This window comes from Tachyglossus aculeatus, chromosome 10, assembly GCF_015852505.1.
Source record: "Tachyglossus aculeatus isolate mTacAcu1 chromosome 10, mTacAcu1.pri, whole genome shotgun sequence".
Classification (NCBI taxonomy): Eukaryota; Metazoa; Chordata; class Mammalia; order Monotremata; family Tachyglossidae; genus Tachyglossus; species Tachyglossus aculeatus.
In genome coordinates this window covers 54,839,982-54,899,622 of record NC_052075.1, presented here as the reverse complement: position 1 = coordinate 54,899,622, position 59,641 = coordinate 54,839,982, and the positions used below count along the sequence as shown (strand labels likewise).

Here is a 59,641-nt window from a genome sequence, read left to right as displayed (position 1 = left end):
GGCGTCGATGCGGTGGACGCCGGCGGCGCGCAGCAGGGCCCGGCGCCGCTTGGTGGGCAGCGGCTGCAGGAAGAAGTAGTCGTCCACCTCCACGCTCTCCACGTCCAGGTCCTCGTCCGACACGTCGTCCAGCGTCAGCCCCTCGGCCTCCACCGACTCCACCGTCCCGTTCTTGGTCAGCTGACGGGGGACGGGCGCCCGTCAGGCCGGCCGGCGCGCCCCCCCAGCCCGCGGGGACCCGGCCGGACACCGCCTCTCTGAGCCTCGGGGCCCTTCCCCGCCGACTCTCCGCTCTTTCCGCGCCGGGGCATCCCGTCTTGTGGTCCGGGCGGACCGTGAGGCCGAAGGACGGGTGCCGCCCGCCCCGGGATACATGCTTTTTTTTTTACCGCCATTTGTTAAGCACTTGCTACGTGCCGAGCCCGGGTGGAAACGAGGCAATCGAGTTGGGCCCTTTCCGACGTCTCGCAGCCTTAATCCCCATTTTTCGGCCGAGGTGACTGAGGGCCGCGGAAGTGACTTGCCCAAGGTGATGCAGCAGATCCCCATTTTCCATTTCCCCAGGGCCCACGCTCTCCGCATGCCTCGTTCTAGCGCTTGCCACATAGTAAGCTCCTTCCCTGCCAGGGCTTTCCCCTGCCCCCTGGCACCACAGTCAGGGCAGCGATCTTCCGGGCTTCCACCAGTCCCCAGCCATCGCCACGAGGGCAAAACGCCCCCCAGCCCGTCAGACTTACCCCCATCATAAGGACAGGCGAGCCCCTCTCCGGACTTCCCCCCACCCCCGGGCACTACAGCGGGGCTCAGAGGGACCTTCCGGGCTCCTGTCCGTCCCCGGGCACCGCAGCGGGGGTGGACGGACGCCCCCGGGCTTTCCCCGGGCCCCGCGACGGGGCAGGCAGACCCCCGGCTCCCCCCGCCGCCGCCGGCACCTTCATCTTCTTGGCGTGCAGCTTCTCCTCCTTGAGGTGGTCGCGGAGAACCTGGCGGTGGTTCACCTCCTGCTCCTGGGCAAACTCGCCCAGGGTGTAGCTGCGCACCGAGTTGTGGCGCTGGGCCATGCCCAGGGAGCTGCCGCCCTGGCTGGGCACGCTGGTGAAGCCCTGGCGCCGGGCGAAGTAGTACACCGTCACCTGGTCGAAGCGGACGCTCTTCCGACGCAGCTGCTGCTGTTTGCGCTTCAGGATGGACGTGGCTGAGAGGGGGACGGGAGGGGGACGTCGTCAGACCGCCGGTCGGGTGCCCCCTCCGACCCCCCGGCATCCTCCTCTCTCCTCGGAGGACCACCCTTAGCCCCGTGCCCCCCCCCAGCTCTTCCCTTGGGCTTCCCGGTTCCTTTCCCTCTCCCTGGGAGGGAATTCCCTGCCCGCTCCTCTCCTCCAGGGATCCTAGTCCCCCGCTCCCGGGGGTCTCCGGCATCTGGGCAGCCGGGGCTCGTGGGGGAACCGTCTCCCGAACCCCGGCCAAGCCAAGGCGAGCGAGGGCACGGCTGGGGAGGTCCCGGGCTAGTGAGGTGGGCTCGGCCTGGTCCCGTGTGGCCGCTGAAATCCAGTAGGTGCCGGCTGGGGGAGATGGGGCCTCGGGTCTGGGGGTCCCGGGGGAGAGGGAGAGGGAGAGGGAGAGGGAGAGGGAAAGGGAGAGGGAAAGGGAGAGAGAGAGGGAGAGAAGAGGGAGAGGGAGAGGGAGAGGGAAAGGGAGAGGAAAAGGGAGAGGGAAAGGGAGAGGGAAAGGGAGAGGGAGAGGGAGAGGGAAAAAGAGAGGGAGAGGGAAAGGGAGACGGGCACTGACGTGTGAGGCCGGTGGTGCTGGGTGGGTTGAGGCTGTCGCAGCTGTCGGCGCTGTCGCTGCTGGAGATCTCATCGTCCGAGTTGGACAGAGACGAGCCCGCGTCCACCTCCTCGAACTTCCTCTTGAGGCTGGAGCCCGCGAACGCGTCCATTGGTCTTGGGTGCGGGGGGGCCGGGAGGGGAGGGAGCCGGCCGTCCTTCGGTCCGTCCGCCCCTCCCTCCCTCCCTCCGGGCCGGCCCCGCGGCCCTGCTCAGCGGCCGCCGCAGACGCTCATTCGGACCCTGCGGGCGGATGGGGACGGGAGGGAGAGATGGCGGACGGTGAGGGCGTCACCGCTGCCCGGGACCCCCGGCCCTCGGGTTGGTCAGGCTGGACGCCTGCCGGCCCGGGGGGCTTGAGAACACACCCCCTGCTCCCCGCCTCCAGGAAGCCTTCTCTGCTTCCCTCTCCCAAAGCCGTTCCCCTGCTCCCCCGCCCCTAGCCGCCTTCCACCGTGGCCTGAGGGCCCATCATCATCAATCGTATTTATTGAGCGCTTACTATGTGCAGAGCACTGTACTGAGCGCTTGGGAAGTACAAATTGGCAACATCTAGGGACAGTCCCTACCCAACAGCGGGCTCACAGTCTAAAAGGGGGAGACAGAGAACAAAACCAAACATACTAACAAAATGAAATAAATAGTAGGGAGCCACGCCGTGGCCGGTGACCACCAGCTCGGAGAGGGAGGGAGTCCGGGCTCTCTGAAAGCTTAGGCTCTGGAAGAGAGGAGGGGCCTCTTCCGATTAGGAGCTGGCAAGGCGTCCCCTGGGCCTCTGGGGACGGGAGGGGTCATCGCCGGAGTGGGGGGCACCTCATCGGCGTCTCTGGGGTCCCCCTTGCCTTGTCCAGAAACGCTCTGGGCATGTTACTCCCCTCCTCAAAAATCTCCAGTGGCTACCAATCAATCTGCGCATCAGGCAGAAACTCCTCACCCTGGGCTTCCAGGCTGTCCATCCCCTGGCCCCCTCCTACCTCACCTCCCTTCTGTCCTTGTCCAGCCCAGCCCGCACCCTCCTCTCCTCTGCCACCGCTAATCTCCTCCCCGTACCTCGTTCTCGCCTGTCCCGCCATCGACCCCCGGCCCACGTCCTCCCCCGGGCCTGGAATGCCCCCAATCCCTCTGCCCATCTGCCAAGCTGGCTCTCTTCCTCCCTTCAAGGCCCTACCGAGAGCTCACCTCCTCCAGGAGGCCTTCCCACACTCAGCCCCCTCCCCATCCCCTCCACCTTACCTCCTTCCCCTCCCCACAGCACCTGTATATATGTTCGTACGGATTTATTACTCTATTTATTTTACTTGTACGTATCTATTCTATTTATTTTATTTTGTTAATAGGTTTTGTTCTCTGTCTCCGCCTTCTAGACTGTGAGCCCGCTGTTGGGTAGGGACCGTCTCTAGACGTTGCCCACTTGGACTTCCCAAGCGCTTAGTACAGTGCTCTGCACACAGAAAGCGCTCAATAAATGCGACTGATTGATTCCCAGGGGAGCCAGGCCCTGCCGAGGTCAGAACAGCTGGAGGGTAAGGCGGGGGTGGGGGGCCTCCTGCCCCGCTCCCCAAGTGTGCAGCTGATGACCCCGAGCACAGGGACACAGTACTGCTTTGGTCACCCTATGACGGGTCACCGTCTCCCTTTCTAATAATAATAATAATAATAATAATAATAATAATAATAATAATAATAATAATAATGGTCACCATATGATGGGTCACTGTCTCCCTTTCTAATAATAATAATGATAATAATAATAATGATCATCCCATGATGGGTCGCCCTCTCCCTTTCTAATAATAATAATAACAATGACGGCATTTATTAAGCGCTTACTATGTGCCAAGCACTGTTCTAAGCGCTGGGGAGGCTCCAAGGTGATCAGGTCTTAATCCCCATTTTCCAGATAATAATAATTATAATAATGGCATTTATTAAGTGCTTACTATGTGCAAAGCACTGTTCTAAGCGCTGATGGACCGGTCACATCCCACTGTACTAAGCACCTGGGAAGTCCAAGTCGGCAACATCTAGAGACGGTCCCTCCCCGACAGCGGGCTCACGGTCTAGAAGGGGGAGACGGACGACAAAACAAAACACACTAACCAAATAAAATAAATAGAATAAATATGTACAAATAAAATAAATGAATAGAATAATAAAGACGTACAAACATATATACATATATGCAGGCCACATAAAGCCAACAAGGCCTAAGGTGGTTCCTACAGAAGGAAAGGGACAAGGGCTGTGCCTGATCTAAGAGAAGCAGCGTGGCTCAGTGGAAAGAGCCCGGGCTTTGGAGTCAGAGGTCATGGGTTCGAATCCCAGCTCTACCACATGTCAGCTGTGTGACCTTGGGCAAGTCACTTAACTTCTCTGACCCTCAGTTACCTCATCTGTAAAAACGGGGATTAAGACTGTGAGCCCCATGTGGGACAACTTGATCACATTGTATCCCCCCCAGCGCTTAGAACAGTGCTTTGCACATAGTAAGTGCTTAACAAATGCCATCATTATTATTATTATTATTATTATTATTATTATTATTATTATCTGATTATCTTATACCTGTCACAGTGCTTAGCGTAAAGCAGGTGCGCTTAATAGCAGTGCGGCGCAGTGGAAAGAGCACACAGGGCTGGGAATCAGTAGACCAGGAATGTGATCCCAGCTCCACCACTGCTGTGGGTGAGTCACTTGATAATAATAATAATAATAATAATTGGCATTTGTTAAGCGCTTACTATGTGCAAACCACTGTTCTAAGCGCTGGGGAGGATACAGGCTGATCAGGTTGTCCCACGTAGGGCTCACAGTCTTCATCCCCATTTTACAGATGAGGGAACTGAGGCCTAGAGAAGTGAAGTGACTCGCCCAAGATCACACAGCAGACATGTGGCGGAGGCGGGATTCGAACTCATGACCTCTGACTCCAAAGCCCGTGCTCTTCTCCACTGAGCCACGCTGCTCCTCTAATAATACAGTAATACAATAATACTATAATAATAATAATACAATAATACAGTACAATAATACAGTAATAATAATAATAATTGGCATTTGTTAAGCGCTTACTATGTGCAAAGCCCTGTTCTAAGCGCTGGGGAGGATACAGGCTGATAAGGTTGTCCCACGTGGGGCTCCCAGTCTTAATCCCCATTTTACAGATGAGGGAACTGAGGCTCAGAGAAGTTAAGTGGCTTGCCCAAGGTCACGCAGCAGACATGTGGCGGAGCCGGGATTCGAACCCATGACCTCTGACTCCAAAGCCCGGGCTCTTCTCCACTGAGCCACGCTGCTCCTCTAATAATACAGTAATACAGTAGTACAATAATACTATAATAATAATAATAATACAATAACACAGTACAATACAGTAGTAGTATTATTACTACTACTACTATTACTAATATAATTAGTATCATTACTAATTAGTAATAATTAGTATTATTACTACTACTAACTAGCAGTATTATTACTACTACTGACTAGCAGTATTATTACTACTACTAACTAGCAGTATTATTACTACTACTGACTAGTAGTATTATTACTACTACTGACTAGTAGTATCATTACTACCACTAACTAGTAGTATCATTACTACTACTAATTAATAGTATTATTACTAATAAAGGTAACAATGCTAATAGTAGCTTTTGTTAAGTACTTCCTGGGTGCCAAGCACTGTTCTAAACATTAGGCCAGGTACAAGCCCCCCACCGGGACTCACAGTCTTAATCCCCATTTTACAGATGAATTTACAGATGAATCCCCATTTTACAGACGAGACAACCGAGGCCCGGAGAGATGAAGCAGCGTGGCTCAGCAGGAAGAGCCCGGGCTTTGGAGTCAGAGGTCACGGGTTCAAATCCCGGCTCTGCCGATGGCCAGCTGGGTGACTTTGGGCAAGTCACTTCACTTCTCTGGGCCTCAATTCCCTCATCCGGAAAATGGGGATTGGGACTGTGAGCCCCCCGGGGGGCAACCTGATCACCTTGTAACCTCCCCAGCGCTTAGAACAGTGCTTGGCACATAGTAAGCGCTTAATAAATGCTATCATTATTATTATTATTATTATGAAGTGAACCGCCCAGGGTCACACGGCAGGCAGGCAGCGGAGTCAGGACTAGAACCCAGGTTCTTCCGACCCCAAGTCCCACGCGCTGCCCACTAGGCCACGCTGCCTCTGTACCTCAGCGTCCTCATCTGTGAAATGGGTGCATTCTGTAAAAAAACTGCAAGCTATTCTCTTCCGCCTCCCCTGACCGCGGGACCGCGCCTGATCTGGCTGCGTGGGATGGACGCCGGCGCTCAGCACAGCGCTCGGCACGGAGTAAGGGCGAATCAGTCCGCGGTCACACTGACCATCATCCTGTCGAGACTGTGAGCCCGCTGTTGGGTCGGGACCGTCTCTATATGTTGCCGACTTGGACTTCCCAAGCGCTCAGTACAGTGCTCTGCACACAGTAGGCGCTCAATAAATAAGATTGATTGATTGAGACTGCACCAACGGGGAGCTCGGCCTTGTGGAAAGCGCACGCGGCTCAGTTACCGGGAAAATAGGGCTCCACATCCCAGCTCTGCCTAGGGCTTGCTGTGTGACCTTGGGTAGGTCACTTCACTATTTTTTTTTTAATTGGTACCTGTTAAGCGCTTACTATGTGTCAAGCACTGTGTCAAGCCCTGGGGTTAGTACAAGTTCATCACAAGGGACGTAGTCCCTGTTGATGATGATATTTGTTAAGCGCTTACGATGTGCAAAGCACTGTTCTAAGAACTGGGGAGGATACAAGGTGATCAGGTTGTCCCACGGGGGGCTCACAGTCTTCATCCCCATTTGACAGATGAGGGAACTGAGGCCCAGAGAAGCGAAGTGACTTGCCCAAAGTCACACAGCTGACAATTGGTGGGGTTGGGATTTGAACCCATGACCTCTGACTCCAAAGCCCGGGCTCTCTCCCCTGAGCCACGCTGCTGTTCCATTTGAGGGCCCCAGAGGAAGAAACTGAGGCCCAGAGAAGCGAAGTGACTTGCCCAAAGTCACCCAGCTGACAACTGGTGGGGTCGGGATTTGAACCCATGACCTCTGACTCCAAACCCTGTCCTCTCTCCCCTGAGCCACGCTGCTGTTCCATTTGAGGGCCCCAGAGGAAGAAACTGAGGCCCAGAAAAGCGAAGTGACTTGCCCAAAGTCACACAGCTGACAACTGGTGGGGTCGGGATTTGAACCCATGACCTCTGACTCCAAAGCCCGGGCTCTCTCCCCTGAGCCACGCTGCTGTTCCATTTGAGGGCCCCAGAGGAAGAAACTGAGGCCCAGAGAAGCGAAGTGACTTGCCCAAAGTCACCCAGCTGACAACTGGTGGGGTCGGGATTTGAACCCATGACCTCTGACTCCAAACCCTGTCCTCTCTCCCCTCAGCCATGCTGCTGTTCCATTTGAGGGCCCCAGAGGAAGAAACTGAGGCCCAGAGAAGCGAAATGACTTGCCCAAAGTCACTCAGCTGACAATTGGTGGAGTCGGCATTTGAACCCATGACCTGACTCCAAACCCTGTCCTCTCTCCCCTCAGCCACGCTGCTGTTCCATTTGAGGGCCCCAGAGGAAGAAACTGAGGCCCAGAAGCAAAGTGACTTGCCCAAAGTCACCCAGCTGACAACTGGTGGGGTCGCGATTTGAACCCATGACCTCTGACTCCAAAGCCCGTCCTCTTTCCCCTGAGCCACGCTGCTGTTCCATTTGAGGGCCCCAGAGGAAGAAACTGAGGCCCAGAAGCGAAGTGACTTGCCCAAAGTCACCCAGCTGACAACTGGTGGGGTCGGAATTTGAACCCACGACCTCCGACTCCAAAGCCCGTCCTCTTTCCCCTGAGCCATGCTGCTGTTCCATTTGAGGGCCCCAGAGGAAGAAACTGAGGCCCAGAGAAGCCAAGTGACTTGCCCAAAGTCACTCAGCTGACAACTGGTGGGATTGGGATTTGAACCCATGACCTCTGACTCCAAAGCCCGTCCTCTTTCCCCTGAGCCACGCTGTTGTTCCATTTGAGGGGCCCAGAAGCGACGTGACTTTCCCAAGGTCACACAGCAGGCAGATGGCGGAGCCGGGATGAGGCCTGGTCCACCGTCCCCGCTGCTGCTCGCTGCTCCGGGCCTCGGTTTCTTCGTCTGCAAAATGGGGCTGAGAGCCGCGCTCTTCCTCCCTCTTAGGGAGGGAAGCCCCGCGTGGGGCAGGGCCTGGGGCCAGGGTGACCGCCCCGCCGCCGCCGCAGTGCCGGCCGCTTAGTGAGCGCCCAATAAATGCCAACCGAGGCACGCCGACGGCGATTATATATCGCGTGCGGGCCCCAGGAGTCCACGCGCGTTGGGGGAAGAGCTGGAGCCAGGAAATGGGGTCCCGGCCTCCGCCTCCACCCGGGGGAATCGGTCGGAGGAGGGAGGACTTCCGCCCCACAGCCGCCAAGATCCCACCTTTCCCTGCTTCAAATCCTTACTGAGGGCACACCTCCTCCAAGAGGCCTTCCCCGACTAAGCCTCCTCCACTTCCTCTCGTTCCCTATAATAATGATGGCATTTATTAAGCGCTTACTATGTGCAAAGCACTGTTCTAAGCGCTGGGGAGGTTACCAGGTCATCAGGCTGCCCCACGGGGGGCTCACGGTCTTAATTCCCATTTTACAGATGAGGTCACTGAGGCACAGAGACTGGCCCAAAGTCACACAGCTGACAATCGGCGGAGCCGGGATTTGAACCCATGACCTCCGACTCCAAAGCCCGGGCTCTTTCCACTGAGCCACGCAGCTTCCCTTTGGTGTCCTCCCCTCCCACGCCGCCTATAGTAATAATGACGGCATTTGTTAAGCGCTTACTATGTGCAAAGCACTGTCCAAAGCACTGGGGAGGATACAGGATGATCTGGGTTGTCCCACATGCGGCTCCCAGTCAATCAATCAATCAATCGTACTTATTGAGCACTTATTGTGTGCAGAGCACTGTACTAAGCACTTGGGAAGTACAAGCTGGCAACATATAGAGACAGTCCCTACCCAACAGTGGGCTCATCCCCATTTTCCAGACGAGGTCACTGAGGCCCAGAGGAGTGAAGTGACTTGCCCGAAGTCACCCGGCTGACAACTGCAGCCGGGATTTGAACCCATGACCTCTGACTCCAAAGTCACCCAGCTGGCAAATGGTGAGCCCGCTGTTGGGTAGGGACCGCCTCTAGATGCTGCCAACTTGTACTTCCCAAGCGCTTAGTACAGTGCTCCGCGCTCAATAAATACGACTGAATGAATGAATGAAACGGCGGAGGCGGGATTTGAACCCATGACCTCTGACTCCCAAGCCCGGGCTCTTTCCACTGAGCCACAGCCGTCATGTACTGATTTCTATTAACATCTGCCTCCCTCTGTAGACTGTCAGCTCGTTGTGGGCAGGGAATGTGCCTGTGTACTGTTTTTCTGCCCTCTCCCAAGCGCTTAGTACAGTGCTCTGCACACTGTAAACGTTCATTAACTACGACAGAATAATAATAATAATAATAATGATGGCATTTATTAAGCGCTTACTATGTGCAAAGCACTGTTCTAAGTGCTGGGGGGATACAAGGTGATGAGGTTGTCCCACGGGGGGCTCACAGTCTTCATCCCCATTTTACAGATGAGGGAACTGAGGCCCAGAGAAGTGAAGTGACTTGCCCAAAGTCACCCAGCTGACAAGTGGCGGAGCCGGGATTTGAACCCATGACCTCTGACTCCAAAGCCCGGGCTCTTTCCCACTGAGCCACGCTGCTGCTCCAGAATGAACCGCCCGGCGGGGCGCTCCAGCCCAGTCTGCCCATCTCCCGGGATTCCGGGTGTTGGGGGGCAGGAAGGGGCCCCCCGTTCCAGGCCCCGGGAAGGACGGCAGCCCCATCCATCCCAGCTCCATCGGTTCCTCGTCCGCGCCCCCGGAAGACCTAGGGAATGGAGCCCGGGCCTGGGCGTCCGGAGGAGCTGGGTCCTAATCCCGGTTCCGCCACTTTTTTTTTTTTGACCGCATTTATTAAGCGCTTACTATGTGCAAAGCACTGCTCTGAGCGCTGGGGAGGTTACAAGGTGATCAGGTTGTCCCCCGGGGGGCTCCCAGTCTTCATCCCAATTTGACAGATGAGGGAACTGAGGCCCAGAGAAGTGAAGTGACTTGCCCAAAGTCACCCAGCTGACAAGTGGGGGAGCCGGGATTTGAACCCACGACCTCTGACTCCAAAGTCCCGGCTCTTTCCACTGAGCCGCGCTGTCTGCTGGGTGACCTTGGGCAAGTCCCTTCGCTTCTCTGGGCCTCAGTGACCTAATCTGGAAAATGGGGATTAAGGCCGTGAGCCCCATGGCATTATTATTATTATTATTATTGTTAATAATAATAATAACAACAACAACAATAATAATGGCATTTATTAAGCGCTTACTATGCACAAAGCACTGTTCTAAGCGCTGGGGAGGTTACAAGGTGATCAGGTTGTCCCCCGGGGGGCTCCCAGTCTTCATCCCCATTTTCCAGATGAGGAAACTGAGGCCCAGAGAAGTGAAGTGACTTGCCCAAAGTCACCCAGCTGACAAGTGGCGGAGCCGGGATTTGAACCCACGACCTCTGACTCCGAAGTCCCGGCTCTTTCCACTGAGCCGCGCTGTCTGCTGGGTGACCTTGGGCAAGTCCCTTCGCTTCTCTGGGCCTCAGTGACCTAATCTGGAAAATGGGGATTAAGGCCGTGAGCCCCGTGTGGGACCGGGATCCTGCCCAACCTCACTGGCTTGCGTCCACCTCAGCCTGGCACATAGTAAGCGCGTAACATTTACCGCGATTACTGTCACTGAACTGGGAATGGCATTATTATTATTATTATTTTAATAATAATAATAATGGCATCTATTAAGCACTTACTATGTGCAAAGCACTGTTCTAAGTGCTGGGGAGGTTACAAGGTAATCACGTTGTCCCACGTGGGGCTCACAGACTTTATCCCCACTTTCCAGATGAGGTAACTGAGGCACAGAGAAGTGAAGTGACTTGCCCAAAGTCACACAGCTAAGTGGCGGAGCCGGGATTTGAACCCATGACCTCAGACTCCAAAGCCCGGGCTCTTTCCACTGAGCCACGCTGATGGCATTTGTTAAGCGCTTACTATGTGCGAAGCACTGTTCTAAGCACTGGTGGGGGGGGATACACCCCCTTTTAGACTGTGAGCCCACTGTTGGGTAGGGACCGTCTCTATATGTTGCCAACTTGTACTTCCCAAGCGCTTAGTACAGTGCTCTGCACACAGTAAGCGCTCAATAAATACGATTGATTGATACAAGGTGATCACGTTGTTCCACGTGGGGCTCACGGTCTTCATCCCTATTTTACAGATGAGGTAACCGAGGCCCAGAGAAGTGAAGTGACTTGCCTAAGGTCACCCACCTGACAAGTGGCGGAGCCGGGACTCGAACCCATGACCTCTGACTCCCAAGCCCGGGCTCTTTCCACTGAGCCACGCTGCTTCTCTGAGGCATCTAGGCCGGTGCTCCCCCCGTAGCTCCGCGAGGGCCGCTCCCCCCGCTTTTTTTCTTCATGGTATTTGGTAAGCGTTTACTATGACTTCACTTTTATTTTATTTTATTTTTATTTTATTTTATTTTGTTAGTACGTTTGGTTTTGTTCTCCGTCTCCCCCTTTCAGACTGTGAGCCCGCTGTTGGGTAGGGACTGCCTCTAGATGTTGCCACCTTGGACTTCCCGAGCGCTTAGTCCAGTGCTCTGCACACAGTAAGCGCTCAATAAATACGACTGATTGATTCTCTGGGCCTCAGTTCCCTCATCATCATCATCAATCGTGCTCTGTAAAAAGGGGATGAAGGCGGTGAGCGCCATGTAGAACGGGGACTGTGTCCAGTGTGATTAGCTGGTATCTACCCCGGCGCTAAGTACAGCGCCTGGCACATAGTAAGCGCTTAACAAAGGCCAATATTATTATTAATATTATGATTATTTAATCTGAGGGGGGCAGAGGGAGATCGGGGCAGGCTGTTGGGAGGGGAAGGGGGGACCCCGAAACCAACGGGCCTAAGCCGGGGGGTCCCGGCTCGGCCGAGATCCGGCATCTCGGGATCAGGTGAGACCAGCACTCCCGTTCCTCCTTTGGCTTTTTTCCTTGGGCTCTTTAAGTACCTGATTTGAAATGATTAAAAATACCTTCCGAGAGGCTGTTGGATTTTTCTCGACATGCTCGGAGGGCATCTTTGTACGTATTTGCTATTCTACTTTATTTGTTTATTTATTTATTTATTTATTTATTTATTCTATTTTATCAAGCGCTTAGTACAGTGCTCTGCACACAGTAAGCGCTCAATAAATACGATTGATTGATTTTGTTAATACGTTTTGTTCTACTGTCTGCCTCCCCCTTCCAGCCTGTGAGCCCTGCACACAGTAAGCGCTCAATAAATACGATTGATTGATGATTGATTGCTCTGCACACAGTAAGCACCATGTTTGGGGTTGTCTCCCCCTTTTAGACTGTGAGCCCACTGTTGGGTAGGGACTGTCTCTAGATGTTGCCAATTTGTACTTCCCAAGCGCTTAGTCCAGTGCTTTGCACACAGGAAGCGCTCAATAAATACGATTGATGATGATGATTGAATGAATGAATGAGCCGTCCTCTCCCAAGCACTTATTATTATTAATAGCAAGAACTGTGGTCTTCATTTAGCTTTAATTCTATTTGTTCTGATGACTTGACACCTATCCACACGTTTTGTTTCGTTGTCCGTCTCTCCCTTCTAGACCGTGAGCCCACTGTTGGGTAGGGACCGTCTCTAGGTGTTGCCAACTTGGACTTCCCAAGCGCTTAGTCCAGTGCTCTGCACACAGTAAGCGCTCAATAAATACGAGTGAATGAATGAATGACTGAGGAAGATACAAGGATGGACCCAATCCATGACTCAGTCTTCATCCCCATTTTACAGATCAATCAATCGTATTTATTTATTTATTTAGAAGCAGCGTGGCTCAGTGGAAAGAGCCCGGGCTTTGGAGTCAGAGGTCACGGGTTCAAATCCCAGCTCTGCCAATTACCAGCTGTGTGACCTTGGGCAAGTCACTTAACTTCCCTGGGCCTCAGTTACCTCATCTGGAAAATGGGGATGAAGACCGCGAGCACCCCGGGGGACAAACTGATCACCTTGTAACCTCCCCAGCGCTTAGAACAATGCTTTGCACATAGTAAGCACTTAATGCCATCATCGTCATCATTTATTGAGCCCTTACTGTGTGCAGAGCACTGTACTAAGCGCTTGGGAAGTCCAAGTTGGCAACATAGAGAGACAGTCCCTACCCAACAGGTGAGGGAACTGAGGGATGGGGAACTGAAGGAATGATTCGAATCCAGGTCTTTCTGATTCTTGGGCCGCCTGCTCCATCCACACTGCTTCCCCCCTGATCCTTTGACCCCTGTCAAAGTCCTGGGGTAGGAGGAGGCCTCTATTCTGAGCGCCTCCCCGCTCAAAGGTCCCCCAGGCTGCAGCCTCGGGGCCCGGAGCCGGGCTCCAAAACTCCCTCCTTCCTTCTTCAATCGTATTTATTGAGCGCTTACTGTGTGCAGGGCACTGGACTAAGCGCTTGGGAAGTCCAAGTTGGCAACATACAGAGACGGTCCCTACCCGACAGCGGGCTCACAGTCTAGAAGGAGGAGATGCACAACAAAACAAAAAACATATTAACAAAATAAAATAAAGAGAATATGTACAAGTAAAATAGAGTCATTCATTCATTCATTCGTATTTATTGAGCGCTTACTGTGTGCAGAGCACTGGACTAAGTGCTTGGGAAGTCCAAGTTGGCAACATAGAGAGACGGTCCCAACCCAACAGCGGGCTCACAGTCTAGAAGGGGGAGACAGGGAACATATTAACAAAATAAAATAAATAGGATAAATATGTCCAAGTAAAACGAATAGAGTAATTCATTCATTCATTCAATCGTATTTATTGAGCGCTTACTGTGTGCGGAGCACTGGACTAAGCGCTTGGGAAGTCCAAGTTGGCAACATCTAGAGACGGTCCCTACCCAACATTCATTCATTCATTCAATCGTACTGATTGAGTGCTTACTGTGTGCAGAGCACTGTACTAAGCGCTTGGGAAGTCCAAGTTAGCAACATCTAGAGACGGTCCCTACCCAACAGCGGGATCAGCCACCCCCGGCCTCAGTAGCCACTTGGCGGGTTCTAATCATCATCAATTGTATTTATTGAGCGCTTCCTGTGTGCAGAGCACTGTACTAAGCGCTTGGGAAGTACAAGTTGGCAACACAGAGAGACAGTCAACCGGGGCATCTGTTCAGCGCTTGCTGGGGGCCGAGCGCTGCGCTAAGCGCTGGGGTGGAGACGGGATCATCAGGTTGGCCGCAGCCCCTGGTCCACACGGGGGTCGTGCTCTAAGGGAGGAAGGAGAGCAGACGCCCAATCCCCCATTTCGCATGCGGGAGGGCGTCCACCCCAGTCCCTCCACAAGGTGACACAGGGAAAGGTGGGATGAACCGGGGTCAGGAAAGAACGGTCGGCTGCTCCCAGCGAGGCAACGAGGCCTACCGGCAAGAGCCGGAGCCAGAGAACCCGGGCTCTAACCTCAGGGCTGCCATGTGCCTGATGTGTGACCTTGGCCAAGTCACTTCCCTTTCCCTGTGGGTTCAGTCGCGTCACCGGGAAAATTGGGGATTGGATACCAGCGACGGGGATTGCGTCCGATCTGATTATCTTCCTCTCTTCCTCCCTTCAAGGCCCTGCTGAGAGCTCACCTCCTCCAGGAGGCCTTCCCAGACTGAGCCCCTTCCTTCCTCTCCCCCTCGTCCCCCTCTCCATCCCCCCCCTTACCTCCTTCCCTACCCCACAGCACCTGTATGTATGTATATATGTTTGTACATATTTATTACTCTATTTTACTTGTACATATCTATTCTATTTATTTTATTTTGTTAGTATGTTTGGTTTGGTTCTCTGTCTCCCCCTTTTAGACTGTGAGCCCACTGTTGGGTAGGGACTGTCTCTAGATGTTGACAATTTGTACTTCCCAAGCGCTTAGTCCAGTGCTCTGCACACAGTAAGGGCTCAATAAATACGATTGATGATGATGATGATGACTGTCTCTATACGTTGCCAATTTGTACTTCCCAAGCGCTTAGTACAGTGCTCTGCACACAGTAAGGGCTCAATAAATACGATTGATGATGATGATGATGACTGTCTCTATATGTTGCCAATTTGTACTTCCCAAGCGCTTAGTCCAGTGCTCTGCACATAGTAAGCGCTCAATAAATACAATTGATGATGATGATGATCTTGTCTCGTCCCCGGCGCCTAGTCCAGTGCTCGGCACACGGTGAAGCCCTCGGTAGTACAGTTATTACTATTATTTTTATCACAATTACGGCCAGCCATGGAGGGGAGGAGGCCTGGCCGCTTTGGAGGTGGGGGGCGAAGAGACGTGAGGGAGGAAGAAGGGGCAGGAGGTTCCGGGTGCAGAGGAGGGACGGGCTGCGGCTGGAGACCACCCGACCCCCATCTGTGCTCTGACTTCTCCCCTCCGTCCCCCACCCCCCGAGAATCAATCAATCGTATTTATTGAGCGCTTACTGTGTGCAGAGCGCTGTACTAAGCGCTTGGGAAGTACGAGTTGGCAACATATAGAGACAGTCCCTACCCAACAGCGGGCTCACAGTCTAAAAGAGTGGCCCGCACTCGAGAAGAGCAGCGGGGCCCTGGGGACGGGCCCAGATCCTTCCCCGGTGTCACCCTGGGCGGACACCCCCACTTCCCGAGGTGCCCCGATTCTCTCGACTGCCCCGGGATGCCCCGAGAAGCAGCGCGGCGTGGCTCGGTGGAAAGAGCCCGGGCTTTGGAGTCGGAGGTCGCGGGTTCAAATCCCGGCTACGCCGATTGTCAGCCGTGTGACTTCACTTCTCCGGGCCTCAGTTCCCTCATCTGTACGATGGGGATGAAGCCTGTGAGCCCCCCAGGGGGACAACCTGATGACCTTGTAACCTCCCCAGCGCTTAGAACAGTGCTTTGCACATCGTAAGGGCTTAATAGATGCCGTCGTTATTATTCCGTGCCAGCTCCCCCCGCCCCCCGTGTCCCTGTCATCTCCCCTTCTAGACTGTGAGCCCACTGTTGGGTAGGGACCGTCTCTAGATGTTGCCAAGCTTAGTCCAGTGCTCTGCACACAGTAAGCGCTCAATAAATATGATTGAATAAATGAATGGATCTCCCAGCATCTCTTCCGTGGCTTCGTCGGGCCTTCGGCCGGCCTCCCCGGGCCCGGGGCCGAGGCACGGTGGGTCCTGAGGCCGCGAGGTCGGCAGAGCCACCCGCGGTGCCAGGTTTGCCGGGCAGGAGGGCAGGGTGGCCACCCAGAGATCCGGGTGGGCTCCGGAACGGCGTCCAGGGCGAACAGAGGAGGCCGGCGATGCCTCAGGGTGGGGGGTCGGTCAGACCCGGCGGGCCTTCTCTGTCTAACAGAATCAATCGCATTTATTGAGCGCTTACTGTGTGCACAGCACTGTACTAAGCGCTTGGGAAGTACAAATTGGCAACATATACAGACAGTCCCTACCCAACAGTTTAAAAACAGAAGCAGCGTGACTTAGTGGAAAGAACCCGGGCTTGAGAGTCAAGGGACGTGGGTTCTAATCCCGGCTCCGCCCCTTGTCTGCTGTGTGACCTTGGACGGGCCACCTAATTTACCCGCGCCTCCCTCACATCATCTGTGAAATGGGGATGGAGACTGTGAGCCCCGCATGGGACAACCTGATGACCTTGTGCCTACCCCAGCGCTCAGAGCAGTGCTTGGCACGTAGTAGGCGTTTAACAAATGGCAACGTTATCATTTCTGGCACTGGTCACTTGGCGGGTGGCGGGAACCCCGAGACGCATCCCTCAGGGCACGCACCCCTCCCTCGTCGCTCCGGTTCCCGTATCCTCCCGGGGACCTCCAAAGCCCTCCTGCCGGGGTGACGTCAGGGGAGCCCTGTGCCCCCGGGGGCTGCCAGCCTAGGCCGATCCCCTACTCCAGTCCTCTCCTGCCCCTCGGTCAAATGCCCGGAACCATTTTGCCCAGCCGCCTTCCACAGTGCCCGTGCCACGGCCCCAACCCACCCTGGCATCCAGGCCCCCTCCATTCTGGAACCCCCTCCCCGTGACCTCCTCAGTCCTGGGGCCCCCCAATTCCCACATGCCCCCCATCACCAACCTGTCACCCTTCGACATCCTTGGCCCCTCCACCCCACCCCCAACCTCCATTTCGTGTCCCGGCCCCCACCCCATCCCTGTTTCCATTCTCTGCCCAATCCTGCTCCCAATCTCCCCAAGTTCCCCATCTCCACCCCCAGGGTCCACATCCCATTCCTGCCCTTTCCCCAAGGCCCTTCCCTCTCTTCCCAACCCCAGTCTTTACGTGAGCCCCTTCCTTCTGCTCCCACCCAATCTTTACCCCCAGAGCCCCAATCCCTCCTCTGCCTCCTTCCCCATCCCTAGTTTCTACTCCCAGGTCCCCCAACCCCTTTTCTGTCTTGCCCCCCACCCGCTCCTCTAACCCCCATCCCCCCATTTCTCCTCCCCCCATCCCCAATGTCTACCTCCAAGGCCCCGAACCCCCTTCTGTATGATAATAATGATAATGATGATGGCATTTATTAAGCGCTTACTATATGCAAAGCACTGTTCTAAGCACTGGGGAGGTTGCAAGGGGATCTGCCTTGTTGCCCATCGCCCTCCCCCCATCCTCAATGTCTACCTCCAGGGCCCCAGATCCCCTTCTCTATGATAATAATGATAATGATGATGGCATTTATTAAGCGCTTACTATGTGCAAAGCACTGTTCTAAGCGCTGGGGAGGTTGCAAGGGGATCTGCCTTGCTGCCCATCGCCCTCCCCCCGTCCCCAATGTCTACCTCCAGGGCCCCAAACCCCCTTCTCTATGATAATAATGATGGCCTTTATTAAGCGCTTACTATGTGCAAAGCACTGTTCTAAGCGCTGGGGAGGCTGCAAGGGGATCTGCCTTGTTGCCCACCCCCAATGTCTACTTCCAGGGCCCCAAACCCCTTCTCTACGATAATAATGATGGAATTTATTAAGCGCTATGTGCAAAGCACTGTTCTAAGTGCTGGGGAGGCTGCAAGGGGATCTGCCTTGTTGCCCATCCTCAATGTCTACCTCCAGTGCCCCGAACCCCCTTCTGCATGATAATAATGATAATGATGATGGCATTTATTAAGCGCTTACTATATGCAAAGCACTGTTCTAAGGGCTGGGGAGATTGCAAGGGGATCTGACTTGCTGCCCATCGCCCTCCCCCCGTCCCTACTGTCTACCTCCAGGGCCCCGAATCCCCTTCTCTATGATAATAATGATAATGGCATTTATTAAGCGCTTACTATATGCAAAGCACTGTTCTAAGCGCTGGGGAGGTTGCAAGGGGATCTGACTTGCTGCCCATCGCCCTCCCCCCGTCCCCAATGTCTACCTCCAGGGCCCCGAACCCCCTTCTCTATGATAATAATGATAACGATGATGGCATTTATTAAGTGCTTACTATGTGCAAAGCACTGTTCTAAACCTGGGGAGGCTGCAAGGGGATCTGCCTTGTTGCCCATCCCCAATGTCTACCTCCAGGGCCCCAGATCCCCTTCTCTATGATAATAATGATAGCATTTATTAAGGGCTTACTATGTGCAAAGCACTGTTCTAAGCGCTGGGGAGGCTGCAAGGGAATCTGCCTTGCAGCCCATCGCCCTTCCCCCATCCTCAACGTCTACCTCCAGGGCCCCAGATCCCCTTCTCTATGATAATGATGATGGCATGTACTAAGCGCTTACTATGTGCACAGCACTGTTCTAAGCGCTGGGGAGGTTGCAAGGGGATCTGCCTTGTTGCCCATCGCCCTCCCCCCATCCCCAACGTCTACCTCCAGGGCCCCGAACCCCCTTCTCTGTAATAATAATGATAATGATGATGGCATGTATTCAGCGCTTGCTACGTGCAAAGCACTGTTCTAGGCGCTGGGGAGGCTGCAAGGGGATCTGCCTTGTTGCCCATCCCCAATGTCTACCTCCAGGGCCCCGAATGCCCTTCTCTATAATACTGGTGGCATTTATTAAGCGCTTACTCCGTGCAAAGCACTGTTCTAGGCGCTGGGGAGGCTGCAAGGGGATCTGCCTTGTTGCCCATCCCCAATGTCTACCTCCAGGGCCCCGAATGCCCTTCTCTATGATACCGGTGGCATTTATTAAGCGCTTACTACGTGCAAAGCACTGTTCTAGGCGCTGGGGAGGCTGCAAGGGGATCTGCCTTGTTGCCCACCCCCAATGCCTACCTCCAGGGCCCCCCAACCCCCTTCTCTATGATAATGATGATGGCATTTATTAAGCGCTTACTACGTGCAAAGCACTGTTCTAAGCGCCGGGGGGGTTGCAAGGGGGATCTGCCTTGTTGCCCATCGGGCCCCCCCCACCGTGGTTCCCCCCCCCATGTCCTTTAACCCCTTCTGCGCCCCCTCCCCAGCCCCCCCTTGTCCCTCGGCCCCATTACCGGCTCTTCCTTGTCGTGGCCGCCTCCAGGGCCCGGGAAGCAGGGAGGGAAGGAGGGAAGGAGGGAGGGAAGGAAGGAAGGAAGGAAGGAGGGAAGGAAGGAAGGAGGGAAGGAAGGAAGGAGGGAAGGAGGGAAGGAAGGAGGGAAGGAGGGAAGGAAGGAGGGAAGGAAGGAGGGAAGGAAGGAGGGAAAGAGGGAGGGAGGGTCCCGGGCCGGGCCGGGCTCCGGCGGCAGCGAGCGAGGCCCGCACGGCCCCGGCTCCGGCTAACAATGGGCTCCGGCCGCAGCGCTACCGCTTTTATAGGCGCCGGCACGTCCCGACGTGCCCCGGGGCACGCCGGGATTTGTAGTCCGACGCGCCGCCCGAGGCATGCCGGGACCCGTAGTCCGGCCACTAGGCCCGCGCGCGGGGGCGCCTGGGAAATGGAGTCCCCGTCCGCCCACCCCACCGCGGGGCCTTCTGGGAAAGCGAGTTTCCCGCGGCGGCGGCCTGTCGCCTCGGCTCGGGGTTGGTGGGCTGAGGGGGCCAGAAGGAGGCCGTGAAAGGAAACCCGGGATGGGTCAAAATAATAATAATAATAACAACAATAATAATAATGATGATAATAATTGCATTTATTAAGCCATTACTATAATAACAGTGCTCTGCACGCAGTAATTGCTCAATAAATACGATCATAGGGAGGGACCAAGAAAGGAGGCCAGGGGGAGGCCATGGAAGGAAAACCGGAATGGGTCAAAATAATAATAATAATAATAATAATAATAATGGCACTTATTAAGCGCTTACTATAATAACAGTGCTCTGCACGCTGTAAGCGCTCAATAAATACGATCAAAGGGAGGGACCAAGACAGGAGGCCGGGGGAGGCCATGGAAGGAAACCCAGAATGGGTCAAAATAATAATAATAATAATAATGGCATTTATTAAGCCATTACTATAATAACAGTGCTCTGCACGCAGTAAGCTCTCAATAAATACGATCAAAAGGAGGGACCAAGAAAGGAGGCCGGGGGGAGGCCATGAAAGGAAACCCGGAATGGGACAAAATAATAATAATAATAATAATAATGGCACTTATTAAGCGCTTACTATAATAACAGTGCTTTGCATGCAGTAAGCGCTCAATAAGTACGATCATAGGGAGGGACCAAGAAAGGAGGCCGGGGGGAGGCCATGAAAGGAAACCCGGAATGGGTCAAAATAATGATGATGATAATAATAATAATAATAATAATAATAATAATAATAACGGCATTTATTAAGCCATTACTATAATAACAGTGCTCTGCACGCAGTAAGTGCTCAATAAATACGATCAAAGGGAGGGACCAAGAAAGGAGGCCGGGGGAGGCCATGAAAGGAAACCCGGAATGGGTCAAAATAATAATAATAATAATAATAATGGCATTTATTAAGCGCTTACTATAGTAACAGTGCTCTGCACGCAGTAAGCGCTCAATGAATACGATCAAAGGGAGGGAGAGACCAAGAAAGGAGGCCCGGGGGGAGGCCATGAAAGGAAACCCGGAATGGGTCAAAATATAATAATAATAATGGCAGTTATTAAGCGCTTACTATGTGCAAAGCACTGTTCTAATAATAACAGTGCTCTGCACGCAGTAAGCGCTCAACAAATACGATCAAAGGGAGGGAGAGACCAAGAAAGGAAGCCCGGAATGGGTCAGAATAATAATAACGGTGCTCTGCACGCAGTAAGCGATCAGTAAGTACGATCGAAAGAACGAATAAAAAGGAGACTTTTTCCCAAAACGTGGCTTCCGCCCACTGGGAATGTCGCACACCTGGACAGGTGGGTCTTGGTAGTCTTACCTGTACTTCCCAAGGGCTTAGTACAGCGCTCTGCACACAGTAAGTGCACAGTAAGCGCTCTGCACACAGTAAGCGCTCATACGACTGAATGAATGTTAAAAAATGGTATTTAATAATGAGGGGTATTAGTTAAGCGCTTACTAATAATGATGATGGTATTTGTTAAACACTTACTATGCGCAAAGCACTGTTCTAAGTGCTGGAGGGGATATAAGGTGATCAGGTTGTCCCACGGGGGGCTCACAGGCTTAATCCCCATTTTCCAGAGGAGGGAACTGAGGCCTAGAGAAGTGAAGTGACTTGCCCAAAGTCACCCAGCTGACAACTGGCGGAGCCAGGATTTGAACCCATGACCTCTGACTCCAAAGCCTGGGCTCTTTCCACTGAGCCACACCGCTCCTACTATGTGCAAAGCACTGTTCTAAGCGCTGGGGTGGATGCACGGTAATCAGGTTGCCCCACATGGGGCTCCCAGTCTTCATCCCCATTTCCCAGATGAGGCCACTGAGGCCCAGAGCGGTGAAGTGACTTGCCCAAAGCCACACAGCTGAGAAGTGGCGGAGCCGGGATTCGAACCCATGACCCGTTAAGCACTTACGACGTGCCTGGCCCCGTTCTGAGCACGGGGGTAGACACGAGGCTAATCAGGTTGGACACAGTCTCTGTCCCGCGTGGGCTCACGGTCTTAATCCCCATTTTACAGTTGAAGTCACTGAGGCGCAAGGAAGTGGAAGTGACTCGTCCAAGGTCACGCAGCAGAGACAGGATTAGAATCCAGGTCTTTCCGAATCCCAAGCCTGCGCTCTTTCCCCTGGGCCACGCTGCTTCTCAGCCCGCCAGCTCTCGCGGAGGGCAGACAGGGGTCTTGCCCCCCTTAGTCCCCTCACAGTCACTAATGGGGGGCCCTTGTAATAATAATTCCGGTATTAAGTGCTCAGGGAAGCAGCGTGGCTCAGTGGAAAAAGCCCAGGCTTTGGAGTCAGAGGTCATGGGTTCAAATCCCGGCTCCGCCAATCGTCAGCTGTGTGACTTTGGGCAAGTCACTTCTCTGGGCCTCAGTTCCCTCATCTGGAAAACAGGGACTAAGACTGTGAGCCCCACGTGGGACAACCTGATCACCTTGTAACTTCCCCAGTGCTTCGCACATAGTAAGCGCTTAACAAATGCCATCATCATTATTATTAGTATTATTATTATTATTACCACATGCCAGGCCCTAAGCACTAGGATGGATACAAGGAAATCGGGTCGGACGCGGTCCCCATTATTCATTCATTCACACCTATTACTGTGTTGTTGCCCACTTGTACTTCCCAAGCGCTTAGTACAGTGCCCTGCACACAGTAAGCGCTCAATAAATACGATTGAATGAACGAGCAGAGCACTGGCCTAAGCGCCTGCCTGAGTACAACAAAAAATAGGCACATTCCCTGCCCACAACAAGCTTAGTCTGTCCCACATGGAGCTCACAGTCTTTATTCCCATTTTACAGATAATAGTAATAATGGCATTTATTAAACACTTACTATGTGCACTGTTCTGAGCGCAGGGGAGGTTACAAGGTGATCAGGTTGTCCCACATGGGGCTCACCGTCTTCATCCCCATTTTCCAGATGAGGCAGAGGGAAGCGAAGGGACAACGTGGCCGCCGCCAACTAGAAAGGCTGTGAGCCCACTGTTGGGTAGGGACTGCCCCTAATATGTTGCCAACTTGTACTTCCCAGGCGCTTAGTACAGTGCTCTGCACACAGTAAGCGCTCAATAAATACGATTGTTTGGTTTTGTTTGGTTTTTTATGTTTGGTTTTGTTCTCTGTCTCCCCCTTATAGACTGTGAGCCCACTGTTGGGTAGGGACTGTCTCTATGTGTTGCCAACTTGTACTTCCCAGGCGCTTAGTACAGTGCTCTGCACACAGTAAGCGCTCAATAAATACGATTGATTGATTGATTGAAAGGCAGGACGGGTGAAGCCCTCCTCTAGCTTGTTGGAGGCCACGAATGTGTCTGTTACATTGTTCGCCCAAGTGCTTAGTACAACGCCCTGCCCACGAGCACTCAGTACGACCGTTTGACCGAAGCCAGATGGGACGGGGTGACGCTCCGACTACATCCCCGCGACAGCGGGCCCCCGACTCGCTCTTCTCGGCGGACTGGGGGCTTGAACGCAGGCCCTCGGCCCTTGGGACGCGGCCCTTCGGTCCGGCGGCCGACACGTAGGACGGGTCACAGTCTCGAAGTCCAGAGGCCTCGGCCCCAGCCCTGCTGCCCAGCAGCCACCAACGGCACTTGAGTCACGCCAACGTTTTCGGCCCGGTTGCGGAACGGGATCCAAAGGCGAGCCGCAAATTCACGGGGAGGAGGTCGACCCTGGCAAGGAACGGGATCCAAAGGCGAGCCGCGAATTCACGGGCCCTTTAGATGCCCACCAACCTCGCCGCGGAGGGCCAGCCGGGCAACCTGCGTGGGTGAGGATGCCCAGACCCCCAGGCCCGCTAAACCTGGTGCTAAAAGGGCGGAGGACTTCCGAGACTCAAAGCCCCCGCGACGACCCTGGCCTCCATAGAGTCCTCTTCCTTCCCCGGGTCTGGGCCGGAAAACCCCGAAAAAGTGAGCTTATAAACCCCCGGTAGCCCCATGGCTAAAGCGCAGACCTGGAGCCAGAAGGATCTGGGTTCTAATCCTGCTCCGCCACCTGTCTGGTGGGAGACCCCGGGCAAGTCACTTCTCTGGGCCTCACTTACCCCGCCTATAAAATGGGGCGTAAGAGTGTGAGCCCCACGTGGGACAGGGACTTGTATCCAACCCGATTTGCTTGTAATAACGTTGGCATTTGTTAAGCGCTTACTATGTGCACTGTTCTAAGCGCTGGGGGGGGGGATACAAAGTGATCAGGTTGTCCCATGTGGGGTTCACAGTCTTAATCCCCATTTTACAGATGAGGCAACTGTAAAGAAGTTAAGTGACTTGCCCAAGGTCACACAGCCGACATGTGGCGGAGTCGGGATTCGAACCCATGACCTCTGACTCCAAAGCCCAGGCTCTTTCCACTGAGCCACGCTGCTTTTCACTGCTTGTACCTACCCCAGCGCTTAGTACAGTGACTGGCACAGAGGGAGCGCTTAACAAATGCCGCAATTATTATTACCATTATTAGACCTGTCTACTTCTTTTGTTTTGTTGTTTGTCTCCCCCTTCTAGACTGTGAGCCCATTGCTGGGTAGGGACCGGCTCTATATAAATAAATAACGATGGTATTTGTTAAGCGCTATGTGCAAAACACTCTATATGTTGCCGACTTGGACTTCCCAAGCACTTAGTACAGTGCTCTGCACACAGTAAGCGCTCAATAAGTACTATTGAATGAATATGTTGCCAACTTGTACTTCCCAAGCGCTTAGTACAGTGCTCTGCACACAGTAAGCACTCAATACGATTGAATGAATATGTTGCTGACTTGTACTTCCCAAGCGCTTCGTACAGTGCTCTGCACACAGTGAGCGCTCAATAAATACGATTGAATGAATGAATATGTTGCCGACTTGTACTTCCCAAGCGCTTAGTACAGTGCTCTGCACACAGTAAGCCCTCAATAAATGCGAATGAATGAATGAATGAATTAATTTGATCCGCCATTGAGCCAGTTTGACTCCAGATTGGGAGCCCTGGGGCATTTGGACCCCTCCGAATTATAAATCTCCTAAGAGATCTCCTCCAACCTGACTTCCTTACATCCACTCCGGAGCTTAGTACAGTGCCTGGCACAAAGTAAGTGCCTAATAAATACCATAATTATTAAGAGGGGAAGGCTGGCTGCCAGAAGTTGATTACCAAGGGATGGAGAGAGGGGTGGAGGTGGGAATGGAAGATTTCCCCGCTCCAAAAGGACTCCTTGGCGCCAATCACGAAATCCATCCCCGCCCCATCCCGTGTCTCCAGTGCGATTTCGGCCCGCGTCTTCATCCCGCTTCACCCCGACCGTTGTCACGGCAGGAGGAACCGGGAGTTGATTCCGCTACCTCGTACAGACCCCCGGACTTGGCGCTTGGGCCGGTCAACGGCCGTGAGTGGGGGGCAGAAACGGAGGATGGGCCCGCTTTGGTTCGCTTCGTCTTCTGCAGCGGCGCGGCGGGGAGCTACACCGGTCTCTGATACGGGTCCTCGATGACTTGAGCTCTCTCGGAGGTCTCCGAGACGCGAGCTCCGACGACTGGCCGCCAGGACCAGGTGGTAAAAAGAGACAATACAGGCCTCCGGCCCGGCGCCGGACCGGGGTAAAACGTCCGAAGGTCCTCGTGGGTGGGAGATCTGGCCCGTCCCGGTCCCGATGTGACGTCGCAAATCCTGTCCGACCATCCGGGCTTCTCACGTCATTCCCGCCGGCGAACGGGCAACGGGAATTGACGGCGTTGCCCGGGCCGGAAGAGTTCCCGGAGCCGGGCGGGCCTCCGGTCCAGCTGCCGAGGTCGCGCTCGCCCTGGCCTTCAGGCTGGACGGTCCCGCTCCGGCTTCTTGCCTTCGGCTGGAGGCGGCGATGCCGGTGTCCCCCCGTGGCTCCTTCCGGCTCCCCGTCGACGCTTTCCACCCCCTTCCTCGGGGGGTGGGGGGGTCAGGGAGGAGGAAGAGATTCGTGGCCTGCTCGGAGAAGAGACCGAGTCCTGTTTGATCGGAAGAGAGCGCCCAGCGTGGGCCCACCGGGACTCTCGGCGCTTGGTACAGCGCTATGCGCACGGAAAGTGCTCAATAAATACAACCGTCGGGCTAGCCTTGGGTCCGATGGGTCTGTCTGGCCCGCCTGCGGCCGGTGGCGGCGGGAGACCCCCGGGGGCCTCTTGGCCCGAGGACCCCCCCGTTCTCGGGCCTTCCCGCTGAGAAGCAAAACGGACTTGGATCACCACGCAGGCTGACTTTAATGGACCGGAACCGCCTTTCGTATAAAAACCGAGCGAGCTTTACCAAGTGCTTTTAAATAAAAAAGCCAGACACCCAGTCCCGTATAAAAATCTTTCGAGACGCGTCAACCTGAAGCCAATCCGGGGAGGGGACCGCCCGGCCCCGGGCCGGCGACCAACCCCCGCGACAATCTCCTGGTTTGACGGGGGGACGGGGGGCTGCACCCCGGACCCGAAGCCCCTCGGCTAATCGCTCGGGAGACAGGGTGGCCCTGGGCAGGGCAGGGGGAGGCGGCTGCGGGGTGGGAGGGATGCTCGGGGTACGGTCCGCCCACGGCCCGCCGGACCCCTTCAGTCCGGGCCCGCCGCGCGGGAGAGGCGCCTGTTCGGGAGAGGCGGGGCCGCTCTCGTTTCGACTTAGGAGCGGGAATGTTTTCCGGGAGCCCCTTGCGTGACACCGTCCTCTCCCCGCGCCTTCCTCCCGGCCCGAAGCCACAGGCCGGGACCCGGGATCGAGGGGCCCGAGCGGAGGGGGCGGGGGGCGGGGAGGAGGGGGGCAGACGGGCAGCCTCCGCGGGGGTCCCACGGCCCTCCGACGCTCCGCCCCCAACCCGCCCCAGAGCGGGGTGGGGGTGGGTGCCAGGCTTTCCCTTCTATTTCAAGATGACGTGATAGCTGTCGTTGGTTTCGGCTGTAAAGGAAGGAGGAGGGTCAGCCGTCCGGAACCAGGGGGCCGGAAGGGACCCGCAACAACAGGGCGGCCGCCCCTCCGCCGAGGACCGCTGCCGCTCCCCCGGCCCCGGGGATCTCCCGCCGGGCCCAGCTGCTCACGTCTAAATTCCGTCTTGGATTCGCCGGGGGCCCGTTTCTAGCGCTTCCTCCTCGAGGGGTTGGGATTTTGGCTTCGGGAGCGCAGGGTTCCGCGCCCGGGAAGCGCTTCATAAATACGATCTACCGACTGACCGAGCGGGAGGATCCCCGGGCTCTGGGACGGTGCTCGGCCCCCGGGGAAGAGCAGCCCAGGGGATTGAGGAGGAGGGGGGAAAAAAGCCGGCGGCGGCGGGTTGGAAGGGATGCCGTGGTCAAGCACTTTGGCTGGGGAACCGCCCCGCCCTCCGCTCATAAGCCGTTTTCCTTGGATCCCGTGTCCGCTGCCGGCCCCCGAACTGCCCTAGCTGGGGCCCATTCCGGCCCCCTGACCCTTGGGAGCTTTTGGCCCCATGTCGGTGTTCCTAATCAGGGGCCTTGTGACCAGACTCGGCCCCCCCGGGGACCCCGAGGTGGGGTTTGGGGTTCCCTCCCACCATCCTCACGCCCCCGGGGTACCAGGCTGCTGTTTGGCAAGATAAGAGCAGGCCCCGAGGGGACCCGGACAGAACGGGGGTCCCCCCTCCCCGGCCAGCTGGGACCGGCTGGATCCGCGGCCGCCCCCGGCCCCCGGTCGGCGTTCCGGGATTCCCTTACCTTTCATCGTGTCCAGGACAAAGCACGCTTCTTCCTGAAAGTTCTGGATCATCTGGAAGAAGGAAGAAGGGGTGAGACGGTCACCCGGGGCTGGAGGAAAAGGGCCCCCCCTCCCCAAATCAGCAGCATGAGAAGCACTGTGGCTCAGTGGAAACAGCCCGGGCTTTGGAGTCAGAGGTCCCGGGTTCAAATCCCGGCTCCGCCAATTGTCAGCTGGGTGACTCTGGGCAAGTCACTTCACTTCTCTGGGCCTCAGCGAGGGGATGAAGACTGTGAGCCCCCCGGGGGACAAGCTGATCACCTTGTAACCTCCCCAGCGCTTAGACCATAGTAAGGGCTTAATAAATGTCATTATTATTATTATTACTATTAAAACGAGGCCGAGGGAGAGAAACCGGAGGCGGAGGGAAGGGGGTTCCCTGTAGCACCTGACTTGGGCCCACCCACTCCCGGGGGCTCGGACCAGGGATTCCCCGCGGGCACGGGGCCGTCTGGGCCTGCTGGCCCTCAAGCAGGGCGACAACACCTCCGGGGTTGGGGCAGTCCCCGGCCCGAGGCGGGGCTGGGGCTGTTTACCTCATCGCTGATGAGCACGTGGATGCCAGTTGGCCCCTGTTTGTAGATCTGACTGATCTGGCAAGGGGAAATACTGAAAAGCTGAGCGATCTTTTCCGTCAGTTCCATGGCCGTCAGCTCCTCCAGGTAGATGGCGTGGTACACTGGGCGGGACGGGGACGGACGGCGTCCGATTTAGGCCGGGGGGTGGAGGGGGGTCCGCCACCACGGCTCCCGGGGCCGGCCCTTAGGCGGGAGGGTTGCGGCGGCAACTCTGTGCCGGGGGCGTGGGAGCGGGCGCGGGCTCCTCAGAGGTGGGGTCATTCGCATCCTTCTCCCCCCTCCGGACCCCCGCTCCCACAGTCCGCCGCAGAATAATAATAATAATAATAATAATGTTGGCATTTGTTAAGCGCTTACTATGTGCAAAGCACTGTTCTAAGCGCTTGGGGGGATACAAAGTGATCAGGTTGTCCCACGTGGGGCTCACAGTCTTAATCCCCATTTTACAGACGAGGTAACTGAGGCTCAGAGAAGTTAAGTGACTTGCCCAAGGTCACACAGCAGACATGTGGCGGAGTCGGGATACGAACCCATGACCTCCGACTCCAAAGCCCGGGCTCTTTCCACTGAGCCACGCTGCTTCTCTAAGATGTGCAGAAGGGAGGCACATCGAACCGACGGAGGAGAGGAGCGGACAGGCCCGCCTCGGGTAGGGAGGTTGCTTGGGGAGCCCCCCGCCCCCGGATCAGACTTCCCCGCAAAAGCCCCCATTCCCGCCTCGGTCCGCCGCCCCGACCCCGGGAAGCCCACCGAAGAAAGCGCCGTTTGAGTCTCCGTCCTCGTGGTTTTGCTGCTGCTGCTGCTGGTCAGTCAGCTGCAGGGACTCCTGGCACACGTAAATGGTCAGTCGGGGCCGCACCATCCTGGGGAGAGACGAAGCGGTGGCGAGGGCGGAGGGCAGGGCTCGGAGGGGGACACGCTTCCTCCGGGCCGGGACCCCCCTCTGATGGGGAACCCTGAGGGGTCACCAAGAGGACCCTGTCTGTCAGTCATCATCATCAATCGTATTTATTGAGCGCTTCCTATGTGCAGGGCACCGTACTAAGCGCTTGGGAAGTACAAATTGGCAACACCTAGAGACGGTCCCTACCCAACAGTGGGCTCACAGTCGAAAAGGGGGAGACGGAGAACAAAACCAAACATACTAACAAAATAAAATAAATAGAATAGATATGTACAAGTAAAATAAATAAATAGAGTAATAAATATGTACAAACATATATACAGGGGCTGTGGGGAAGGGAAGGAGGTAAAATGGGGGGGATAGGATTCAGTCATTCATCCTCTCAATCGTATTGTGTACTAAGCGCTGGGGAAGTCCAAGGCGGCAACACCTAGAAGGGGGAGACGGAGAACAAAACCAAACATACTAACAAAATAAAATAAATAGAATAAATATGTACAAATAGAGTAATAAATATGTACAAGCACATATACATATATACAGGATTATTAGGATTCATTCATTCACCCTCTCAATCGTCTTGTGTACTAAGCGCTGGGGTAGTCCAAGGTGGACGGTCGGTCCCTACCGACCAGGGGCGTCTCCCCCAGCCCCGGCCCGCGGCGGCCCTCACAGTTGCGGATGTCGGAGATGAAGACGGCCAGGCCGCGCATCCCGTCTCCCTTGGACAAGGCCGGCATGATGGCGATGGCCGGACCGACGGGCCGACGGACGCCCACCCGGCCTCCTCCAGTCCTTGCTTTGGACACAATGACCCGGGAGGCGGGGGACCCCCCCATCCGAAGAGGACCCCCAAGAAGACCCTGTCTGTCAGTCCTTGCTTCGGACACAATGACCCGGGAGGCGGGAGAAGCAACTGGGACCAGGAGTAGGAATCGAGGACCTCCTCCGCGCCCCTCAAAGGGCAGGGAATTGGGGTGTCCAGTCTGGAGAAGAGAGGGCTGAGAGAGGTGGACGTTGACCGGTTCTCTACGACCGGAAGATCAAATCAGCGGAAATTTAGCTCGTTGTGGGCAGGGAACGTGTCTACCGACGCTGTTGCACGGTACTCTCCCCAGTGCTTGGTACAGAATAAGCCCTCAATAATAGTTCTGGCATTGGTTAAGGGGGTTAAGACTGAGCCCCCGCCTTACCTCCTTCCCCTCCCCACAGCACCCGTATATATGTATATGTTTGTATGAACTTATGACTCTATATATTTTATTTGTGCATATTTACTCTATTTTATTTTGTTAATATGCTTTGTTTTGTTCTCTGTCTCCCCTTTCTAGACTGTGAGCCCGCTGTTGGGTAGGGACCGTCTCTAGATGTTGCCAACTTGGACTCCCCAAGCGCTTAGTCCAGTGCTCTGCACACGGTGAGCGCTCAATAAATACGACTGAATGAATGAATGAATTAGTGCTCAAGTGGAAAGAGCCCGGGCTTTGGAGTCATAAGTCCGAGGGGCCTGGCTTTGACGGCGGAGAGGGCGATCGTCTGTCGGAGAGAAGCAGCGTGGCTCAGTGGAAAGAGCCCGGGCTTTGGAGTCAGAGGTCGTGGGTTCAAATCCCGGCTCCGCCACTTGTCAGCCGTGTGATTTTGGGCAAGTCACTTAACTTCTCTGGGCCTCAGTTACCTCATCTGGAAAATGGGGATGAAGACTGTGAGCCCCCTGTGGGACAACCTGATCACCCTGTATCCTCCCCAGAGCTTAGAACAGTGCTTTGCATGTAGTAAGCGCTTAACAAATGCCATTATTACTATTATTGTTATTATTAATACAGACGATTGAGTGAATGAATGAATGCATGAAGCGCTTACCGCGTGCCAAGCACTGTACTCTGCGCTGGGGTAAATACACGATAATCAGGGACCAGTAGGAGGGAGAACAGGTACTGGATCCCATTTGGCAGATGAGGGAACTGAGGCCCCAGAAAAGAAGTGAACTGCCTATGCTTTTTCTGCTTCTTGTGGGCGGGGAGGGGTCCGTGGGCCTCTGTCGTCTTCTACACTGTGAGCCCACTGTTGGGTAGGGACCGTCTCCATGTGTTGCCAACTTGTACTTCCCAAGCGCTTAGTACAGTGCTCTGCACACGGTAAGCGCTCAATAAATACGATTGATTGACTGATTGGTTCCCCCAAGCTCTTACTACAGCATTTAGCACTCAGTAGATGCTTAAATCCCACTCAACTTCTACTAGCAAAAACCTCCACCCCAGGTGAATTTTTAAGAAGTGAACAGAGGCTGGATTCATCAGCCAGGAGGCAGGGGGCTGGACCAGCGTGGCTCAGTGGAAAGAGCCCGGGCTTTGGCGTCAGGGGTCATGGGTTCAAATCCCGGCTCCGCCACTTGTCAGCTGGGTGACTTTGGGCAAGTCACTTCACTTCTCTGGGCCTCAGTTACCTCATCTGGAAAACGGGGATGAAGACAGTGAGCCCCTCGTGGGACAACCTGATCACCTTGTAACTTTCCCAGTGCTTAGAACAGTGCTTTGCACATAGTAAGCGCTTACAAATGCTATCTTTATTATTATTATTATTATGACCAACCCTTTTTCCCGGACTGAGCCCCCTTTTTCCTCTCCCCCTCCCCCCAACCCTACCTCCTTCCCCTCCCCACAGCACCTGTATAGATGTTAGTACGGATTTATTACTCTATTTTACTTGTACATAGTTACTATTCTATTTATTTTGTTAATGATGTGCATCTAGCTTTACTTCTATTTATTCTGATGACTTGATCCCTGTCCACATGTTTTGTTTTGTTGTCTGTCTCCCCCTCCTAGACTGTGAGCCCGTTGGTGGGTAGGGACCGTCTCTATATGTTGCCAACTTCGACTTCCCAAGCGCTTAGTACAGTGCTCTGCACACAGTAAGCGCTCAATAAATACAACTGATTGATTGATCTAGCTTTACTTCTATTTACTCTGATGACTTGACCCCCGTCCACATGTTTTGTTTTCTTGTCTGTCTCCCCCTTCTAGACTGTGAGCCCGTTGGTGGGTAGGGACCGTCTCTAGATGTTACCAACTTGGACTTCCCAAGTGCTTAGTACAGTGCTCTGCACACAGTAAGCGCTCAATCAATACGACTGATTGAATGAATGACCCTTTCGGGACCCTTCCAGCTTGGGAACTCTCAGGAGGGGATTCGAACGTAAAGCCCACGGGGGCAGAGGCCGTGTCTTCCCGAGAACCTCCTCCAGTGTTTCCCGCCCGCGGGCACCCACCGGCCTTTCAGGGCGTTGAAGAGGCGGATTCCGTCGGCGGGGCCGCAGATCTGGATGACGTCGTCCCGGGTCAGCTTCAGTAAATCCGCGCCTGGAAATCCCAACGGAGCCACTCGGACCCTTGGCTCTCGGTGGGATCGTGGGGTCCGGAAGGGCTTCTGGGGGCAAGTCCCCAATCTCCCCGACGACCCAGGAATCCCGAGGGGCAGGAGAAGCAGCGAAGAGGGTGTGGGTGAAGGGTGGTAAGCAGCTCCTTGGGGCAGGAGGGGTTTGGAGGGACAAGGAAGTCCGCCGGGCCTCACCGGGATTCGGAAAGCGGAGTCGCCAAATGCTAAAGCTCGGCCCGCCAAGCCGGCCACGGTCCAACTGCCCACGTCTACGGCACCGCCCCGTCTGGGGGCAGACCCCCTTCCCCGTGCCCCTCACCACCCTCCTCTGCCAGCGTCCAAGCCGGAGCACTCTACGGTGGGCCCTGGGAATTCTGAACTCGGAAGGGGCGGCACAATGGCAGCTTCGCTCTTCCCGGGAGCCCGCCACCCACCCTACCTCGTTCTGGCCAGGAATGGGGAGGAGAGGGGAGGAGAGAAGAGGGCAGGAAGGGTGGGCAAGGGGGGAGCCAGCCCCGACCTGAGAAGTTCACGAACAGCCGGGAGAAGGTGGAGAAGCGGTTCCGATGGAGCCACTGCTGGGCGTCCTGAGGCGTGGTGGTCGGCAGTAGATTCTGAAACGGCGGCCACGGGGGCGGGTCGGCCTTGGTGCCCGTGGACGGGTCCCCGGGGAGCGCCAGGAGGGATGCCCGGCCCCCCCGGCCCCGCCCCGGCCCACACTTACGTCCGTGACTGGAGGGGGCGGCTCGGGCTGGTGGTTCGGAGAGCCGTTCCTGGAGAGAGACGTGGCCGACGCCAGGCTGAGCGAGCCGGGCGCAGATGGCCCTCCGGGGGGGGCACGGGGCGGTAGGGGATGTTCCCCTGGCATGACCACCCCCTGCTGCCCCACACTTACCCTTCCCCGATGGAAAAGCTGCTGTGGGAACTGTTGAAGCCGGGGGACGGGGAGTTGTTGACGTACGTGATCTCGGGCCAGGGGGAGCACTGGAAGACAGAACCCAGCTGGGAGGCCGAGGGCCGACTGGGATGGGCGGTCCTGGGCCCCGCCACTTTGCTCCGGGGACCCCCCCGCCGTCGGAGCGGGAGCTGAGCTCCTCACGGGCGGCGGATGAGCGTCAAGTGGCTCACAGGGCTTTGCGCTAAAGATGCTAGCTTATCTCCACTACCGCTATCATCCCATCCGTTGATCCGCGGTACTTATCGAGCATTCAGTGCGCGCAACCAACTAGCATCCATTGAGAGCTTACTGTGCGCAGAGCGCCGTACTAAACGTTTGAGAGAGAACGATACAGTTGGTAGACACGATCCCTGCCCTTGAGGAGCTTCCGGTCAAGAGGCGACCACTACTACGCTCCAACTAACAGGAACCTCACGCTCTCAACGTAGGGGGGAGGTCAAAGGTCACAGGGGACACAGACTCCTAGCAGGGGAAGGGGGCAGGAAACCAAGCCGGCTCCCCATCTCCTCGTGCCCGAGCCAGCCGAGACAAGCAGTTGCCCCACCGCAGTTTCGATGACCTTGAGGAATGGCGGAACCGCCATCCCCCATTCTTTTAGACTGTGAGCCCACTGTTGGGTAGGGACTGTCTCTATGTGTTGCCAATTTGTACTTCCCAAGTGCTTAGTACAGTGCTCTGCACATAGTAAGCGCTCAATAAATACGATTGATTGATTGATTGATCCCCCGGGAGCGACGAGGCATTGGGCTTGACGGCCGGGGGACCCGGCCTCCGGCTTTGAGGGGGTCCGGCTACCATCGGGCCGCGGCCTCGCCGCCTGTCTCCCAGGGCCCCCAGAGGAGACGTGGAAAACCGGCCCCCGGAATCTCCCGGGCCTCCCCGCTCACCTCGGTGAGAATTGTCGTCTCGTAGGAAGGCTGGTATTTCTCTTTCTCGTGCGGAGTTCGCTTCTCCATCTTCTCCCGGTCTGTCTTCTGCTTCCTGTCGGCACCTTTGGGCTGGAAGGTGGGCACGGGGGCCGGGTGGAGAGGGAGCCCGAACGGCTCCCCGCCGGTGACGCGGGGCCGGGAAGGGACTCCCCGGGGGCCGCGGAGAGGGTCCTCGCTCTGGGCCCATCTCCGCCCCGGCCCCTCTCCCGTCCTCGTCCGGGGTGGATATGGGGCGGGGACGTCAGTGGCGGGGGGGTGAAGGCTGGCGGGAGACCCGCTTCACGGGCCATCTGTGGCCTCCTCGCTACGGGCCCGGACAGGGCGAGCCCACCGCCCGCCCTTGGGCAGGTGCCGACACCCCCACGGCCTCTCGGGTCTCCCCCGGCGCCGATTCCGAGCCACCCCCTTCTCTCCCGGGAACGACGAGGGGCCCGGGCTGCCTCCCCCGGGCCCGGAAGGGGTCCCCGGGGAACCGGCCGAACCTTGAAGACTTTGATCTGGCAGCTGGCGGAGTGCAGGTGCTCGGTGTACTCCCCGTTCTCGTTCTCCTTGAAGGTGTCGATCTGCACCCGGAAGGGGACCCCCTTCTCCCCGCCGTGCTTCCGCATGGTGAACTCCGTGCTGATGCAGTGCACCTGGATGGAGCCCCGGGGGGGGTCTGCAGCTCAGCGCCCGACCCCCCCGCCCCCGGCACGCCCGTGCATCCGAACCACCGAGATCCCGGGGCCAGAATCCATTCCGGGGGACAACGGGGTCTACCCCAAGCTGACGAGACGCCTGTCTTCCCAAGAGAGGGATGCCACACCTTCAAGTAGAGTGGAAGCTCCCTGTGGGCCCCGCTTTACACCACCCGGACACTCAGAACAGCGCACCGTGTCCGGTGGACGCTCAGTAAGTACGGTCAACCGCGACCGGCGGACCGTTTCCACGTTCCCCAGCGGAGAACCCGTCCCGAGTCAAACGTGACCCCCCTCTGGCTGAATTTCAATCCGAGTCCCGGGTGGGACAGGGACAGTGACCAGTCTAACTGGGGTATCTGTTAAGCGCTTACTATGTGCCCAACACTGTACCAAAGCAATTTCAATGCGAGCCCCGGGTGGGACAGGGACAGTGACCAGTCTAACTGGGGTATCTGTTAAGCGCTTACTATGTGCCCAACACTGTACCAAAGCAATTTCAATCCGAGCCCCGGGTGGGACAGGGACAGTGACCAGTCTAACTGGGGTACCTGTTAAGCGCTTACTATGTGCCCAACACTGTACCAAATGCTACGGCGGATGCCAGATAATCAGGTCCCACCCGAGGCTTGCGGTCTACGTAGCAGTGGGAACGGGTCCTGAATTTCCCATTTTACAGATGAGGGAACTGTTGGACAGGGAAGGGAAGTGACTCGCTCAAGGTCACCCAGCTAGCGAGCGGCGGAGCCGGGGTGAGAGCACAGGTCCTCTGGCTCCCGCACCCGGGCTCTTTCCAGGCTTATCATCATCATCAATCGTATTTATTGAACGCTTACTATGTGCAGAGCACTGTACTAAGCGCTTGGGAAGTACAAATTGGCAACGCATTGAGACAGTCCCTACCCAACAGTGGGCTCACAGTCTAAAATCTCTCCCCCAGCGCTTAGCACGCTGCTTGGTACGTCGCAAGAGCCGAACGGACGCTGTAATCGACCCCTCCTCTCCCGCTTGAGACTCAGTGTGGGTGAAACAGAGCCAGTCGCTCCCCTGCACAGGCTGCTCCGTCGCCTTGGATCCGGCCGGGCAACTCCCTCAAATCCCGGCGTTCCAGCCGTTGCCAGTTTCTCCCGGGCGGCGGCCTGCCTTAGGTTGCGATCGTCACGCGAATCTCACCAGGCCTCCCTTTCCTTTTTTGGTTTATGGTATTGGTGAAGCATTTACTAGTCCTTCTCGACTGTGAGCCCGCTGTTGGGTAGGGACCGTCTCTAGATGTTGCCAACTTGGACTTCCCAAGCGCTTAGTCCAGTGCTCTGCACACAGTAAGCGCTCAATAAATACGACTGGATGGACGAATGAATTTACTGTGTGCCAGGCGCTATACTAAGTGCTGGGGTAGATACCAGTTAATCAGGTTGGACACAGGCCCGGGCCCACGTGAGGCTCACGGTCTTAATCCCCGTTTTACAGATGGGGTAATAATAATAATAATAATAATGGCATTTTGTTAAGCGCTTACTACGTGCAAAGCACTGTTCTAAGCGCTGGGGGATATAACGTGATCAGGTTGTCCCACGTGGGGCTCACAGTCTTCATCCCCATTTTACAGATGAGGCAACTGAGGCTCAGAGAAGCTAAGTGACTTGCCCAAGGTCACACAGCAGACATGGGGCGGAGCCGGGATCCGAACCCATGACCTCTGGCTCCAAAGCCCGGGCTCTTTCCACTGAGCCACGCTGCTTCTCTTAACTGGGTAACTGAGGCAGAGAGTAGTTAAGGGACTCGCCCCAGGTCACACTTTCATTCATTCATTCAATCGCATTGACTGAGCGCTTACTGTGTGCAGAGCACTGGACTAAGCGCTTGGGAAGTCCAAGTTGGCAACGTCTAGAGACGGTCCCTACCCGACAGCGGGCTCACAGGCTAGAAGGGGGAGACGGAGAACACGGCATCAAACAGAAACTCCTCACCGGCGACTTTGAAGCCCCCAATCCCCTCGCCCCCTCCTACCTCACTTCGCTGCTCTCCTACTCCAACCCAGCCCGGATACTTCGCTCCTCTAACGGTCACCTACTTACTGAACCCCCATCTCCTCTATCTTGCCACAAACCCCGCTCCTCCATCCTCCCTCTGGCTTGGAACTCCCCCCCCCTCCACCATCCCCGCTCCGCCACTTGTCAGCTGGGTGACTTTGGGCAAGTCACTTCACTTCTCTGGGCCTCAGTTACCTCATCTGGAAAATGGGGATGAAGACTGGGAGCCCCCCGTGGGACAACCTGATGACCTTGTATCCCCCCCAGTGCTTAGAACAGCGCTTTGCACATAGTAAGCGCTTAATAAATGCCATCATTATCATTATTATTATTATTATCCGTGGCCCAGTGGTTAGAAGTGGGCAGGGATTGTCTCTTTTTCTTGCCAAACTGGACTTTCCGAGCGCCCAGTACAGCAAGTGCCCAACGAACACGATTGATTGAACGAATGAATGAACGAATGAGCCAGAAGGACCACACGGCAGCTAAGTGGTGGAGCCGGGATTAGAACCCAGGTCTTCCGGACTCTCAGGCCCGGGTTTTAAGCACTAGGCCGCACTGCTTCTTTGACCCCGCAGACTGCCCCGTTCGTCCCGCCAGTCATCACCATCATCATCAATCGTATTTATTGAGCGCTTACTGTGTGCAGAGCACTGTACTAAGCGCTTGGGAAGTACAATTTGGCAACATATAGAGACAGTCCCTACCCAACAGCGGGCTCACAGTCTAAAAGAGTGGGCTCACAGTCTAAAAGTCCAGTCGCCTCGCCAGCCCTGCCCTTGGGCACTGGGGCGAGCAGTGGCAGGGGGAGTGCGGATGACTCTGTGCCCGCCCCATCCATTGGGGCCCATCCCACTGCGGGTGGGCTGGATTTTTCCCTTCTGAGGAACCCCCCACCCGATCGGCAGGCGATCCGGAAAAGTGCCCGGCTGGATTTCCACGGGCACCGCCCGCACGCCGTCTCTCTCGGTGACCCTGGCCACCCCCGGGAGGCATCTCCCTGTTGGCAGAGTCGCGATCGAAGTGAAGGAGGGCGGCTCTGCCCGCGGCTTCCCGACACACCTGCCCGCCCCATCCCCCCGGAGTGGTCCCGGCGCCGCCCCCCGCTACCTGGATGAACACGGACGTCCTCTTGGTGGGGTCCCACAGGAACTCCACGGTGTTCAATTGGGTCGGGTTGGCCCGGGGGTCGATGATGCCCACCGACATCGGGATGTCTGGGGCGAAAGTCGCCCGTTAGCCGCCGTTCCGGGGAGAACCGGCCCGCGGCCCACTCCTCCCCGGGTCCCCGCTCTCCGGAGGGACTGGGGTCGGGAGGGAGACTGGGCGTAGTGGGCGAGGGGCAGCCGACACTAGCCAGGTGACTCTGGCACCTGAAAAAACCCCCGTGGAGAGCCGCCCTCGCTGACGGGGTGGTCGGAGGAGGAGTCCGGGAGGGCCCGCCGACCCTGTTGCTCGGGAGAAGTGGGCCTGGGAATCGGGGGACCCGGGTTCCTAATCCTGACTCCACCACGAGCCTGCTGGGTGACCAGCGGGCAGTCACTTCACTTCCCCGAGCTCACTTTCCTCAACTGGGGATTCGATACCAGTTCGTCGTCTTCCTCTGACCCGGATTCGGCCTGATTAACTTGGATCTGACACGTATCTCCTGTGACCCCCTCTGAGCGCTTCGGCCTTGGGGCGGCCCCCCCGAGAGCCCAGGGGAACCAACAGGATCAAATCCCCCACCCCACGGTGACCCCAAGGCCACGCCCGCACCGCCGCCCTTGCCCTCGGCCCCCTCCGCCCCCCATCCCGCCCACCTATGTCAAGGATGCGGTCTCCGGGGCGGTTCCAGCGCCAGCCCTCCAGCTGCTGGTGCTCCGTGTACTGGAGCCGCCGGTCGTGGAAGACCACGCGGAAGATGCTCTGTGGGACGGGGGGGCGGACCCCGGGTCAGCCGGCGGACCCACCCCGGATCCAATCGCCCCCGGCGGGCCGGCCGCCAGCGGGGGGTTGGGGTACTCCCCCGCGAACCCCAGCTGCCCCCCATCCCCTGCCCCACAGGCAAAATCTCGGGCATCGGTGTGGGGAAAGTTGACGGCTGATGTTCTAAAACCCACTGGCTACGGCGGGTCTGTACCCCTCTGTCCAAGCAGCGTGGCTCAGTGGAGAGAGCACGGGCTTTGGAGTCCGAGATCATAGGTTCGAATCCCGGCTCCGCCACACGTCTGCTGTGTGACCGTGGGTAGGTCACTTCACTTCTCCTCAGTTACCCCATCTGTAAAATGGGGTTGAAGACTGTGAGCCCCACATGGGACAACCTCATTACCTTGTTTCCCCTCCTCAGCGCTTAGAACAGTGCTTTGCACATAGTAAGCGCTTAACAAATGCCATCATTATTATTATTATTTCCCCGGGGAGGTGGAATGGCCTGACAGACAGGGCGCGGGATCGTGGGGGCACAGGCTGGGAGTCCCAGCTCTGCCTCCGGTCTGCTGGATGACCCCGGGCAAATCACTCCACCTCTCTGGGCTTCGGTTTCCTTTTCTGCAAAATGGCCCGCTCTTCCCCCGGCCCGTCAGCATGGGAGACCCGTGTGGGACCAGGGGGTTGCCCCCAATCTGATCAGCTCGCACTCAGCACCAGGTAAACGTGGGAACGGTGAAGGTGCCCGGGCAGGCCCAGAGTCGGCGGGAGGGGCTGCTCACCGGGGCTGACTCCGGCAGTGAAATCCTCAGGGACCCACCCGGGCGGGCCCAAGGCTCTCTGAGGGGCCCCTGGCACCTCTGCCCCCAAAAAGGGACGGGAAGGGGCACCTCAGTGAGGAAGGGCGAGGGCACGCTCTCCCATACCTTCACCAACTTGCCGTTGATTTCTGGGAGCTCTCCAATCTTGCGGTTGTCCAGCATGCGGATTTCATAAGACTGCCCTGGAGGAGGAGGCAGGCGGCGGGCGGACGGGCGGACGGACCGGTGGATGGGCGGAAGGGGAGACCGACGGTGAGGGGAGCGCTCAGCTGGTCTCCGGGCTTCACCGCCGGACGCTCCCCGACGACCCCCGGACCGCTGGGACCACCCCGGGTACTGGCTGACTCTCTGGAAATCCCACTACACCTCCTGTCTATTTGTCCACTGGCACCGACGACCACCCATACTAGACTGCAAGTTCCTCGGGGTCAGGAGCCGGGCGCCGCCGACGCCGCGGGGCTCGGCCAGGCCAGAAGCCCGGGTTCACGCCACGCTTCGGCCGGGGTTTAGGGGATGCCGCTCTGCCACCCCGCCTCGAATTCTTGGCTCAGAGCGGGAAATTTCCCTGCCCACGCCCACTTGCAGGCCGGCAGGAGCGCGGATACTACGCCAACCAGTCTCCCCCTGCCCGACGGGGGACTGGAAAGCCCGTCAAAGGATGGGGGGCAGAGTCACCGTAGTCACGCCGCCCGCGGTGCCCGCCGCCTCCGCCCCAAGGGTAGCCCCTCACCTTGGTTGAGGTACGTGAGGGTCTCGTCGTGCAGCTTGACGGCCGGGGAGGTGGCGGCGCACAGCACGTACTGGAAGGGCAGGATTTTGTCCTCGTTGTCGGGCGGCAGCGTCGACTCCTCTTGCTTGAAGATGGGCAGCGCCAGCACATCGCTGCGGAGGGAGAGGCGGGGGGCTTGCTGCAGCCAGGGAGGGGGCACCGCCTGGCAGAGACCCGGGGACGGCGTGCCCGCCCTGGCACTCTCGGAGCCGAAACCCGAGTGAGCCCCATATGGGACAGGGTCCAACCTCATCATCATCATCATCAATCGTATTTATTGAGCGCTTACTACGTGCAGAGCACTGGACTAAGCGCTTGGGAAGTACAAGTTGGCAACATCTAGAGACAGTCCCTACCCAACAGTGGGCTCACAGTCTAAAAGGGGGAGACAGAGAACAAAACCAAGCATACTAACAAAATAAAATAAATAGGATAGACATGTACAAATAAAATAACTAAATAGAGTAATAAATCTGTACAAACATATATACAGCTGCTGTGGGGAAGGGAAGGAGGTAAGATGGGGGGGATGGAGAGGGGGACGAGGGGGAGAGGAAGGAAGGGGCTCAGTCTGGGAAGGCTTGGATCTATTCCGGTGCTTGGTACAGCGCCTGGCACATAGTAAGCGCTTAAACACCATTAAAAAAAAAGAGAACTTCCAGTTTAAAGAGGGAGATGGACATTAAAATGGGTTATAGGTAGGAGGAACGATAGAAGGGTAAGGGCGTATGTGTACGCAGGGAATGTGTCTGTTATGTTGCTACGTTGTCCTTTTCCAAGTGCTTACTACAGTGCTCTGCGTACGGGAAGCGTTCAGTACATACGACCGATCAAGCGCTGCAGGGGTGAGGCTGGAAGACACCCATGGGCTTGTATTGATGCCTGTTTACTTGTCTTATAATAATAATAATAATAATAATGGCATTCATTAAGTGCTTACTATGTGCAAAGCACTGTTCTAAGCGCTGAGGAGGTTACAAGGTGATCAGGTTGTCCCACGTGGGGCTCACAGTCTTAATCCCCATTTTACAGGTGAGGGAACTGAGGCCCAGAGAAGCTAGATGACTTGCCCAAAGTCACACGGCTGACAATTGGCGGAGCCGGGATTTGAACCCATGACCTCTGACTCCAAAGCCCGGGCTCTTTCCACTAGGCTACGCTGCTTCTCCAATGTCTGTCCAATGTTATGTCTGTCTTCCCCCTTCTAGACTGTAAGCCCTGAGTGGGCAGGGACTGTCTCTCTTAATCGCTGAACTGTAGTTTCCAAGCGCTTAGTACAGTGCTCTGCACACAGTAAGTGCTCAATAAATATAACTGAATGAATTGTAGAGAAGCAGCGTGGCTCAGTGGAAAGAGCCCGGGCTTTGGAGTCAGTCATGGGTTCAAATCCCATCTCTGCCACTTCATCACCATCATCATCAATCGTATTTATTGAGCGCTTACTATGTGCAGAGCACTGTACTAAGCACTTGGGAAGTACAAATTGGCAACATATAGAGACGGTCCCTACCCAACAGTGGGCTCATAGTCTAAAAGGGGGAGACAGAGAACAAAACCAAACATACTAACAAAATAAAATAAATAGAATAGATATGTACAAGTAAAATAAATAAATAAATAAATAAATAAATAAATAAATAAATAAATAGAGTAATAAATACGTACAAACATATATACATATGTACAGGTGTATACACTTATATACTTATATACACTTGTCAGCTGTGGGACTTTGGGCAAGTCACTTCACTTCTCTGGGCCTCAGTTCCCTCACCTGTAAAATGGGGGTGAAGACTGTGAGCCCCCTGTGGGACAACCTGATGACCTTGTAACCTCCCCAGCGCTTAGAACAGTGCTTTGCACATAGTAAGCGCTTAATAAATGCCATTATTATTATTATTGTGAGGGCAGATGAGTGCCCCTGTGGCTGAAAGGCTGGGGACCCTCTCCCCCGGGGGTACCCGGGTTTGCTCGGAAGCAGCGGGTTCACCCCCAAACCAGCCCCCTCCTTCAAAAGAGCTCCAGACGGCCTCTTCCCGCCACCCCACAAGGTGCTAGTTCATTCATTCATTCCTTCAATCGTATTTATTGAGCGCTTACTGTGTGCAGAGCACTGTACTAAGCGCTTGGGAAGTCCAAGTTGGCAACATATAGAGACGGTCCCTACCCAACAGCGGGCTCACAGGCTAGGAGGGGGAGGCGGACAACAGAACAAGACGTATTAACAAAATCAATCAATCAATCGTATTAGTTGAGCACTTACTGTGTGCAGGGCACTGTACTAAGCGCTTGATAAAATAAATAGAATAAATAAATAAATAAATAGAATAGTAAATACGTACAGAGATGCCCTCCGAGCATACGTCGAGCAAAATCCAACAGCCTCTCGGAAGGTATTTTTAATCATTTCAAATCAGGTACTTAAAGAGCCCAAGGAGAAAAGCCAAAGGAGGAACGGGAGTGCTAGTCTCACCAGATCCAGAGATGCCGGATCTCGGCCGAGCCGGGACCCCGCGGCTCAGGCCCGTTGGCTTCGGGGTCCCCCCTTCCCCTCCCAACGGCCTGGCCCGATCTCCCTCAGCCCCCCTCAGATTAAATAATCATAATATTAATAATAATATTGACATTTGTTAAGCGCTTACTATGTGCCAGGCGCTGTGCTTAGCGCCGGGGTAGATACAAGCTAATCACACTGGACACAGTCCCCGTTCATTCATTCATTCAATCGTATTTACTGAGCGCTTACTGTGTGCAGAGCACTGTACTAAGCGCTTGGGAAGTCCAAGTTGGCAACATCTAGAGATGGTCCCTACCCAACAGTGGGCTCACCGTCTAAAAGGGGGAGACAGAGAACAAAACCAAACATATTAACAAAATAAGATAAACAGAATAAATATGGTGCTCACAGCCTTCATCCCCTTTTTACAGATGAGGGAACTGAGGCCCAGAGAAGTGAAGCGACTTGCCCAAAGTCCCGGGATTAGAATCCAGGGCCTTCTGTCTCCCAGGCCCGGGCTCCAGCCACTAGGCTGGAACCGAAAGGGAAGGTGCGAGGCTGAACCTCCCCCAAACGGCCAGCTGCTGGTCCATCTCGGTTCAATTCAATCGTATTTATTATTAATACTATTATTATTATTATTATTATTAATAATAATAATGGCATTTATTAAGCTCTTACTATCAATCAATTGTATCTATTGAGCGCTTACTGTGTGCAGAGCACTGTACTAAGCGCTTGGAAAGTCCAAGTTGGCAACATCTAGAGACGGTCCCTACCCAACAGTGGGCTCACAGTCTAGAAGGGGGAGACAGAGAACAAAACCAAACATACTGACAAAATAAAATAAATAGAATAGATATGGACAAGTAAAATCAATAGAGTAATAAATATGTACAAACATATATACATACATATATACACCCTCCGGGAGGGGAGCGGGGACCACACGCTTTGCTGCTCGTGACACGCAAATTCGTGAAGCGTTCCATATTTTTAGACTGAGCCCCTTCCTTCCTCTCCCCCTCGTCCCCCTCTCCATCCCCATCTTACCTCTTTCCCTTCCCCACAGCACCTGTATATATGTATATATGTTTGTACAGATTTATTTACTCTATTTATTTATTTATTTATTTTACTTGTACGTATCTATTCTATTTATTTTATTTTGTTAGTATGTTTGGTTTTGTTCTCTGTCTCCCCCTTTTAGACCGTGAGCCCATTACTGGGTAGGGACTGTCTCTATATGTTGCCAATTTGTACTTCCCAAGCGCTTAGTACAGTGCTCTGCACATAGTAAGCGCTCAATAAATACGATTGATGATGATGACGATGCTCGTGCCCACCCGCCGTGGGGGGCTTCCCTGTGAGGGGACGTCGGGCCCCAGGTGGCCCCGTCCCCCAGTTAGGGGCTCGATCCAGTGACAGGCTCAAGGTAATGACAAACTTGGGGGGGAGGCAGGGTGGTCTTCCAGGTGGGAGAGGGGGCATTAACCACAGCTACCTTAGGAATCGGGAAGCTGAAGGCTGGCAATACTACTAATAATGATGGCATTTCACTCAATCGTATTTAAATCGTATTTATTGAGCGCTTACTGTGTGCAGAGCACACAATATAAGTTGGCAACATAGAGAACATATATATGTACATATGTTTGTACATATTTATTACTCTATTTATTTATTTATTTTATTTGTACATATCTATTCTATTTATTTTATTTTGTTAGTATGTTTGGTTTTGTTCTCTGTCTCCCCCTTTTAGACTGTGAGCCCACTGTTGGGTAGGGACTGTCTCTATATGTTGCCAATTTGTACTTCCCAAGGGCTTAGTACAGTGCTCTGCACATAGTAAGCGCTCAATAAATATGATTGATGATGATGATGAGAAGCAGCGTGGCTCAGTGGAAAGAGCCCGGGCTTTGGAGTTGGAGGTCATGGGTTCAAATCCCAGCTCTGCCAATTGTCAGCTGGGTGACCTTGGGCACGTCACTTAACTTCTCTGGGCCTCAGTTCCCTCATCTGTAAAATGGCGATTAAAACTGTGAGCCCCCGGTGGGACAACCTGATCACCTTGTAACCTCTCCAGCGCTTAGAACAGTGCTTTGCACATAGTAAGCGCTTAATAAATACATGCTTTTAGACTGTGAGCCCACTGCTGGGTAGGGACTGTCTCTATATGTTGCCAATTTGTACTTCCCAAGCGCTTAGTACAGTGCTCTGCACATAGTAAGCGCTCAATAAATATGATTGATGATGCTATCATTATGACTTGTACTTCCCAAGCGCTTAGTACAGTGCTCTGCACACGGTAAGCGCTCAATAAATACAACTGAATATAGAGAAGGTCCCTACCCAACAACGGGCTCTCAATCCATCATATTTATTGAGCGCTTAATGTGTGCAGAGCAAGTTGGCAACGTCTAGAGACGGTCCCTACCCAACAGCGGGCTCACAGTCTAGAAGGGGGAGACGGACGACAAAACGAAATGTATTAACCAAATAAAATAAATAGAACAGATGTGTACAAGTAAAATAAATAGAGTAATAAATGCGTACAAACATATATACAGGTGCTGTGGGGAAGGGAAGGAGGTAAGGCGGGGGCGATGGAGAGGGGGAGGAGGGGGAGAGGAAGGAGGGGGCTCAGTCTTTTTTTTTTGGTTTGTTTTTTTGTTTTTTGCTAAGCGGAAAGTTTATTTAGAAAACGTGAAGACGTGAAGGGGGGCGTGCATTGTTTTGCCAAGGCCTAGTGTGGTGCTGCTGAAGCGCTTACTATAATAATAATAATAACAATAATGGCATTTATTAAGCGCTTACTATGTGCAAAGCACTGTTCTAAGTGCTGGGGATCAGGTTGTACCGTACCTCGTTCTCGCCCGTCCCGCCATCGACCCCCGGCCCACGTCCTCCCCTGGGCCTGGAATGCCCTCCTTCCCTCTGCCCATCCACCAAGCTCGCTCTCTTCCTCCCTTCAAGGCCCTGCTGAGAGCTCACCTCCTCCAGGAGGCCTTCCCACACTCAGCCCCTTCCTTCCTCTCCCCCTCGTCCCCCTCTCCATCCCCCCCATCTTACCTCCTTCCCTTCCCCACAGCACCTGTATATATGTTTGTACATATTTTTTTACTCTATTTTATTTGTACATATCTATTCTATTTATTTTATTTTGTTAGTATGTTTGGTTTTGTTCTCTGTCTCCCCCTTTTAGACTGTGAGCCCACTGTTGGGTCGGGACTGTCTCTCTATGTTGCCAATTTGTACTTCCCAAGCGCTTAGTACAGTGCTCTGCACATAGTAAGCGCTCAATAAATACGATTGATGATGATGATGATGATCAGGTTGCCGCACGGGGCTCACAGTCTCAATCCCCATTTTCCCGAAGAGGTTACTGAAGCCCAGAGAAGTGAAGTGATTTGCCCAAGGTTACCCAGCAGACAAGCGGGGGAGCGGGGATTTGAACCCGTGACCTTCGGATTCCCAGGCCCGTGCTCCGGCCCACTCCTTCTCGGGCAGCCCCCTGCCACCGTGCCAAGAGGCACAGTGACCACCCCGTGGGGGCCGGGGTCCCGTTGCTCTGGGCAACCGGGGCGGGATCGTGACCTGCCCATATAGCCACCACCACCCTCTGACAAAAACTCGGCCTTTTTTTCCGGTATCTGTTAATAATAATAACAATAACGGCATTTATTAAGCGCTTACTATGTGCTTTAGACTGTCTTTTAGACTGTGAGCCCACTGTTGGGTAGGGACTGCCTCTACATGTTGCCAACTTGTACTTCCCAAGCGCTTAGCACAGTGCTCTGCACATAGTAAGCGCTCAATAAATACGACTGATGATGATGATACTATGTGCATAGCATTGTTCTAAGCACTGGGGAGGTTACCAGGTAACCTCATTTTACGGATGAGGTAACTGAGGTCCAGAGAAGTGAAGTGACTCGACCAAGGTCACACCACAGACGTGTGGCAGGGAAGATTTTTCCGTCTCTAACGGCCCCACGGCCGCCCCACGGGCTTCTCCGTACCCCAGGGAAGATTTTTCAGTCGGTCTCTAAAGCCCCCACGGCCGCCCCGTCACCTTCTCTGGGCCCCAGGGAAGATTTTTCCGTCCCTACCCTAACGCCCCCATGGCCACCCATCCAGTAGGCTCCTCTGTACCCCGGGGAGGATTTTTCCATCCGTCTTTAACACCCCAAGGTCACCACGTACTTCTCTGCTCGCCACCCCTCCGGCGATGACGGGCCATCCCAGGGCCGTCCAACAATAATTCACGATCTCACCAACCGAGTCTGTATGTTGCCAACTTGGACTTCCCAAGCACTTAGTACAGCGCTCTACACACAGTAAGCACTCAATAAATACGACTGAAGAAGGAGTCACGTCCTACCAATAGCCACTGATGCCCGTCGAGGCCTCCCGAGCCTGTAAGCTCACTCTCTGGGCAGGGAATGTATCTGTTTTATTGTTATACTGTCCTCTCCCATGCGCTTAGTACAGCAGCATGGCTCAATGAGAAGAGCCTGGGCTTTGGAGTCAGAGGTCATGAGTTCAAATCCCGGCTCTGCCAATTGTCAACTGGGCAGCTTTGGGCGAGTCACTTCACTTCTCTGGGCCTCAGTGACCTCATCTGGAAAATGGGGATTAAGACTGTGAGCCCCGCATGGGACAACCTGATCGCCTTGTATCCCCCCAGCACTTAGAACAGTGCTTTGCACATAGTAAACGCTTAATAAATGCCATCATTATTATTATTATTATCACTTTGTAACCTCCCCAGTGCTTAGAACAGTGCCTTGCACATAGTAAGCACTTAACAAATACCATCATTATTATTATCACCTTGTAACTTCCCCAGTGCTTAGAACAGTGCCTTGCACATAGTAAGCGCTTAACAAATACCATCATTATTATTATTATTATTATCACCTTGTAACCTCCCCAGTGCTTACAACAGTGCCTTGCACATAGTAAGCGTTTAATAAATGCCATTATTATCATTACAATGTTCTGCACACAGTAAGCGCTCAATAAATACGGCTGAATGAGTGCTCTGAATACAGTAAGCACTCGATAAATACCGTTGATTAATTAATTGAGGCCTATCAAGTCTCTTCTAGACCGTTAGCTCGTTGTGGGCAGGGAATGTGTCTGTTCTACTGTCTTCTTCAATCGTATTTATTGAGCGCTTACTGTGTGCAGAGCACTGGACTAAGCGCTTGGGAAGTCCAAGGTGGCAACACACAGAGACGGGGTCCCTACCCGACAACGGGCTCCCAGTCTAGAAGGGGGAGACGGACAACAAAACAAAACATATTAACAAAATAAAATAAGTAGAATAAATATGTACAAATAAAATAGAGTAATAAATACGTGTAAACATATATACAGGTGCTGTGGGGAAGGGAAGGAGGTAAGGCGGGGGGGATGGAGAGGGGGAGGAGGGGGCACTCAATCAACCGATTAATGGTATTTATTGTGCACTTACTGTGTGCAGAGCACTGTACTGAGCGTTTGGCCAAGTACAATATAACAAAGCGGGGGAGACCCATCCCCTGCCCACAACAGTCTACCGTGCTAAACGCCACGGGTCGGCTGCTTTTGCTCAGGAGAGCTTAAACCACCGCGGCCTCCGTCAAGCCCTTATTCTGTGCGGACCACTGTACTAAGCGCTGGGGTAATAACAATAATAATGATAGCATTTATGAAGCGCTTACTACGTGCAAAGCACCGTTCTAAGCGCTGGGGAGGTTACAAAGTGATCAGGTTGTCCCACGGGGGGCTCCCAGTCTTCATCCCCATTTTACAGATGAGGGAACTGAGGCGCAGAGAAGTGACTTGCCCAAAGTCACCCAGCTGACAAGTGGCGGAGCTGGGATTCGAACCAACGACCTCTGACTCCAAAGCTCCTTCCACTAGGCCCATCATTCATTCATTCAATTCATTCAATCGTATTTATTGAGTGCCTACTGTGTGCACAGCACTGTACTAAGTGCTTGGGAAGTCCAAGTTGGCAACGTATAGAGACGGTCCCTACCCAACAGTGGGCTCACAGTCTAGAAGGGGGAGACAGACGACAAAACACGTGGACGGGTGTCAAGTCGTCAGAACAAATAGAATTAAAGCTAAATGAAGACCACAGTTCTTATTATTAATAATAATAAGTGCTTGGGAGAGGACGGCTCATTCATTCATTCAATCGTATTTATTGAGCGCTTACTGTGCGCAGAGCACTGGACTAAGGGCTTGGGGAGTCCAAGTTGGTAACGTATAGAGACGGTCCCTACCCAACAAAGGGCTCACGGTCTAGAAGGGGGAGACGGATGACAAAACAAAACACGTGGACAGGTGTCAAGTCGTCAGAACAAATAGACTTAAAGCTAAATGAAGACCACAATTCTTATTATTAATAATAATGAGTGGTTGGGAGAGGATGGCTCATTCATTCATTCAGTCGTATTTACTGAGCGCTTACTGTGCGCAGAGCACTGGACTAAGGGCTTGGGGAGTCCAAGTTGGCAACGTATAGAGACGGTCCCTACCCAACAGCGGGCTCACATCATCATCATCATCATCAATCGTATTTATTGAGCGCTTACTATGTGCAGAGTACTGTACTAAGCGCTTGGGAAGTACAAACTGGCAACATATAGAGACAGTCCCTACCCAACAGTGGGCTCACAGTCTAACAGTCTAGAAGGGAGAGACGGACGACAAAACAAAACACGTGGACGGGTGTCAAGTCGTCAGAACAAATAGACTTAAAGCTAAATGAAGACCACAGTTCTTATTATTAATAATAAGGAGTGGTTGGGAGAGGATGGCTCATTCATTCATTCAATCGTATTTATTGAGCGCTTACTGTGTGCAGAGCACTGGACTAAGGGCTTGGGAAGTCCCATGGGAATGGGATGTGGGCGGAGCGAGCACCCAGAGGCCGAAAGTGCTCTGCACACAGTAAGCGCTCAATAAATACGATTGATGAAGGCTTCCGGAGTGGGGTCCAGGACCCCGCGACACCTCCCTCGCCGGGCTGAGGAAAAGCTCAAGGCCCAAAGGTCAGGGCCCGCTCCAGCCCGGCTCTATTTTTACCAATCAATCAATCAATTGTATTTATTGAGCGCTTACTATGTGCAGAGCACTGTACTAAGCGCTTGGGCAGTACAAGTTGGCAACATATAGAGAGAGTCCCTACCCAACAGCGGGCTCACAGTCTAGAAGGGGGAGACAGAGGACAAAACCAAAAATACTAACAAAATAAAATAAATAGAATAGATATGTACAAGTAAGATAAATAGAGTAATAAATATGTACATACATATATACAGGTGCTGTGGGGAAGGGAAGGAGGTAAGATGGGGGGGACAGAGAGGGGGATGAGGGGGAGAGGAAGGAAGGGGCTCAGTGTGGGAAGGCTGCTTCGGTCAGCAAGAGCCCCCAGCCCGTGGGGAAACCCAAGCTGGGCCCCTCCGGAGAAGCACTGGGGCCTAGAGGCTAGAACACAGGCCCGGGAGGCGGAAGGACCTGGGTTCTAATCCCGGCTCTGCCCCCTGAGGCAAGTCACTTCACTTCTCTGGGCCTCTGTTCCCTTGTCCGTCGGCGGTGACATGGGGATTAAGGCCGTGAGCCCCGTGCGGGACAGGGACCGTGCCCGAGCCGATAAACCTGAATCCATCCCAGAGCTTAGTTCGGTGCCTTATACATAATAAGCGCCAACTTGTACTTCCCAAGCGCTTAGTCCAGTGCTCTGCACACAGAAAGCGCTCAACCAATACGATCGATTGATTGATATATGGGCTAATATGTTTTATTTTGTTCCCTGTCTCCCCCTTCTAGACTCTGAGCCCACTGCTGGGTAGGGACTGTCTCTGTATGTTGCCAACTTGTACTTCCCAAGCGCTTAGTACAGTGCTCTGCACAAAGTAAGCGCTCAATAAATATGATTGATTGATTGATATGTGGATATATGTTTGTACGTATTTATTACTTTATTACTTTTACTTGTACATATCTATTCTATTTTATTTTGTTAGTATGTTTGGTTTTGTCTCCCCCTTTTAGACTGTGAGCCCACTGTTGGGTAGGGACCGTCTCTATATGTTGCCAATTTGTACTTCCCAAGCGCTTAGTACAGTGCTCTGCACACAGTAAGCGCTCAATAAATACGATTGATGATGATGATGATGATGATGATTAACAAATACCACAATTATTAATATTATTATTCCCGGGGGCCAAATCTTCCGGATTCTTTTTTTTTTTATAGCATTTATTAAGCGCTTACTATGTGCAAAGCACTGTTCTAAGCGCTAGGGAGGTTACAAGGTGATCAGGTTGTCCCACGGGGGGCTCACGGTCTTCATCCCCATTTTCCAGATGAGGGAACTGAGGCGCAGAGAAGTGAAGTGACTTGCCCAAAGTCACCCAGCTGACAAGTGGCGGAGCCGGGATTTGAACCCGTGACCTCTGACTCCAAAGCCCGGGCTCTTTCCACTGAGCCACGCTGCTTCTCTTCTTGCCTCGGGCCGGGGGGGGACCGACTCGAGGATTATTGGGGAGAGGGACCTTCCAGGGTCCGCTGAGACCGGTCCAGGCATGATAATAATAATAATAATAATAATAATAATGATGGCATTTATTAAGCGCTTACTATGTGCAAAGCACTGTTCTAAGCGCTGGGGAGGTTACAAGGTGATCAGGTTGTCCCACAGGGGGCTCACAGTCTTCATCCCCATTTTACAGATGAGGGAACTGAGGCCCAGAGAAGTGAAGTGACTTGCCCAAAGTCACCCAGCTGACAAGTGGCGGAGCCGGGATTTGAACCCATGACCTCTGACTCCAAAGCCCGGGCTCTTCCCACTGAGCCACGCTGCTTCTCTGCAGGCATGGCACCCATTGATGGCCCCTCTAGACCGTAAGCTCGTTGCGGGCACAGAGTAACAACAATTAATAATGATGGTATTTGTTAAGCACTTACTATGTGCCAAGTACTGTTCTAAACGCTGGGGTAGACACGAGCTAATCAGTTTCTCCCACGTGGGGCTCACGGTCTTTATCCCCATTTTACAGATGAGGTCACTGAGGCCCAGAGAATAATAATGGCATTTATTAAGTGCTTACTATGAGCCAAGTACTGTTCTAAGCGCTGGGGTAGACACGAGCTAATCAGGTTGGCCCACCTGGGGCTCACAGTCTTAATCCCCATTTTACAGATGAGGTCACTGAGGCCCAGAGAATAATAATAATGGCATTTATTAAGCGCTTACTATGTGCCAAGTACTGTTCTAAGCGCTGGGGTAGACACGAGCTAATCAGGTTGTCCCACCTGGGGCTCACGGTCTTAATCCCCATTTTACAGATGAGGTCACTGAGGCCCAAAGAATAATAATAATGGCATTTATTAAGCGCTTACTACGTGCCAAGTACTCTTCTAAGCGCTGGGGTAGACACGAGCTAATCAGGTTGTCCCACCTGGGGCTCACAGTCTTAATCCCCATTTTACAGATGAGGTCACTGAGGCCCAGAGAATAATAATAATGGCATTTACTAAGCGCTTACTATGTGCAAAGCACTGTTCTAAGCGCTGGGGAGGTTCCAAGGTGATCAGGTGGTCCCACGGGGAGCTCACGGTCTTAATCCCCACTTCACAGATGAGGTAACTGAGGCACAGAGACGTGAAGTGACTTGCCCAAGGTCACGCAGCTGACAAGTGGTGGAGCCGGGACTCGAACCCACGACCTCTGACTCCCAAGCCGGTGCTCTTTCCAAGCCGCGCTGCTTCTCGGCCGAGAGCTTAGTCCGGTGCCCTGCACACGGCAAGCACTCAATAAATGCCACTGAATGAATGAAGCAGGGGCTCCGTAATTACCACCGATCAATCCATGCTACTTATTGAGTGCTTACTACGTGCAGGACACTGGACTAAGCGCTTGGAAGAGGACCACGCAGCAGGGACGTTCCCTGCCCACAACAAGCAGACATTAAATGTGAAAAAGGAACTGATAATAAATAGTACTACCCTCTAGACCATCAGCTCGTTGTGGGCAGGGAATGGGTCTATTATAACGTCCTCTCCCAAGCGCTCCGTACAGTGCTCCGCACACAGTAAGCGCTCAATAAATATGATGGACAGACTGCCAGCCCGAATTGAAGGATGCCAAGGGTGGCGCCTCCAGATTTTTCCAAAATTTCCAAGACTGGATCCCAAGATTTACGGAGCCCACGGCGCCTTTCCATTTCATTCATTCATTAATCATATTTATTGAGCGCTTACTGTGTGCAGAGCACTGTACTAAGCGCTTGGGAAGTCCAAGTTGGCAACATACAGAGACAGTCCCTACCCAACAACGGGCTCACAGTCTAGAAGGGAGAGATGGACGACAAAACAAAACATGTGGATAAGTCGTCAGAACCGTATCTACTGAGCAGGGTGCCGAGCAGTGTACTGAGCGCCTGGGAGAGTCCAATACAGCAGTTGGCAGACGCGATCCCTGCCCGTAAGGAGCTTACAGTCCACAGGGAGAGGCAGGCGTTAAGATGGTTTAATTAGTCCGCAGAGAGCTCAGTCCACAGTAAATAGGATGAAGAGATTAGGGGGAGGAGAAACAGTAGCTTGTAGGAATAAGTGCGTAAGTATTGGGGGGCTGGGGTGAACACAGTGTTCTGCACACAGTAAGCGCTCAATAAATACGATTGAATCATCATCATCAATCGTATTTATTGAGCGCTTACTGTGTGCAAAGCACTGTACTAAGCGCTTGGGAAGTCCAAGTTGGCAACATCTAGAGACGGTCCCTACCCAACAGCAGGCTCACACTCTAGAAGGGGGTGACAGACAACAAAACCAAACGCATTAACAAAATAAAATAGAACATGTACAAATAAAATAGAGTAATAAATGCATGCAAACATATATACATAAATACAGGTGCTGTGGGGAGGGGAAGGAGGTAAGGTGGGGGGGATCATCATCATCAATCATATTTATTGAGCGCTTACTATGTGCGGAGCACTGTACTAAGCGCTTGGGAAGTACAAGTTGGCAACATATAGAGACAGTCCCTACCCAACAGTGGGCTCACAGTCTAAAAGGGGGAGACAGAAAACAAGACCAAACATACTAACAAAATAGAATAAATAGAATAGATATGTACAAATAAAATAAATAAATAAATAGAGTAATAAATATGTACAAACATATATACATACATACAGGTGCTGTGGGGAAGCGAAGGAGGTAAGGAGGAGGATGAGGAAGAGGGGGAGAGGAAGGAAGGGGTTCAGTGTGGGAAGGCCTCCTGGAGGAGGTGAGCTCTCAGTAGGGCTCTGAAGGGAAAGATTCATTCATTCATCCAGTCGTACTTATTGAGTGCTTACTGTGTGCAGAGCACTGTACTAAGCGCTTGGGAAGTCCAAGTTGGCAACATAGAGAGACGGTCCCGACCCAGCGGCGGGCTCACAGGCTAGAAGGGGGAGACGGATGACAAAACAAAGCATGTGGACAGGTGGCAAGTCGTCAGAAGAAATAGAGTTAAAGCTAAATGAAGACCACAATTATTATTATTATTATTATTAATAATAAATGCTTGGGAGAGGACGTCTCATTCATTCATTCATTCAATCGTATTTATTGAGCGCTTACTGTGTGCAGAGCACTGGACTAAGCGCTTGGGAAGGACAAGTTGGCAACATCTAGAGACGGTCCCTACCCGACAGCGGGCTCACAGTCTAGAAGGGGGAGATGGACAACACAACCTATTAACAAAATAAAATAAATATGTACAAGTAAAATAAATAAATGGAGTCATTCATTCATTCATTCATTCAATCGTATTTATTGAGCGCATACTGTGTGCAGAGCACTGGACTAAGCGGTTGGGAAGTACAAGTTGGCAACATCTAGAGACGGTCCCTGCCAGTCATTCATTCATTCATTCAGTCGTACTTATTGAGCGCTTACTGTGTGCAGAGCACTGTACCAAGCGCTTGGGAAGTCCAAGTTGGCAACATCTAGAGGCGGTCCCTACCCGACAGTGGGCCCACAGTCTAGAAGGGGGAGATAGGGAACATATTAACAAATTAAAATAAATAGAACAAATATGTCCAAGTAAAACAAATAGAGTAATTCATTCGTTCATTTATTCAATCGTATTTATTGAGCGCTTACTGTGTGCGGAGCACTCTACTAAGCGCTTGGGAAGTACAAATTGGCAACATCTAGAGACGGTCCCTACCCAACAGTCATTCATTCATTCATTCAATCGTACTGATTGAGCGCTTCCTGCGTGCAGAGCACTGTACTAAGCGCTTGGGGAGTCCGAGTTGGCAACATCTAGAGACGATCATCATCATCATCATCAATCGTATTTATTGAGCGCTTACTGTGTGCAGAGCACTGTACTAAGCGCTTGGGAAGTCCAAGTTGGCAACATATAGAGACGGTCCCTACCAGTCATTCATTCATTCAGTCGTACTTATTGAGCGCTTACTGCGTGCAGAGCACTGGACTAAGCGCTTGGGAAGTCCAAGTTGGCAACATCTAGAGACGGTCCCTACCCAACAGTCCTTCATTCATTCAGCCGTACTTACTGAGCGCTTACTGCGTGCGGAGCACTGTACTAAGCGCTTGGGAAGGATAAGGCCCCCGGCCCACGTCATCCCCCGGGCCTGGAATGCCCTCCCTCTGCCCATCCGCCAAGCTAGCTCTCTTGCTCCCTTCAAGGCCCTACTGAGAGCTCACCTCCTCCAGGAGGCCTTCCCAGATTGAGCCCCTTCTTTCCTCTCCCCCTCGTCCCCCTCTCCATCCCCCCGTCTTACCTCCTTCCCTTCCCCACAGCACCTGTATATATGTATATATGGTTGTACATATTTATTACTCTATTTATTTATTTATTTATTTTACTTGTACATTTCTATCCTACTTATTTTATTTTGTTGGTATGTTTGGTTCTGTTCTCTGTCTCCCCCTTTTAGACTGTGAGCCCACTATCGGGTAGGGACTGTCTCTATGTGATGCCAATTTGTACTTCCCAAGCGCTTAGTACAGTGCTCTGCACATAGTAAGCGCTCAATAAATACGATTGATTGATTGATTGATAAGTTGGCAACAGATGGAGAGGGTCCCGACCCAACAGCGGGCTCACGGTCTAGAAGGGGGAGACGGACGACAGAACATATGAAGAGAATAAAATAAAGGGGCCTAAACTTGTGGCCCTGAGCGGCGAACCGACCTCATGCTGTAGGCCCCCGCGCCCAGCTCCTGGCCGATGCCCGACAGGCTGGCGTCGAAATCCTGCACCAGCCCGGACTCGATGACCTCGTCGGCCAGGGGCAGCTTCAGGGCCCAGGCCATGGCGACCGCTGCCTCGACGCCCTCCCCACGGGGCGGGGGGCGGGGGGGGAGGGGGGTGGGGGGGGTGGGTCCCTGGGCGGGGGGGAGGGGGGTGGGGGGGGTGGGTCCCTGGGCGGGGGGAGGGCTGTTCCCGTGGGCCCCTCCCCCGCTCCCCGTGCCCCGCTGGCGGCTACGGGCCGCCGCCGCCGCCGCCGCCTCCCCCCCCCCGCCCCCGGTGCCCGCCCCCACACCCTACTGGGGCCCTGCCCCCTCACCCTCCCCTCCCCTGCCCGCCCCGGACCCCCACTTCCGGTGCCCCCTCAGCCACTTCCGGTCACACCCCCGCCCACGCGCAGCCGCACTAGGCCGGTGCCCCCACTTCCGGTCACACCGCCACCCACGCGCAGCCGCACTAGGCCGGTGCCCCACACTTTCGGTCACACACACCCCCACCCGCCCATGCGCAGCCGCACTAGGCCGGTGCCCCCCACTTCCGGTCACACCCCCGCTCATGCGCAGCCGCACTAGGCCGCTGCCCCACACTTCCGGTCACACCCCCGCCCACGCGCAGCCGCGCTAGGCCGGTGCCCCACACTTTCGGTCACACACACACACACACACACACACACACACACACACACACCCCTCGCCCATGCGCAGCCGCACTAGGCCGGTGCCCCACACTTTCGGTCACACACCCCCCCCCACCCGCCCATGCGCAGCCGCACTAGGCCGGTGCCCCCCACTTCCGGTCACACCCCCGCTCACGCGCAGCCGCACTAGGCCGCTGCCCCACACTTCCGGTCACACCCCCGCCCACGCGCAGCCGCGCTAGGCCGGTGCCCCACACTTTCGGTCACACACACACCCCCCCCCCGCCCATGCGCGGCCGCACTAGGCCGGTTCCCCCCACTTCTGGTCACACCCCCCCTCCACACCCATGCCCAGCCACACTAGGCCGGTGCCCCCCCCCCGCACCCACTTCCGGTCACACCCCCGCCCATGCGCAGCCGCACTAGGCCGGTTCCCCCCACTTCTGGTCACACACCCCCCTGCCCATGCGCAGCCGCACTAGGCCGGTGCCCCCCCCGCGCCCACTTCCGGTCACTCCCCCGCCCATGCGCAGCCGCACTAGGCGACCAATGGGAGCGCGCTCGGCCAATGGGAGCGCGGGGCCACGCGGCATCGGCCAATGGGAGCGTGGGGCCGCTCGGTGGCGGCGGCCACCAATGGGAACGCGGAGCCGAGGGCGGCCACCAATGGGAGCTCGGGGCCGCTCTGCGGCGACGGCCAATGGGAGCGCGGGGCCGAGAGGTGGTGGCCATGCGCAGCCGCACTAGGCCGGTGCCCGCCGCATCCACTTCCGGTCACACCCCCGCCTATGCGCAGCCGTACTAGGCCGGTGGCCTTCCGTACCCACTTCCGGTCACACCTCCCTCTGCGCAGCCGCACTAGGGAGGCGGAGGCGTGGGCCCGGGCCACGCCCCCCTAAAAGGACCTTCCGCCAATTCGTTCATTCAATAGTATTTATTGAGCGCTTACTGTGTGCAGAGCACTGTAGTAAGCGCTTGGGAAGTAAGTTGGCAACATATAGAGACGGTCCCTACCCAACAGTGGGTCGTCCCATTTCCTCCCCCTTCGACATTGCCCTCCCCCCGTTTAAAGAATGGGTCGGTCCCATTCTCCCCCCCCCCGCCCTTAGCTGCGTGGCTCAGTGTAAAGAGCCCGGGCTTTGGAGTCAGAGGTCATGGGTTCAAATCCCGGCTCCGCCAATTGTCAGCTGTGTGACTTTGGGCGAGTCACTTCACTTCTCTGGGCCTCAGTTCCCTCATCTGTAAAATGGGGATGAAGACCGTGAGCCCCCCGTGGGACAACCTGATCACCTTGTAACCTCCCCAGCGCTTAGAACAGTGCTTTGCACATAGTAAGCGCTTAATAAATGCCAACATTATTATTATTATTGCCTTCCCCCCGATTAAAGAATGGGTCGGTCCCATTCCCCTCCATCGACATCGCCCTCCCCCCGTTTAAAGAATGGGACGGTCCCATTTCCCCCCCCTTCGACATTGCCCTCCCCCGTTTAAAGAATGGGACGGTCCCATTTCCCCCCCTTCGACATTGCCCTCCCCCCATTTAAAGAATGGGTCGGTCCCATTTCCCCCCCCTTCGACATTGCCCTCCCCCGTTTAAAGAATGGGACGGTCCCATTTCCCCCCCTTCGACATTGCCCTCCCCCCATTTAAAGAATGGGTCGGTCCCATTTCCCCCCCTTCGACATTGCCCTCCCCCCTTTTAAAGAATGGGTCGGTCCCATTCCCCCGGCCCCCCCCCCCCACATTGCCCTCCCCTCGTTTAAAGAATGGGTCGGTCCCATTTCCCCCCCCACTTCTACCTTGCCCTCCCCCCGTTTAAAAAATGGGTCGGTCCCACTCCCCCCCCACCACCCTCGACATTGCCCTCCCCCAGTTTAAAGAATAATATAATATGATGGCATTTATTAAAAGCTTACTCTGTGCAAAGCACTGTTCTAAGCGCTAAAGAATGGGTCCGGCCCATCCCCCCCTCCTGGACATTGCCCTCCCCCCCGTTTAAAGAATGGATCGGTCCCATTTCCCCCCCACCCTCGACATTGTCCCCACCTTTTATCGAATGGATCGGTCCCCTTCCCCCCCTCACCCTCGACATCGCCCTCCCCCCGTTTAAAGAATGGGTCGGTCCCATTCCCTTCCCCCGTTTAAAGAATGGGTCGGTCCTATTCCCCCCCCGCTTAAAGAATGGGTCAGTCCCATCCCCCCCCCCCCCCCCCGCACCGTCGACATTTCCCTCCCCCCGTTTAAAGAATGGGTCGGTCCCATTCCTTCCCCCCCCTTAAAGAATGGGTCGGTCCCATTTCCCCCCCCTTCGACATTGGTGAGTGGTTCGGCCCACTGCGCGCCCTGCGGAAGGAGCTGGATTCATTCATTCATTCATTCAATCATTCAATCATTTCCATCCCCCCCGTTTAAAGAATGGGTCGGTCCCATTCCCTCCCCCCGTTTAAAGAATGGGTCGGTCCTATTCCCCCCCCGCTTAAAGAATGGGTCAGTCCCACCCCCCCCCCCGCACCGTCGACATTTCCCTCCCCCCGTTTAAAGAATGGGTCGGTCCCATTCCCTCCCCCCGTTTAAAGAATGGGTCGGTCCCATTTCCCCCCCCCTTCGACATTGGTGAGTGGTTCGG

At 54.5% G+C, this 59,641-nt stretch overlaps 2 protein-coding genes across 2 annotated transcripts in view; both read right to left on the bottom strand.

Annotated features, from left to right (window-relative positions):
- Positions 1-1,953, bottom strand: part of CSRNP2 (cysteine and serine rich nuclear protein 2) — a 5,441-nt gene extending 3,488 nt beyond the window's left edge. Inside the window, exons 1-3 of the mRNA XM_038752859.1 lie at positions 1,789-1,953; positions 933-1,195; positions 1-180 (exon numbers count right to left, since the gene is read on the bottom strand). The exon at positions 1-180 is cut by the window's left edge and continues 117 nt beyond it. Of these exons, the coding sequence (XP_038608787.1) occupies positions 1-180; positions 933-1,195; positions 1,789-1,939 (594 nt within the window). The 5' untranslated portion in view covers positions 1,940-1,953. The remainder of the gene's footprint in view (positions 181-932; positions 1,196-1,788) is intronic.
- A 24,191-nt stretch (positions 1,954-26,144) lies between these two features.
- TFCP2 (transcription factor CP2) lies at positions 26,145-56,443 on the bottom strand. Its single transcript, XM_038752980.1, has 15 exons — positions 56,322-56,443; positions 40,560-40,711; positions 39,935-40,011; positions 38,903-39,008; positions 38,211-38,317; positions 34,876-35,028; positions 34,352-34,462; positions 33,402-33,490; positions 33,231-33,279; positions 33,027-33,120; positions 32,400-32,490; positions 28,978-29,090; positions 28,186-28,328; positions 27,610-27,661; positions 26,145-26,836 (listed from the first exon to the last, which is right to left on the bottom strand). Exons 1-15 carry the CDS (start codon positions 56,441-56,443, stop codon positions 26,799-26,801), a joined length of 1,497 nt encoding a protein of 498 aa, XP_038608908.1. The 3' UTR covers positions 26,145-26,798.
- Positions 56,444-59,641: the final 3,198 nt, after the last annotated feature.

Coding starts and splice junctions, on each gene's coding strand:
- TFCP2 (XM_038752980.1), bottom strand. CDS start 56,443: ATGGCCTGGGCCCTGAAGCTGCCCCTGGCCGACGAGGTCATCGAGTCC. Junction 35,029..38,210: donor GGACGTCCGTGTTCATCCAG/GTAGCGGGGGGC, acceptor GGCTCCATCCAG/GTGCACTGCATCAGCACGGA. Junction 29,091..32,399: donor TTCAACGCCCTGAAAGGCCG/GTGGGTGCCCGC, acceptor GTCTCTCCCCAG/GATGGTGCGGCCCCGACTGA.